At 34.3% G+C, this 72,089-nt stretch overlaps 1 protein-coding gene and 4 non-coding genes across 6 annotated transcripts; all 5 read left to right on the top strand.

The window, feature by feature from the left end:
- Positions 1–44,999: 44,999 nt before the first annotated feature.
- On the top strand, positions 45,000–48,085 carry LOC145055384 (eukaryotic translation initiation factor 2 subunit beta-like). Of its 2 annotated transcripts, XM_079003694.1 has the most exons (10): positions 45,000–45,129; positions 45,553–45,638; positions 45,859–45,967; positions 46,068–46,123; positions 46,203–46,257; positions 46,348–46,442; positions 46,521–46,666; positions 46,758–46,900; positions 47,002–47,087; positions 47,849–48,085. In XM_079003694.1, exons 2-10 carry the CDS (start codon positions 45,591–45,593, stop codon positions 47,924–47,926), a joined length of 816 nt encoding a protein of 271 aa, XP_078859820.1. In that variant the 5' UTR covers positions 45,000–45,129; positions 45,553–45,590; the 3' UTR covers positions 47,927–48,085. The 2 variants fall into 2 exon arrangements, with proteins under 2 accessions (XP_078859820.1, XP_078859819.1); XM_079003693.1 differs by having other exon boundaries at positions 46,348–46,666.
- LOC145056199 (small nucleolar RNA SNORD34) lies at positions 47,135–47,221 on the top strand. The gene has a single exon (XR_013685730.1). It is a non-coding gene; the product is annotated as a small nucleolar RNA SNORD34 (small nucleolar RNA).
- Positions 47,333–47,417, top strand: LOC145056197 (small nucleolar RNA SNORD34). Its single transcript, XR_013685728.1, has one exon. It is a non-coding gene; the product is annotated as a small nucleolar RNA SNORD34 (small nucleolar RNA).
- LOC145056196 (small nucleolar RNA SNORD34) lies at positions 47,444–47,526 on the top strand. Its single transcript, XR_013685727.1, has one exon. It is a non-coding gene; the product is annotated as a small nucleolar RNA SNORD34 (small nucleolar RNA).
- On the top strand, positions 47,640–47,724 carry LOC145056198 (small nucleolar RNA SNORD34). The gene has a single exon (XR_013685729.1). It is a non-coding gene; the product is annotated as a small nucleolar RNA SNORD34 (small nucleolar RNA).
- Positions 48,086–72,089: the final 24,004 nt, after the last annotated feature.

Here is a 72,089-nt window from a genome sequence, read left to right as displayed (position 1 = left end):
GTTACAGGTCATGAGAGGGAAATACAGAGAAGTGATGATCCTGACTCCATGGTTGAGAAAAAGGTGGCTCTTTTTGAGGTAAATGTTGTTTTTTTAATTGGTAACTTTTTGATATGCAGTTATAAATTCATCCACATTAGTCATAAAGGTGTTATGTTTGCTATTTTAGTGTCTATTAAAAGGTGCCCCTCAACTCCATTTACCACCAGCAAAACTTTCGCAAGAAAACATAACTCATTATTTGTCATTAAAACCAATTGAGTATTTTAATCTCCAACACAAACTAAGTACCATTCTTTCTCCCTTGTTGCAATCAGGTCCAAAGAACAATTTTTCATTAATACTAGAAATGCATAAGCATGGATGAAATGGAAAAATCTCAGTAGTTAAAGAAAAGGCTTTGTTCATATCAGACTAATGAATTTGGAAGCCTTTTTTAAGCTACAATTGGTATTGAAATAGTCAATAACTGCGCTTGAGGTTATTAAGCTTTGAATTTATTGCAGCCTGAAAATCTATTAATGGACTCATATGGTATTCTAAAAGTTTCAGACTTTGGGTCTCAATAAGTAGGGGTGTGCAAAAAAAACCGCAAAACTGAAAAACCGAGCCGAATCGTTCAATCCGAAACCAAAAAAACCGAAACCGAAAAAAATCGTAACTGAAAAAAACCAAAACCGAAAAAACCGGATATCAACGGGTCGGTTTTTGGTTTTCATATTTAGGTATCCGCGGATACCCGAACCGAAGCGTTTGATAATATATATGTATATATAAAGTAAAAAAAACTATTATTTCATTAGTATTGTTTTGATCAATCTACGAGTCCAATAACCTAAACAAAAATTCATATGGACAACTCCAATTTTGTAATTCTAAATTCATTTGTTTTTCTTGTTATTTTTATTATTGTATTTATTATACAACTTATAATATATGATATTTGAATTTCATTACGATTTTTAAACTTCATTATGTTTTTTTAAACTCTTTGACTTACTAATTTTAAGAAAGAGATAACTAAAATGGAGTTTGTAACTTCAATTGAATTTAATTCTTTATATTTTACTGGGTACCCGTGAACCGAACCATGGTTACCCGCTTTCATACGGTTCAGCTTTTTTTATCAATACAGTTCGGTTTCAGTTAGTGCGCATTAGGTACCCGCCCCGTGGTCACAGTTCATAATTTTATTACTATCCGAACCGAACCGCCTCGTGAACACCCTTATCAACAAGCGGTGCGTGTACATGTACAACAAGCTTCAGACATGAAAAGGTTTTATATGTTCTTGGTTATTTACATTTGAATTCTTTGTAAATTTAGGAAGATGGTCCTGTGGGACTCCAAACTATGTTGCTCTTGATGTAATAGTGCAGTGATATCATCAAACTTTATGAATGTAAAATGGAAAATATTTACATGAGTTGTCACATCTCACAATATATTTTCAATTCAAGTGCTCGCTCTTAGAATTTCTTACTTATAATAGCAATCTACTTATATTTTTGTTCAAACATGCAGACAATTATGAAGGAAATACCAAATTATCCTTCGTGGGTCGTGCTTAGCACGGCCCTTGAAAGTATATATATATATATATATATATATATATATATATATATATATATATATATATATATATATATACACACACACACACACACTGTCCGTTTATCCGCGCCAAGCGGCGGTGCTAATAGTTTTTTCATAAATTAGTTTCTAGAATCAATTATTTTCCTTTAGGTGCGAGCTACTTCCTTGCGGCCTTTTGACAGACTATTTTGTGTCGGATAATTCATTTCAACATATAGTTTCTAGCTAGGTTCATATTCGTACAATAGGTGGGTAAATAAGTAAAACTCATGGCTACACCATAAGTTAAGATACTTTCTAGGCATTTGGGACCATTTAGAGGGTTCAAAACGATATTTGAGGTTAAAGACCAATGAAAATGATGTTATTTGTCTATTTATTTGGTTTTGTTTTTCTATATATAAAAAATTTTAAAATTTTCAATAGCTAATATTTTAAGGACCATATCAATGTCTCCAAAATTATCAAGTGATCAATACTTGAAGAATCGTTGTAGTAAAATTGGAATTGTTGACACAAAATTCTAAATTAGGAAGATTATAACAAACCGTTAAAACCCAACAGGTAAACAAACACACACATAGTTAACTTCTAAACAACTAGTAAAACAAAACAAAATTCTTTATTTTTCTTTTTGTTATCTATTTGTTGCACATAAAACCCAAAAGTTCTAACTTCCGAAGCCCAAATATTCTTGATTGCTATGTAGGAAAAGAGTGACTTAAGAGAAGTGTCTAATGAGAAAACACATGATTTAATACGTTTCCTATTTAGAGTAAACCTGATAAACACTGCTAGAAAAATAAAATAAACAAAAATAAAAAAATGGAAAATATGGTAAGAAAGGTGAGTCTCGAGCTTTAAAAAATTCAAAATTCTATTGTGTTTTGGTAGTGATAATTTCTCTAAAAGTCGACCATCAATGCACATTTGTTACGTATAAAGTTTTCTAACCTTTTTTCATCTTGCTAACGTGGTGTCCTTTTGGAATTGGAAGTCTATTTTTGACTTATTAGTAGAACTTGAATTCATACTAATGATTTATAATGGAAAAGTCAGTATTCACTATGAAAATCGAGATTGCTCTGGTTCAATTGGTTTTCCTGTGTAACTTCAAACCATAGCAAAACCAAGGTGCAAAATGGACTAAATTAAAGCATACCCTAAAAATTTGACAACAATGAGCTCTATCATGTCCACCATCTTCAATGAGAGTTCAGAAAATAAGCAGGGGCAAAAAAGAAAGAAATATAAGGGCAACAACCAAACAACAATAACCGGTATGTGTAAAATGGTCAAAATCACTGAATGTTCCAAACAACAACTTGTTGGATTGGGTGTCTAAGCTCATAACTATAATTGGTATAAACTTGAATTCATAATAGCACGGTCCCTTTTAGTTGCCTTCAAACCTAGCAATTAGACATGATGACTTTTAGAGAGAGAGAGAGAGATTAATTATTATGTGATTTATAAAATGAAATAAATGATTTATTAATGTATTATGAAAATAATATATTAATTAGAAATCAGATTATTTATTTAATAATTAATTAGAAATTAATTGGAATTTATTTTGGGATTAATTGGTGTCACACCCCAAAACCGGAACGGCGGAAACGTTCTGGGGTGGATGACGTCAAGTCAAGATTCACAACATATGCAGTATAGTAATCAAAGTACAACAACCATTGCATTAATAGTAATAGTTTTACATGGTTTACATTACATAGAAACATCAAAGTAATACAAGTAATTATATAGGCGCAGCTTGGTACAAAACTGTCTTCACCAAAAGCGCCTGAGATGTACCTGTCTATTGCTGACCTGAGAATACAAATTATTTTGAAAGCGGGTATCAGCATTTTTATAAATGTTGGTGAGTTCATAAGTATTTAGTGTCATTTGTGTAAGTTCAAAATAACTTTATAAAAGTAGTAGTTTAGAATCAACAGTGTATTAGAGTCCTTTCCAGAAAATCCTATATTTTCTTAAATAAAAGTAGTCTTCTACCAAGACCCGACAGAGTTATGTTGTAAAAAAAAGTAATTTTCCCTTAAACACTATCATTACCAAAATACAGTGTTTGATTTTAAAGAGAGCAGGAGAATATCAGGGAAAATAACATATGCCTCAGCAGTGAAGACTGCTGACTAAGGCAAAAGAGATCATAGACTCCAGGAGAGTATCGAATGGACGACACGCCTGGCTCAGTCTAACAAAAGAGAGACACAGACCCCAGACGGTACCAAATGAAAGATACAGCTAGCAAGGTCTAAAACAGTGAATACAGACCCCAGACAGTATCAAATGAATGATACAGCTAGCAAGGTCTAAAACAGTGAATACAGACCCCAGACAATATCAATGACAGATACAACTAGCAAGGTCTAAAACAGTGTAAGTATGTTTCCAGCATACAGTGTTAAACATCGTTACCTTAAGGCCATGAATTATAAGGTAAACATGGAGATACTCGTAACCATACTAATCGACACTAGAGTACTTGACGCCCTGCAAGCGTCAAAAATAATGTGACATTTGTCACCCCTTGGCTTGGTAGGTCGTGGAATGTAGCTAGCAGTCAGGGTGCGGGGGTGTCAATCCCGTATAGATCTATACACACAATGTCCGCTCTCCCTACAAGAGACTCTGGTTACCAACTAGACAACGGAGAAGGTCGTGTCCAGAAGATGTATCCCAAACAGTGAATTTTGATGTAAGTGTTAGACTGGCAGTAGAGACTCATAACCGAACCGCTCGATGTAAACCCATATGTCTATACATGTATACATGATATATAATTAATGATCAAACGACCTTCGGACGGAGATCCGATTCCACCAGACCACATCTCAACGAAGAAAAGGAAATAGGGTGAACTAGCCTTCCTAAGTCCTTTAAACATTATTTATATAACTATACAAGTATAGGCATACATTTAACTAAGTAGAAGCGTTAACAAAGTAGAAGTGTTTCACGAAGTAAAAGCATTTCTCGAAGTAGAAGTGTTAATAAGGTATAAGCGTATCACGAAGTGGAAGCGTTAATAAGTATAAGTGTATCACGAAGTGGAAGCGTTAATAAGTATAAGTGTATCACGAAGTGGAAGCGTTAATAAGTATAAGCATATCACGAAGTGGAAGCGTTTCACAAAGTAGGAGCGTATCACGAAGTAAAAGGCGTTAACAAAGTAATAGCATTTAACTAAGTGGAAGTATAACGAAGCAGTAGTATCTAACAAAGTAGGAGTATAAAAACATGGAAGAAAACTTTGATGAAAACTTTGGAAAACCTTTATACGTAAGACAATCATGACTTGGTATTCTTTTATTAAATAAGTTTGAAAACCTTTAGAAATCCTTTGAAAACCTTTCATAAACACATTTTGATTATAACTTTGATAAAACAATATAAGTAAAGATTTGAACAAGTAAAGTCGTTTTGGAAAACCATTTACAGTATCATACTTGGCAAAACAGTTGACAGTGTAATAAATCCTTGTGCATGCGGGTTATCAATCACATGTGATTGATATGATAACTGGCATGTTTTAACTTGTATTCCCCCCTAAAACATGTAAAAACATTTAAAAAGGTTCATTCAGGGGTATGAACTCACCTGTTGTAAGTGGATCGGGTGAAGGTGCCGGTGTAGGATGCTAAGTGTCAAGTGAGGACTTGACCACACACGCGAATCCTATTCAACATGTAATGATACATTTAAGTATCTAATTAGTCATTTAATAACTAATTAAGCAAGTAAGGATGTCTTATGACATAAAAACACTTTGCTACAAGTGCTAGGAGTGTCCCGGGTAACATCTAAGGGTGTGTATGGCCTAGATAGGAAGTTTACTCTTCAAGAGTAAACTCTTTATAGAGTTTACGGCCCTAAGACCTTTTCCCCATGATTTTACGGCCATAAAATCATGGATGGTGTTTTCTTTGATGCATTAAGGTCTTATAACACTTGTAGTATTAGGCTAGGTTCAATTCTAGGGCTTATGAAGGGTTTAAGGCTTCAAAATGGGCCATTTAAGGAGTTTAACGCCTAAGACTACTCCTTGAGGAGTTTACGACCGTAAACACATGAGTTTACGGTATTAAACTCATGTTGGTCCACTTCTTTTGTTGTTTGGTGGTTCTATCTCATGCATGTAAGGTTCTAGTCACTTTTAGGAGCTTAGGAAGGTGTTTAGGGCACTTAAACACCTTGGAAAGGTGTTTACAGTCTAAGGAGATGCTATTGGGGAGTTTACTACCTTAAACACATGATTTTACGGTAGTAAACTCATTTTGTCCATGAATCCTATGTTTTGGTGCATCAAATGAAGGATTACAAGGCTCTAAGCACTCATGGAAGCTTTTGGAAGTGTTTGAGTGGTAGTTTAACACCTTAAAAGGTGTTTATGGTCCATGAACATGGGTTTACGGTCTAAGAACATCCTTAGACCATAAACTCATGTTTACTCCCTATTTGGTCCGATTTTGGTGTTCTAAGTCCTTTCGGGTAAGCCTCTAAGCCATTGCTAAGCATGAGAAGTGTTTTGGAAGGGTTTTTGAGCATTAAAACCCTCTTTAAAGGGGTTTATGGTTTTGGGAGGCTCCCAAGACCGTAAACTCATGTTCTTGGGGTTTTTGGATGATTAAGTCACGAATTTGTAAGCTAGATATGTTAGATAACAAGCTAGGAAGGTTTACTTACCGATTTGAGGCTCGGAGAGGCGATTTTTGACCAAAACCCGTTTGTAGAGAGAGAAAGTAGAGAGAGAGAGTCTAAGGTGGGGGTGAAACCCACTCCTCCCTTATATAGGGTGGAGCTTATGGCCTGGCTGGGGTTCTCCTGACACCAACCGCGAACGGGTTTTTCACGTCAACCGTTAAACACGGCAACATTTTAAAATTATACCCCTTTAATTTTTGTTCGCTTGACGAATATTATTTAAAATATTCCAAAGGGTTTAATTTCGGTCAAAAATATTTTCGGGATAAATTTGGCTAATTTTTTTTACGTACTAATTTCGACGTTAACTTCGACGTTAAAACTAACAGAGGTTTTTGGGTTGTCACAATTGGATTACTTAAAAGTGCAGGGATTGTTTAGTTATTTATTGAAAGTTGAAGAAGGCCCAAGGACCTTATTAGATGAGGTGGACGAAAATCACTTGGTCAAGCGCAAAATTCGTCCAAGCCACTTGGATAAGGGGAATGGGTTGTTTGGTCACCAAGCAAAGGATCTATGGCATATCCTTTAACCCTAACTTTGACACCAAGTTTCCTCAACTATATAAGGAGGTCCCTAGCCCATAATTTCGTCCATCCCTTCCCTCTACAATCCTTGGATGAAATCTTGGCTCTTTTCTCCTCTCTCTATAGGTTTCCTCTTGCTAGTTTGGGTGTGATTCCATTAGAGGCACGACACTTGTGGTGCTTGCTTCCAAGATATCAATGAAGGAGAATTCTAGTTGTTTGCTATAACAACAAAAATGCATGTAACCCTAAACCTTTACTTTAGTAATTTCGAAAATCACCTACTTAATTATAGGTTCGATAAAGAAAACATAGATCCTTATTAGGGTTGCATGCACACTTAAGAGTTTAAGTTTATTTGTTTTGCATAAAACCCATTAGTGGTATCAGAGTTTGACTTGTTTTCTATTGAATTTGCTATAATGGTTGACTTGATCAATTAAGGTTTATAGCAATTAAACCGTCTATGCCAAGAATTTCAAAATTAGGGTTTCTTGGACCCTAAGTTTCGAAAATTAGGTAAGGATTGTAACCCTTACCTTGCCTCCCAGGTAATCGATTTTAGTGCAAGGTTTCTTGATCCCTAAGTTTTCGATTTTAAGGTAAGGAATGAAACCCTTACATTCCTCCCCAAGCAAGCCATTTTCAAAAATGGTATATGTGATTAGGGTTTCCTAATTTTCGTAATTGTTAGTTTATCTAATTAAATAGGATAATTATAAATTTTAGATAAATCCTACACCCATTTTTTCGAAAATTAGGGGTGAGGATTAAATTAAATTATTTGATTAATTTAATTAAATAATCTTTACATGATTAATTAAATGTTTAATTAATAGATAATTATTTGGTTGTTTTAATTTTAAATTAGTTATTTAATTTTTGAAATTTAAATTTAAACTTAGTATTTTGAAAAGTTTTAAAATACACCTTATACTATATGTAAAATTAAAAGCTTAATTATTACTATATGTATAAGACTAAGTCAGTCAAACCGTTAGTACGCCTCATTCACGAAGGCATACTATAAGGGGAGTTTAAGGAAGTGGCATATAAAATGACCATTATTGGGTATCCATTTTCACCCACCGCTCTCTTGTATGGTGGAGGGTTGTTAGCCGAACGGGTTTGATAGGACAAATTAGTTCTCATTAAAAGTATAATGATATTAAAAGTAACCAAACCCTTTTATTTAAAATCTCAATCTTAGTTACTTTATGAAAATGTGAATTTGTATGTTAATCCATGAAAACGCACATCATACTTTATATGACGTTAGTCAAGCGTGTGTGGTTAACCGGTACACTAATAGGGACTATAAAGATATATGAAGGACATCTCGAAAATTATCGTTGTTGATGAAACGTGTGTGGTTAAACGGCACATCAATGTGAGATGATAAATGACATCGAGGTTGTCAAGCGAGTTTGCATGGTTATTCGCATCTTGTTTGTGATCCTCGACATCACAGTCACACAAGTGAGAGCATAATCCAAGATTAAAAATGTCATTTATTAGATTCAATGAAGCTTAAAAGATCTAAGAGTTTCATAAGATTGAAATTGGTAAAAGTCTTACCTACCTAAAATAGATTTGAATTTGATTACGACATCCTTCTTCAATTTCGAATAAAAAATATGGATCCTAACCTTAATTTAAAATTTATGGGTTAATAATTGAGGATTAAAATCAACTAACTTGAATTCTCTTTTCTCCCATTATAGATGTCAAGTTAAGACAATAATGGTCTTCCTTATTATTTTGGAAATGGTTTTCATCTTTCTTCTAAAGATGACCTTCCACTTTCTAATCAATGTGAAAATGTTTTCTCTTCTTCAAGAAATGGTGGAACCAGAAGTCATGCTTCTCCAACTCTTCCTCCTCCTCCTCCTCCAGTAACTCTCCCCACGTCACGCTTTCCTTGAGTTGAAAGATACGAAACTACTCAAGCCATGTTGGCATGTAAACATCAAGATGGAAATTTTATGTGTGCGCATGTTTTGGAAATAAAATCGTACATTGACAAATTGGATAGAATAGGTGTTGCTTTCCCAAGCGAGCAAGCCATTGATTTGGTTCTTCTTTCGCTTCCAAATTCATATGAATAGTTCATTGAGTACTTTTATATAAGGAACCTCGACATGACCCTAATTGATCTGACACATATGTTGATTGTTGCTGAAGTAGAAATGCTTAAGAGCACAAGTGAAGCAAAAGTGCCTGAAGGGTCTAATTCTAAGGTTTCCATGGACATTGACAATGGTGACAATGGTGGTCTAGAAAAGATTTATTTTCCCAATGGAAAGGGATCAGCCAAGGTCAAATCGTTTGATCGTATGGTAAAGATAAAGACTAGTTCCGAGATAATTCCATGCGTTAACCCTAAAGAGTCCATATGTTTCTATTGCCAATTGAAGGGAAATTGGTTGCGAAGCTGCCCAAAGTATCAGAAAGATCTTAGAGATGGTAAAATCAAGTCATGTGACTCTACTTCATGTAAATCCATCATCTAACTCCATTATTTTAATAAGTTCTTGTTCATAGACTCATAATACATGATGTGATGATCACGTTTTGATGTTATTGTAGGAAAGAATGAAGCTTAAGAAGAGTGAGCTAAATCTGATCGTGAGAGATGGACTTCGGTCGCATGGTTCGATGATCAAAATTTGGAACTATTGCTTAGTTATGATAACTTAATAGATTTCTATTACTCTTCGGAGATGTATAGTTTTTCATTTTATGCTTTGTAAGGACAGGTTCCAAATTTTTGTTTATTTTCAATAGAAGTGAAATTTTGATTTATTTGGTTGTCTCATTTTATACATTTCCTTGCAATGACATTTATGAAAGTATTGGTTACATTTCTATTATTAGGAATGTTAATTGTAGATTTGATTCTTATGATATCGCTTGTGCTATTGTCATAATTAACTAAGTGACAAAGAATTCTCATCGTCCAAACTTCAATTGGATAGAAACTTGGGATCATGCAGTCTAAAATGCATGATGTATGAGAATCTTGATCGTTGGAAAATTATGACTAATTCATTGATCATATGTTTATATGAGACAGATGAAGGACTAATGGATCTAGTACATGTTGGTGTAAACTATTCAGATCCACCACAAAGGATGGCAACTCTATTCGTCATGATTTACTAATGTTTCAGTAAATATGGTTGTGTTTATAAGATTAAGATAATTCTGATACTTTGAAAAAAATTCAAAGAGTAGCATAACAAATATAAAAAATCTAATAGGAAGAAAGATAAGAGTTTCTCCAATCTTAAAGGAAAGGAGAGTACTTTGGCACCATGTTTTATGATCATCTTAATCATCGTGGAACTATATCACAATAGACCCTCGAAGAACATCATAGTGCAATTGTATAACTAAGAAGAGGAATCAGATATTGTTGAAATAGTTAAATCGAGAGATGAGTCATACTTCGTTTCCAATCTAGTTTTCTAGCCATACTCCAGTTACTACAGATCGTATCTTGAAAAATTAATTTCGTACTAAGTAAGTTTATAAAACCTCATGAAATGTGGAGTAATAATGCTTTCTTACTCTAACAAATTTGTAATTGGAAGTTGTGATGTTTTGGTTAAAACAAATGATGAACTAAGACCAATTCCATGAAGTGTTTATTATAGGGAACCGTGACATCCCCATTTTCACGGCTAGAAAAGACCGATTTGTTTATGCTTTATTTGAAAATCATAGTATATTTTTGAAGAAACATGTTGCGGAATTTGTTCCCAAAAATATGTTAAGTAAATTATCAAAGCATTCCTGAAGGAATGGGTTTTGATTATATTAAAAACATTGGGATGTCATTGTCAATACAGTACATAAGCATAAACATAAATAGCACAGGCCTTACAACATCTATTATTCTAATGGCCTATAATCCATAGATCTCTCAGCATATCAACACTCATGTAATCTTTTGCTACTACTTGTAATGCAAGAAACCGAGTGGGTCAGGCTTGGGAGCCTGGTCAGCACATAGGGTTTTCAACCCACAATAATTAAGCTTATTAATTTCATCAAATCATTCAACTCGAATACCCATTCCCGTTATCCTCACTTTCTGTCCCTAAAGCATCTAATTCAAGGGACCTAGCCTAAGTATCATCATCGGGATGACAATACTGCTTAGGGGGTTCCTCGGAAATATACGTCAGTAAGGCAACCATGAGGGGGATGGAGTACACCGGTGAACAAATCGTTCACAAACACCTGTAGGTTGTGAACATGTCTCCGTTGCACTAGATTGTCTAGAATAGTCCGCGGTCATCATCTATACTCCGCTAGATGACTAAATCAGCTTAAACATCGAGGTCTCTCATCATTTTATTTCATCGCTCATCTTCTATTTCATCTACCTATCTTTCCCCGCATATTGATAGGTATAAAATACATATACGGTTTAAATCAAGTAAAAACATGTATATCTTGTTCATTGTAACGCCCTGTTCTGAATCGCCTTCCTAATTCGAGACAATGGCCTGAAGACAGGTTATTATAAGGCTTAGGGCCTTTGGAAAATAGAGTTCTATACCCATTTAGGTACGGATAATGTAATTAAGGTGATCTAAGAGTTTGGGTCGTGTCTTGGAACCAAGGGGCATATCGGTAAAGTGGTAGTTCGAGCTCTTTATGAATTTTATATTTTGTTCGGGATGTTTTGAGGTGAGGATAAGATGATAGATGTGTAGAGCTTCTCGCCACCTTTTTCATGGATATAAAGAACATCGAAAACGGAGTTGAAACGAATAAGTTATGGTCGTTGAAGTTGGCGTGGTTCGGATGAGTGATCATTGACTTGTTGACCAAGCTCACTTAAGACTCACGACATGAGCATGAAGTTCTCATGATGTGAGACTCGCCTGATGCACCAAAACCCTAATTTTCGGGTATTTAAAGGTAAGGGACGATTAGGGTTGCTTCTCCTCAGCCTCCTTCACCTCCAAGGCCTCTAAGAAACCCTATAATCGATCCTTTTGAGCCCTTGAGCCATTGTTGGTGGTATTGGTGTGTTATTAGTGATTTGATTCCTTGAAGAAGAAGAATAAGCTCTTATGGCGGTTCCTTTTGGTGAGATAATCTCCTCCATGTGGCACTTCTGAGCTCATAAGCCTCTATAAGTCTCAAAGATCCCACCTTTCTCTCCTAATCTTGCTAGATCTTGGTTATGGTTACCTTCTTTGCATGGGATATTGAATTATCATGCATGAGGTCCATAAAGTTAGCAACTTTATGGACCATTGAGTCACTTTCTGTGTTAGAACCCTTGGATCTGGATTTTGGTGCAAGTTTTGGACTCCAAGTTTGAGTATTGGCCCTTTTCCTTCATTTTGATCTAGGTTGGTGTTTAAGTCATGTATCAGACATAAGTTACTAGAAAGCTTCGATTTTTATGATCCTTGGGGTAAAGGGAGACCCTCTAGACTGTCCCATGTGAAGGCTTAATGGATTAGAAGCTTAATGCTCGTTTTTTGTCAGATATGGACTCACGACGTGATCAATGAAGCCTCACGACGTGATAGCATGTTCGAGGAAGTTTATGGTCCAACCCACGACCTCACAACGTGAGCATCACCTGTGCAAATTTGGGCTCTTTGATTGTGGGCTAGCTTGGTATTGGACTTATCCTTTGGTTTGGGCTCATAATGGACTAAGGATTTTAGAGTAATGGACTTCTGATTGAGCTTGCCTTACCTTAATGGGCCTTAGATGATGAATTGGGACTTAATAGGCCCAATGTAATTAGGCCTTGATTGGGCCCAATAAGCTTGGACCTTTGGGTTATCGGAAAATCATTGGTTCATAAAAGTAAATGGGATTTAGGGAAAGGCCCATGTAAGGGTTTGGGCCCAATTTGGAAAATTGGGCCATTGCTGGGTTTTTATGGATTTGATTGTTTTGGGTCTTAGTTATGTATCTTGTTGGACTAGGGGGTAAAATTAAGGGTTTAGGCCCAATTTGGAAAATTGGGCCATTGATGGGTTTTTATGGATTTGATTGTTTTGGGTCTTAGCTATGTATCTTGTTGGACTAGGGGTAAAATGGTAATTTTACCCCAAGTATGGATTATGGATCATGGTATAGAACCCAATTGCTAATTGGGTGGTATTTTGGTATTGATAGCTTGAGGAGTTGCTAGGACAACAAATAATGATTTATTGCGGTGGACTTCAGCAGCATAAGGTGAGTTACCTTCCAGTAGAAGTGGGTCGAAGGCACCAATGTCGGCCGGCCCACTAGTAGTTGTTTATAATTGAGACGATTGTCTTTGCGATAATTGTCTGGTATGCCACTGTATGTTATGATTTGTGTGTTGGGATCCTACGATATTATGTGGTAGTGGTAGGAGGGGTGAAATAGTCCCCGGTTATCGGTCGAAAGAGACCAAATGGGTAGACAGTACCCATATATGACTAGCAGTATGTTTATGATATGTTATTATATGGTAGTGGTAGGGGTGAAATAGTCCTCGTAACCGGTTGAGATAAACCGGAGGGTAGGTCGGGCACCCAGATATGCCTGACAGGGGTAGGTCGGACACCCCGGTATGTCTGACCGGGTATGTTGGGCACCCCGGTATGCCTAACAGGGGTAGGTTGAGCACCTCGATATGCTCAGTAGGGTAGCTCGGGCACCCAAATATTCCTGACAATATGTTTAATGTATGGTATGTGATATGATGGGGGAACTCACTAAGCTTCGTGCTTACGGTTTACGGTGTTGGTTTCAGGTACTTCTTTTTCAAAAGGAACGGAGTCGGCAGGATCGCAACGCATCACATTATGATTTCCACATTATGAGATCTTTTGGAGTTGTACTCTGATAATACTTTTCTATGACATGTTTTAGTAATTTGAAATACTGGTTTTTGATTATGAAATGAGTTAACAATATGGATGTTTCATACTACTAGTTTTATACTTACTTGATTAAAAATGAAATTTTTGGCTATGAATTTTGGGATGTTACAAGTTGGTATCAGAGCTTTGGTTTGAGGGATTCTGACACACCTTCGGGGGTGTCTAGACTCAAATCGAGGGTTTGAAAGATTTTTACAACAAAATAAATTTTCTAAAATTTAAAATAAAGAGTTTTGATAAAGAACAAAGAGTGTGATGCGTGCAATCAGCCAAGCTCAAGTAAGTTTTCCCCAAGATACCAATACATGTTATGTTATGTTATGTTATGATATGAATTGAGAATATGTGAACTTCATGCTAGATTAGGGCTAAGGATAAAGGAAGGATGCCTTATATGCCTATTATATGTGCTTGTAGACCTGCATGCTAGTACTGATCAGTCAGTGATATGATGGCCTGTTTAGGTTATGCCTGATTGTATGATCTTTAGAATCTTATGCCAATATATATTCATGATAAGAGGATAGAATGGTTTGATTGGATCATGTTGGTTAGAATTTCCATTATCTGAATGTTGATTGCTTTGTGCTTTGTGGGATTCTTAGCAATGTGAGCTAGCTACCAAGTAAACATGCTAAGTCACATGTGGCACATGTTGGATAATCTCATAGTGATGGAGTTGACCCTATTGCATATCTTATGTATGATTCCAAACGTTTTAGGGATGAGTCTTTTACTTGAAGGATTATATGATCTCTGCTACATGTGGCTATATTCATAAGGTAGCTAGTTGACACTACTGAGAATCTTTCAGTAACTGAGGACTGGGTGAGTTCGGGAAGCTAGGAAAACCTAGGATATGCTTCAGTGGGTTAGTAGTGAGGTTTAGTGAGACTTGGGTGCATCAGTTTGAGGAAGTGACTTGGACGATTCATGAGGATTGTTAAGCAAAGTATGGGTAGGTCTAGAAGGTAGTATTAGGCCCGTACTACTGAAATCACATGATCCATACTCGAATCGGTGAGAGTCTTGGAGAATCTGAGAAGCTTCGGGGAGGAGAATAATTGAGTATGTTTTAATTAGTGGTTTTGTGGTTTTTCAGTTTGGAGATGAGCACTCAGGGAGGAGGTTCCGGTTCAGGATTAGGTCTCGGCTCAGGTGGTGAGCCTGTCGAGGGAAGGACTGCCAAGATTTTGAGTTTGCGTTGGATTGAGGAGATGGAAGGTGTTTTCCGCACTATTCCCTACCTATAGGAACCAAGGTTCGGTTCGTCTTAGATCTCATGTATCGGGCGACAATGAGATGCTTGGAATTGATTACGCGGTCTATTGCGCTTTCTAAATTAGAGATTATGTCTTGAGAGGAGTTTGTGACCCGGTTTAGGACAGAGGATGTTCCAGATGTTGTAGTCCAACCGTTGACAAAGTGAGCTAGTGAGCGCGATATGGTGCCAAACCCTGAAGGATATGACTTCCAAGGTCCAAGGATGCGAGGTCGATTTAGAGCACATTGGGAAGAGAGGGTCATGCCAAGTGCGTATAGTAGAGGATCCGGGGAAGAGACCTAAGACTTCTGATCATCGGGTGAAAGGCTAGTAGGGCCGGAGTCAGTGCAGCACGTGCGGGAAAGTACACAAGGGAGTTTGTCATTCCAGGGGTTAGGCTACTACAATTGTGGCAGGGTTGGTCATGTCAGCAAAGATTGTTCTCACGGGGCAAGCCCATTATATTTTCAATGCGATCAGGTGGGCCACAAGAAGGCTGACTGTCCGAGGAGGATGGAATGAACATTGAAGGTGCCTACTCCGACAATTTTGTAAATCTTTGATGGTCGAGAAGACGGGGCAGGAGCCCCAACAGATAGGAGTCAGGCCCTGCAATGTTAGACATGAGAAGTCGGGACTCCAGCAGGCGATGTTACGGGTATGTATCTTTGTCTTCTTTCAGTTTTATCTGTACATTGTTGTGGGAATTTTGCTTGGGTTTGAAATATTGTAGCAGGTTGGGAAAGTGTATCCCTGGTTTATTTCTTTTCTCCTGTTGTGTTATATCTTCAAATATTGTCATATGTCATTTGCATAACGTGAATTACTAAGTAGTTAGTGAAAGGTCGTTTCCCTTCGTTGGATCGGGGTGTTCAACGTTCTCTCGGTTCGTAGTAGAGATCGGTTAGGGGTATTATATGGAAAGCATGTGGTTAGCTTCATTGAGCTAGTCTGCCCGTATTGATGGGATATAGTGGTTTCATCATCTGTCCTGGTAAGATCGGCAGTGGCCTATGGGAGAACTTCTGGGTTCTAGCACAACTGTCACTAGGAGAGGAGCGGTAGTAGAAAGATACGGGTGTTAGACGCATAGGTGTTTGGTCATTGGATGTTCAAGAGAATTGTATTTCGCATGGGTTGAGTTTGGTTAGAGTTCAGTGGTGCTACAAGAACGAAAGTGTGAACGAGGATTTGTCAGCCAGGGTAAAGATTAAGGCCTCCGGTCGCCAGCATGGGAGGTGGATTGAGGTATCGGACTGGACCAGACTTCAAGAGTACTCTTCAAGATTTCATAGGATAGGCGATCTTAGGGTTTGATTGGTAATGGATCGCTAACATTGGTAATCACAGGTTGTCAATAGTGGATTATTATAAAGTAAGAAGGATGGGGAATCCTTCAATTATCACGTGCCATGAAGACTTAGCCGAATCTAAGTGGGGGAGAATCGATCAGGTATTTAGGAGCAGAAATAGGTCTGAAACTAGGATGAGTGTCGCATCCCCGTCATGGAGGAAGGTGGTCAAACGACCGTCTTAGTGGAGGATTTTGTGTGTTGGGAGTTCGAAAAATGTTCCAACATTTGGTTCACGCCTTTCCTTGGCATCAGATAGCAGGTTCCAGGGACCAGGTTAGAGGTCCAACTAGGACTCAAGTTCAGTTGAGTGTTAGGTCAAGTGCATGTTTGACCCAGGATGGGTATAGTTGGATTGGTGGTAGTGATGGGTTTTGTCTACAAGAACATCCTATGTGCTCATACAAACCCTAATGCTTGGATCTAGGTTTCTTTATTGTACATGCAAGTTATCCAAGACTATAAACCCTAATTCTAGCACACAAGTAATCATATTAACATAAGAATGGGTTTAAGTTATTACCTTGATTTTTATGTAGCAATAACAATTCCAAATCCTTCTTGTATTGACTTTAGAAAGCTTAGAGTCACAAATGTCACTCCTCTAATGGTTCACAAACACCAAGAGCAAGAGGATGAGGAGGAGAGAGGATGGAGGCTGCCCAAAACGTGTTCTAACCCTAGAAGAGAAGTTCCCCACGTTTTTGAGCCTTAAGGGTTCTATATATAGTGAGACTATTAGGGTTATCTAACAAGGAAACCCTAATTTGAATGCTTAAGCCCTAAGCAACCCATGGACTCCTTTTCTTAAGGGCCTTGGACGATTTCTAATGGGTTTCCCCATAGAATTCGTCCACTCCTTAATATAAGGCAATCCATAGCCCAAATTGCAATTATCCTATAATTACAATTTCAGTCCCTTAAGTTTAATTAATCTCTTTTAGTCACAAACTTAATTCTTATTAATTCTTGACTAATATTAATTAAACAATATGATTTCTCCTTTAATATATTATTCTCATAATATATTAATAAATAATATTTAATCCTTTCTCTCCATAATTCATCCTATCAAGTTGCTTTGGTGAAGGCAACCCAAAAGGACCATGCACCATCGGGTCAAGTACATACCAAAATAGTTATGGACTTAGACACTAATCCAACAGTCTCCCACTTGGATAAGTCTAATAACTATTATGCGTATGACTTCATATCATGATCTGCAATCGTAGCTTTCCAAAGCCGCTATCAACTCTGATCCTATCAGATACGCGTGTCCTTTAGATAAGGGATCATATATTCCTCCATTCTAGATATCGAATGAGACATGATTTCTAATCATTCTCTATGTACTATTTCTCGACTTCCGATTTATGACGACTGGCTAATTGAACAAATCAAATTAGCCCTAGCCCGGCCGAGCATTTACGTTTGTCATCACTAAATCATCGAGGGGCCTAAAGATATCGCTTTTATCCTACTTTGAATAAAAGGAACGGATAAACTTTGATTAAATGCTCGCTTGCACTTACTCACAGAATCACACACAACAATATGTTTTTATAACACCAAGTTACTGGTGCGTTTACATATTATCAATGTGCAACCGATTCGCAAGATACAACTCACACATCTCGGTTTCAAGAATATAAGATATTATCGTCTCACCAATCACTCGTGATACAATTCATGGAGTGATCCAAGCGAGCGTGGGTTTAATCCAATGCTCAAATCATATTCATAAGCACTCATGAACGTTGCAGCAAACATTTGCTTATGTCTAATACTCTTTAGACAATCCACACACCAATTCATGACAGTCTTTATTCATACCTACTTCCAACATATGAACGACTGTGGCCCGTTCGAATAATTTGACTGTTCTTAACCAATTAAATTATTAAGGAAGTCAAAACATGCAAAGTGAAACACAAGGATAATATTAATCCCATATGGCCTCAAACCTTTGAGCATAAATAAAACACCTTTTATTTATCACCATATCGATTACTCATTATTTGTTGTTTCGGATAATCAACTTCTTACTCGAATTATTACTACACTTGTCCCATGCTCCTAGCATGCACACAATGTTTACCTATGGTTATTTCTTTGTGAAATAGATCAAATTGAACACATTTCCAATCACACTCATTTCACAACTCCGAATCCTTTTCACAAGTGAAAGAATATCAAATTCTTGTCACTTATGGAATATGTTAGATTCTAACATTTTATGCAACGATCCTTTTGTAATGTCACTGCACTAAAGTCACAATGACTATTACCAATGAAATTACAAAGTCCTCTATTGTTACAATATAATTCCTTAGATATGATATCTCTCACTCAAAGTACATTCCTTTGAACATCCTTTGGCATAAAAGTTTCTAATCTAGACATAGATTTTCAATATTCAATTCCCAATATGGACACGTTTCCATATTTTCCATATGACAACTCATTCTTAATAGAATCTTATCTATTCATAATAAGGTCGATATGGTCCATCCAATACTATACTTCCAACTACTCACAAGCAACCAATCATCGGCGAACTTTGGATTGTCTTTTGATAGTTGTTTAATTATCTTAGTCAAAACCGATTCTTGTCCTTTTTCCCTCTAAATGCGCTAGACATTTGGAAAATTTTGGAATGGTCAAATATTATACCATTTGCAATCGATCCTATACCCGAAGCGTATGGGACACGATGTATAATGTCTTACATAAAGATTTGATACTTTATCAATCTTCTGCCATAAAATTTTTTGTGCTACGTTCTCAACATTCCACAACCTAAGCCTTTAGATTTGAAATGAAGCATAATATTCTCTCCCTTAATTATAGCAAAACAACTTTACAACCCTTACGATTTTGCAAGGTGTAACTCTGGTTTTTCTATAATTAATATTGATAACTTGCAATACTTGCCTTAATAATCATACAATCATAACATTTACGCTCCCACTATCAAGATGATTATTATAAACATAACACTTATGCTCCCACTAGCTTTGACATGTATTCAGAAACCATCTTAACTTCCAGAAAAACAATGCCTATTGAATTTCTTTAAGTTCATATTTCTAATACCGAATGCTTTGATAATCCTTTATCAAGGCTTCTTGAACTTATACACATTTGTCTTAGATAGCTCATATGTATGTCAAAACAATTTAGACTAATTGCTAAATCTCACAATTCGAATCATGGAAAGGGATACCGCAACCATAATTGAATTCGAGAATTCAATTTCACAATTACTATCTTCTTAAAATCTTTCTTAGTGAAAGCATTTCCTCACAGTCATTTTCATGAAGGAGGGAATATTATGACACTTAGATTTTAATGGTGTATGGGTTCCTATCCATGTGAATTTGTCAAAACCAAAGTTTACGACAAATTCAAACTCATATGGACCGAACTTTCTTAATCTTGATTTCTTGTCTTATGGTAACACAACTGCCCACCATGTCTTCTAAGTAGTTAAGCAGCTCACCTTTTCCTATCAATGTACTTTTCATCAATCAAGGTCCTTGCCTTTTATGCATTCAAATGAGAACTCATAGGGCTCACATGCATAATTAATTCAATTGGAATGGCACAGAAACAAAATAGTGTCAACACGATAGTTTGTAAACCTCAACTCGTGTGCTAGTGATGATCGATAAGGTTTATTTTGATTTGTTCTTGAAACCTTTCAAGACCATTAAGACTCCCACTGACTCCTTGACTAATAAGATTCTCTTGTCAATAAACATTTCTTGACAACCAAATATTCAAGAGTTAGTGTAGTTTTTATCAAAACACTTCATAAATTGGTCCTAGTTGGTCTTTGTCTTATCCAATACATTACAACTTTCCACATTTGATGAATGTTATAAACCTTCTTAATACTTATCACTCAATTTCACAATCTTAACTCTAAGACTTGTTTTGGAACGAAGTATGATTGACTTCTTGATTTAACCATTTCTTCAATTCTTGATTCCTCTTCTTATACATACAATTGTACTAAGACTCGCTTAGATGATCAATTGAGATATGGTTCTTAATCATTAAGACCTATCAAAAAACATAAAAGGTACTCTCCCTTCTTCTTAGAATGGAGAAACTTTTATCTTTCTGCCTACTTGATTCTTCTTATTCGTTCTGCTATTGATTTAAACTTTTTCAATCAATTCAGAATTACACTTAATCTTATAAGTATAATCATATTTACTAAACCTTTAGTAAATCATGATGAATATCTTGTTACTCTTATGGTGGACTTGATCAACACGCAATTTTGTGTACTCGATCTCTTAGTCCTTCACTTGACACTTTGTCAATGAATTAGTCTAATTTCCAAATATGAAATTTCTCATTCATCGTGCAACCAAGTTGCATGATTCCAAGTTTCTGTCCAGTTGAAACTTGGGAGATGAGAAACTCTCCTTATTTGGTAAATTTTCGACATTTCCATAAATAATATAATTAAGAATCAAATCCATTATTGCTAATATTAGAAACATTCAAATGTCAATTTTTCATATACGCCATTGCAAGGATAATATAAAATCAAAATTTATTTTATTGCGGAAAAATTTGTCCTTACAATGCAATTCTTTGAAAAACTATGCTAATACATCTTTCTTAGCAATCTTATTCTAACTCTAAGTAGTAGCTTAAGAATCTAATCTTCAAGTAATGCGATCGAAATTCATTCCTTCATGGTTAAATTCTGCTCACTTCTTCCCTTAAGCTTCCTCTCTTTTCTTTGATCCTACAAAACATCAATTGTAGTCTTATCACATTATGTATTAAGAATCTAGAATAGGAGCTTAAAAGAGTTAGTCAATGGATTTTACCTAAAGCAGAGCCATACATTTTGACTCTCCCATCTTTTAGATCTCTTAGGTAAACAGGACAACTTCGTCTCCAATTCCCCTTCTTTTGGCAATAAAAGCAAATTGACTCTTTTGGAACAGGACATGGAACTAGTTCAGACATTGCCTTTCTCTTATGATCAAACTTTTCGATCATAGCATGTCTTTCGTTTCCATTGTCTATATCCATAGAGGTCTTGAAGGCAGATTCACCAATCAACTTTGCTTTTCTATTGCACCAAACCATTGATGATTCAGCAGCAATAAGCATATGGGTGAGATCTATAAGAGTCACGTCGCAGTTTATCATATAGTACTATCTTACGAACTCACTATACGAGTTAGGAAGTGACTGGAGAACCCAGTCAACAGCCATCTCTTCACAGACAACGAATCCCAACATTCTTAACTTATCAATGTGTGACTTCATCTCTAGGACATGTGCACACACCGACTCTCCTTCTTTATGTTTACTTGCCAAAAAGGCTTGAGTGAGCTTGAACTTTTCAAGCCTTCGAACTTGTGGGTTAGGTAGAATAATTGGAGGAGGTGGAGGAAGAGAAGTATGAGAGAAGTATGATTTCTTGTTCCTCGATCGAATCGTGGAATACCATCTTCATGTGGAATGCTTGTTCCACGAGATTTGGGAAGACCATAGTTGTCGAACTTAAACATCTACAAAACGGGAGAAACCAATTCAAGTTAGTTGATTGATTGAATCCTTAGTAAATCACCCAAATGAGATACTAAGGCTAGGACCCAACACAATATGCTACAACTCGGGAGAGGGATGTCGTAACCCAAATTGCAGAACATTTGAAGGTACGTGAATGACGATTCACTAATTTCCACCATGAAAAACGAAAAGGAAATTTAAGTTTTAAATCTATGAAAACTCCTAGATCCATTGAGATTCATTGAACATTTCAATGGCATGTTTAAATCTCGATATGCCCCTCTTGTTTGTGACTGGGATGCCGAGGATCACAAAGCGGGTGTGAATAACCATGCAAACTACATGGTGCCCCCACATGTTACAGTCACCTATTTGATATGCCGGTAAACCACTCACGCTCCACCGAACTATGATAAACATTGAGTCACCCTTTGCTACCTTTGCTTAGAATCATTTAGTGTGCCGGTAAACCACACACGCTCCACTAACGTCTTCGCAAGGGCACAAAGTGTAATTTCATGGAATTGCATCAATTCACTTTTGCCTAAGTAACTAAGATTGGGAATTTGTAAAACATTTAGTTACTTTTGTAATTCATTATACTTATAATGGAAGGTTTCGTCCTATCCTACCCGTTCGGCTAACGACCCTCCACTAGTCAAGAGTGCGGTGGGTAAGAGTGGATACCCATTCAATCGCCATTTTATAGGCAATTTCCTTAACAACCCCTTATAGACCAACTTCGTGAATGAGGCCTACTAACGGTAAGACTGACTTTTACTCATACATATATATAATGTTAGACTTTTAATGTTATATATAGTATAGGGTGTATTTTACACTTTTAAAATATTAGGTGGTCAAATTTAACAATTATACTTTTAATTCAATTAAATTGTAAACCAAAACTTTATGAATTTATTAAGCCTCTTTTAATTATACACCTTAATTAATTAATTAAACCATAAGGGTGTGATTTGAATCCTTTTCAAAACAATACTAGGGTTTTAGAATTTAACATTCCTAAATTAAACTTTTAATCAACTTTTAAATTCCAAAACTTGAGGGCAAGTTTTGAAACATTTCAAAACATTAGGGTTTAGAATTTAAATATACATCAAAACTAAACTATTAATCAAAATTTAAATTCCAAAACTTGAGGGCAAGTTTTGAAACCTTTTTTTCAAAACATTAGGGTTTCAACTATTTAAATTTCAAAACAACAAAACTTTTGAGGTCAAATTTAAACTATAAAACCTAAAGGGGAAAATATGAAACATTTCATAACATAAGGATCAAATAACAAATAATCTAAATCAACATTTAATCATATAATTATCCATATTTGATTTATTTAATGATTTCTAGCAAAACAATTTACCAATTTAATCAAAATAATTAATCAATTATCACATAAGGAAATAAATATTTTATTAATTGATAAATATCTTCAATTAGATCAAGAGTATACTCATATATATCATAAAATCGGATTTATATTGATCTAATATGATAAAGGCAAGTATCTCAAAGATAAACAGCAAGAAATCCCGAAGATAGCTCCATCTGACGCTCGAACTCGCCGAGTACCCCCATGGACTCGCCGAGTAGGGGCAACTCGCCGAGGCCATGATGCAGAACCACAAAAAACGAATTTTTTCAACATACATGGCATCAATACAATAGAAACCAATCTAGGCTCTGATACCACTGATGGGTTTTGTCTACAAGAACATCCTATGTGCTCATACAAACCCTAATGCTTGGATCTAGGTTTCTCTATTGTACATGCAAGTTATCCAAGACTATAAACCCTAATTCTAGCATACAAGTAATCATATTTAACATGAGAATGGGTTTAAGTTATTACCTTGATTGTTATGTAGCAATAACAATTCCAAATCCTTCTTGTATTGACTTTAGAAAGCTTAGAGTCACAAATGTCACTCCTCTAATGGTTCACAAACACCAAGAGCAAGAGGATGAGGAGGAGAGAGGATGGAGGCTGCCCAAAACGTGTTCTAACCCTAGAAGAGAAGTTCCCCACGTTTTTTAGCCTTAAGGGTTTTATATATAGTGAGGCTATTAGGGTTATCTAACAAGGAAACCCTAATTTGGATGCTTAAGCCCTAAGCAACCCATGGACTCCTTTTCTTAAGGGCCTTGGACGATTTCTAATGGGTTTCCCCATAGAATTCGTCCACTCCTTAATATAAGGCAATCCATAGCCCAAATTGCAATTGTCCTATAATTACAATTCCAGTCCCTTAAGTTTAATTAATCTCTTTTAGTCACAAACTTAATTCTTATTAATTCTTGACTAATATTAACTAAACAATATGATTTCTCCTTTAATATATTATTCTCATAATATATTAATAAATAATATTTAATCATTTATCTCCATAATTCATCCTATCAAGTTGCTTTGGTGAAGGCAACCCAAAAGGACCATGCACCATCGGGTCAAGTACATACCAAAATAGTTATGGACTTAGACACTAATCCAACAGGTAGAACCTAGGTTGGCAGATAGTGTTAGAGTGTTGTAAGTCTTTGGGTGTAGTCGTAGCATTCACAAGGTTGGTAGATAATGTTAGAGTGTTGTAAGTCTGTGGGTGTAGCCGTAGCATTCACAAGGTTGGCAGATTGTGTTAGAGTGTTGTAAGTTTGCGGGTATAGGTGCAACATTCACAAGGTTGGCAGATAGTGTTAGAGTGTTGTAAGTTTGCAGGTGTAGCCGTAACATTCACAAGGATGGCAGATAGTGTTGTGTTGTAAATCTGTGGGTGTAGTCATAACATTAACAAGGTTGGCAGATAGTGTTAGAGTGTTGTAAGTCTGCGGGTGTAGCCGTAGCATTCACGAGGTTGGCAGATAGTGTTAGAGTGTTGTAAGTTTGCGGGTGTAGCCATAGCATTCACGAGGTTGGCAGATAGTGTTAGAGTGTTGTAAGTCCGTGAGTGTAGCCGTAGCATTCACAAGTTTGGCAGACAGTGCTAGAGTGTTGTAAGTCTGCGATTGTAGTCGTAGCATTCACAAGATTGGCAGATAGTGCAAGAGTGTTGTAAGACTGTGGGTATAGTCGTAACATTCACTAGGTTGGTTGATAGCACGAGAGCGTTGTTATATCGCAAAATAAACAGTATTACCCACCAGTTCGGGTGCAACAGTGAGGGTGTGGAAAATCCACATATTGGTTTACGAATTTCCACATATGAATTAGACCTGGTTGAGCCAACGATAAGACCGTAGGAACACCATGGCAGTCATGGGATCAAGGAAGTGATGGGTCGTTTAAGGTCGTTTGTGATATAAGGCTACCCTTGGTCATATAGTAATCACTTTTAGCCTTGGATTTGGTGACGCCAGGATTTGACGTATGGACCTGATCGGTTGGATCAGGAGGTCGTTAGAGCCATAATGGCAAGATAACTAATGGCAACTATTGACAGACGAGGGTTTCGTTCGGAAGTCGTGTGGGGCGACTGTGTGGGAGTCTTTTGGCTTCACAACCGGGAAAGAACCCGATATTTCAGATGATTGGCCAACAAATTGGGACCAGGGAGGTCTCGGTGGATTTTGGAAAGCAGCCAGGAGGCAGCATACTGTTTCAGGCAGTTTAGTGTTTCGGGCAGTTTCGGTGTCTCATACAGTATTAGTCTTTTAGGTTTGCAAGTACGGACAAATTAATTGATTGATTGTGAAGTGATAAGTCCCTCGCAGTGGGATTAAATAATCTCGGAGTGGTTGATATGACTCTATTGCGCAGCTCTCGTCTAAGTCTAACCGTTGCAAGGATAAATCTTCTACTCGAAGGATTATCTGAGCCTTCTGTTAAGTATAATTGTTCAGCATATGGTTACGGTTAGTGGCATCGCTCATAGATTGCATCAAGGTGATCAGGGTTGTAAGTGTTATGGTTGGCCAGTTATTCGATGAGGCTTGGGCATGGCAACATTTCGGCGTAGGCGGTCTGTCGGAGAGACAAACCAATATAGGATCTAGATCTTGGAAAGGCGGAAGTGGTTTTGCGGAAGTTTGAGATTTAATTTTTTCGGGATGGGATTTTGGTTTGAGTTTTGGTGGTCTTGAGAAGGTTGCCTTACGCGCAGAATCATCGATCGCGTTCCTCAGATCGTTTGTTTGGATATAAGTGTTAGTAAGGAGTGATTTTGAGGACAAAATCTAATTTAAGTGTGGGAGAGTTGTAATGCCCTGTTCCGAATCGCCTTCCTACTTCGGGACTGTGGCCTGAAGATAGGTTATCATAAGGCTTATGCCCTTTAAAAAAAGAGAGGTCTAGACCCATTTAGGTACGGAAAATGTAATTAAGGTGATCCGGGAGTTTGGGTCGTGTCTTAGAGCCAAGGGTCATATCAGTAAAGTGGTAGTTCGAGCTCTTTATGAATTTTGGATTTTGTTTGGGATGTTTTGACGTGAGGATAAGTTGATAGATGTGTAGAGCTTCTCGCCACCTTTTGTGGGTATAAAGAACGTCGAAAACAGAGTTGAAACGAAGAAGTTATGGCTGTTTGAAGTTGGTGTGGTTCGGATGAGTGATCGTTGACTTGTTGACCAAGCTCACTTAAGACTCACGACGTGAGCATGAAATGCTCACGATGTGAGAGGCACCTGATACACCAAAATCCTTATTTTCGGGTATTTAAAGGTAAGGGATGATTAGGGTTGCTTGTCCTCAACCTCCTTCACCCCCAAGACCTCTGAGAAACCCTAGAATCGATCCTTTTTTTAAACTATATGGATCAAATTTATAATTGATATTAATGATTTAAGATTAATGTTATGAGGTATTGATGTTCACACCCGATCATATTTTCTCTTTCACTTTGGCGCCACGTTATTCACATCACTTCATCTTTAACCTAATAAATATATACCTCATTGCCTTATTTTTTTATATATTAAACTTAGGGGTGAGCGTGGTGCGGTTCTGTGCGGTTATTTGCCAAAATCTCACCACTAACCGCAAATGCGGTTAATCCATTTTCAAAATCGCTTGGTGCGGTTATTTTTGCGGTGCGGTGCGGGTTTTTTTTTTTTTTTAATTTTTTTTTAAATTTTTTATGTTTCGGTTATTAACCGCATATATTTGGTGCGGTTATTTTGTGTGGTTTTTAACCACACTTTAGAGTTCAAATAATTTTAAGAGTTTAAACACATTACTTGTAATAATAAAAAACTATAAGACAATTAACTTAAATTACAAACAACTAATATCTTAAAAACGTTAAATCACTAGTAATTAACAATAAATATCTTAAAATTGTCAAATTTCACTATTATCCATATTTAAACATAAGAAAAAACCAACACTAAAGTCTTCTAGAATTTTATCATTTTTTCATCCAAAAAAATTGTCTTATTTTTAATATTTAATGTATTAATAATTTATAAAAATTATATATAATATATGTGGTGCGGTGCGGACCGCACAGCACCGCAAATTTGCGGTTTTTGAAAAACAAAAAACCTCACAATTGGTTTTTATTGCGGTTGCGGTTAATCGGTTGCGGTTTATACGGTTAATTTTAGTTGTGGTGCGGTTTTTGCTCGCCCCTAATTAAACTAGACGGATGCTCGCGTGTTTCACATAAAACAATTATACAATTGATTATATAAACCGTTTAAGAATTTTTTTAGTTAATTTAGATTACACTTTAGGTTTTACATGAAAAAATAACAATTTATAACATTTAACTATTTACAAAATAGTATTTGACTGATACTTATGTAAATAGTTTTAATTTTTATTAGTTAATTTATGATTACAATTTAGGTTTTACATTTAACATTACAACTTATAAACTTTAACTATTTACAAAATAGTATTTGGACTAATACTAAAACTATTAAAGTATCAATACATGTTATTAAAATTAAACGGCTATAATTAAATAGAGTTTTAGTTATTTATTTTGATACTTGTGATAATTAGTTAAATATGATTGAAATGGAGTTTAGTCGATTAAAATTATGATATGATCATATAATGTGTAGACTAAATATTGTACAAAAACATCCAAACATTTTATTAAAAAATGAATTATGTGCGTCTAATATTTTATGTGTATTGTCTATATAAGACCATTTGTATACCATGTTGTCATTCATACATAATTGTGATAACTGGCCTTCCCTAATTACCCTAACTCCTAACAGTATCTTGTGAATAACTGGAAAGACTTTGCTGGTCTAACATACCATGACACTAAGTGTCTGAAACTTTACATGCATAACAAGGAGTTATCATAGCCAACTAACATACTTATACTCTACTAATACTTATATCCTACCACGCAAATGATATATAATGAGATACGTGTCATAGCGAGAAGCTCACCTAAACTGAAGAACCAGAGCAACACAACAACACTCTCACACCTTCCACTGCTCAATCTCACGAACTGACTGCCACCAAAAGATATAAATACTTACTTAACAACCAAAATCCTCAAAGTTTGACCACAATTCAAACTGGCCAAAAGTCAACGGTCACCCAAATTAACCACCTCCACAACATAGAGACCTCTTAGCCACGTCGTGGCCATAACATGCCAAAATAGACGACACACAGGACATTGCCACGTCGTAGGCATGTACGGACAAAACAATCACGAGAAAGGACTCCACCACACCGTAAAGCATGATCCTAAAGACCACTTGAGAGACACAACACGCTTCAAAGTTCCTCAAACTTCAGATCTAACCCTTGTCATTGACCTGATGGATAAAGTTTCCAACTTTATCCATTAGGACCTCATCCTAAAGCATGATTTACAACTTTAAGTCCATTAAGTCCTTAATATGTTCAAAACTTGGTCAAGAACACAAGATTGCCCCATACATGACTCTTTTCTCATTTACACGAACCTAAAGATCATTTGAGAGCCACAACAAGCTTCAAAGTTCCTCAAACGCCAAGTGCATCCAATGAAAGGACCAAAATCATCCAAAATGAACTCAAACTTGAAATAAGAAGATCAAAGGTCAATGTATGAACTTTATACCTTCAATAACTCAAAAATCAGAAGAGGGTGATGGATCCAATCTAGCTCCTTGCTTCCTTGCACCAATATGAACTTCTTCTTTCCCCAAGCTTCACCAAAATTTAAGAACAAGCTCTCTAATCAAGCAGACAAGCTCTTAATCATGCATGGAGGCTAAGGTTTCGAATATGATTATGGAGGCTGAAGAGAATGACCTAAACCTAAAATTAAGGTCCTTAAATACGGAGGAAAACCATAAAAATCAGGGGATTGGGCTGCAACAGCTGCCACATTGTGGCCATCTACTTGCCACTCATGGCAACCATGCCATACACGATCACCATTAAATTGCCATGCCACATTGTGGTCATCCACTCACCATGTCGTTTCATAGGGTTTTTTCTCCAAAATCCCCGTAGTTGGTCTCGTTAAGTTTTCAGCTAAAGCATTATGGAAAATAGGTGTTACATAATCAATATACCATTTTCTCACTAGTTTTTTCGGGTGTTTTGGATTTGAAGACATTCAAAATGACTATATACGATAGTCACTGGAAGAGCGATATTTTTTAGAAGAAGAAGAATGGTTTATAGGTATGCGAGACCGCATATGTAACATCCCGACTCCCAAGTATAATATTCATATATTATTTTTTGGGGTTGATTGAGTGACTCGACGAGTTGTATGTACAACTCGTGGAATAGAGTCGGATTGGCCACGTGGGTTTAATGAATAACCGGACGAGTCAGAGAGCTAACTCGCCGAGTTGGCGTTGTGTGAAGAAACCTTAAATCTGCGGGGTTGGGTCCTATTTAAATGACCTTAAGCCCTCATTTCCGCCTCACCAGCTACCTTACTCCCAGAGTGAAACCCTAATCGCCTAGAGTGAGCTAAGAGATAAAAGAAGGTTAATCTTAGGCATTTTGTGATCTTTTGGAGGATAAGTGGAAAGCATCGAAGCTTGGATCATGATGAGGCTTTTGGATCTAGAGATTCTTCAGAGAATTGCTTCAGTTAGAGGTAAAAAGATGCTAACTTGATCATTTCCCTATGAGATCTTGGTTTAGGGAGTTTTTAGGGTTTTCTACCATCCATCTTGTGTTATTGAGTCATTTGGGCATGGCTTGAGGTTGGAACCTCAGATCTGAATTGTAGGAGGCCTTGTAAGTCCAAAGACCCGAGATTTATTGAGCTGGAGGAAAGCTCTTGTGCATCTAACCCTTGTTGGAGCTTGTATTGGCATTATGAGCCTAATATGCCATGCATGAACGTAAAGCTTGCAGCTTTACATGATATTCGAGCCTTAGGAAGTTAGATCCGGAGTATGGGGGATTTGTTCTGCCTTAAAACGTCTGAATGAGATTTTGGCTTAAGGGACTCGACGAGTCGATGAGCTGACTCGACGAGTCGGTTGGAGGTTGTCTCGATGAGTCTGAACACGCTGTAACTCGGCGAGTTGAGTTAGACTTTCATGAGGGTTCTGAGGAACCAAGGGGACTCGATGAGTTGCATAGATGCACTCAATGATTTGGGTCAACATGGACTGTTGACTTGATTGTTGACTTTTGTTGACTTTAGGGTTTGGTCAAACTTGAGGGATAGAGGTCATGGAGGAGTAAAATGGTCTATTACCCATACCAAGAGTTAAAGAGGGACTATCATGAGGTGTGATATTTAAGTGTTAATTAGAGATGCTTGTTACATGTAGGCGGTGTTTAGACTGTTCGAGGGGTATTCAGTTTCCTTGCTTGCTTACGAGGTGAGTCTTCTCACTATACTTACCTATAGTGGTAATCTTTGTGTGACTGAAGGGTCTTATATGCTTATAATGAGTATTGTGATATCCTGCATTGTGTCTTTGTGATTTATGTTGTGTATTATTCTGATCTTACTGAGTTAGGACCGGAGGGTCCACCCGAGTTGTGGGACCGGAGGGTTTCACTGAGACATATTGACCGGAGGGTCTTATTCGAGTATGGCCATGAGAGGCTAATGAAATGTGTGTGGTATTTTGGGGAACTCATTAAGATTCGTGCTTGTCGTGTTATGTGATATGTGTTTCAGGTACTTCTTAGAATCGCAGGAAGGCGCCGACTTGATTGTACACACGAGATGGAGTTATGTTTTTGTAGAATCCTAGATTTAATTCAACAGTTATGAAAATGTGTTTTCGATAATTTGACAATTGGGGATTTTATGAAATGTGTTGATGAGATTCATGTGATTCTAAAATGAAAAAATTTGTTTGAAAATTTACGGTGTTACAACATATATAGACTGTTAGTGAGTATCGACTATTGGGGTACCGAACCAACTGATGCAATCTTAGTTGTGAGTTTCAATATGACCATCGAAAAGGCCCCATACATACCACAACATATAGACAATAGATGGAATTTTGGGGTGCTTTTGTGTTGGTTCATGAAGATGTTGATCGCCGGGAAATTGTATTTTATACAGGGTAAAAGCGGTCCATGGGCTATGGCATATCGTAAACAATTTACAAATTTTTTTAAGGTATAAAGACAAAATCCATTTTAACATTGTAATATTACTTAAAACAAATCCTTTAAGTTTATGTATTTATTATTTTTTTTTGTTGATTTTAAGATTATAGTTCAATTTTAGATTTTATAAAAACAAAACTTATACAAAAAAAAAACACAAAACACATTTTATACTAAAAATAATAATCTGAAATGAGTGTCTATAGTCCTACTCCGGTGTTCCAGAAAACTCTCCGGAATACTTTATTCCGAACAAAATGGTTATTTAAAAAAAGTTTTTTTTTCAAAGAATACATTTATATTTATATCAATATGTATTTTATTTAAGGGAGAATGACTTATGAGGGTAACAAAGTGTTGGACTTGTTCTCATTTGGTCCTTTATCTTTTTTCTTGTCCTTATTGTACCATTGTACTTATTATTCTTGCACACCAAAACCCTTGCGACGAGTTATCACCTGTTTTGCTGGTTTCCTTATTTTAAAACGTTTAATCACATATTACATGTCGTATTACGTGGACTTAGAACACATTTCATACCCGTTTCTCTTTCACCCCCTTTATCCTTAAACTTCGGGTTCATAATGAAATCGAGGACAATAGTTCAATCGAATATTACGGTTACGAAATTGAAGAAAATCGGCGAATACGAGTGTTATAACGAAGAAGATGGCCTTCGATTCCAAACGACGTAAGTATTTGACACTTTATGTACATTATAATGGTTTGTTCGCACTAAAACCATTAGTGTACTTAAACGTTGTTGTTGTTGTTTCAATATGCGATGCTGATTTTGGTGCAATGGAACCCAAAGAGTTTATTTTGTTCGTTGAAAAGTTGATTGAAGTCGGTTGCGATAATGTATATTACCACACTAGAAATGAACCATTTGTAGAGGGTATTAAGAGAATTGGGAATGATGTTGACTACTTTGAGTTTATTGAAACGGGTTATAGTGATGAAAATGGTCTAAGAATGAATGTACATATAGACCTCAAAAATGAACTTGTACTTGATTGGGCTGTTACGGAAGTAGTAGAAGATGATGTAGGGCATTATTCCGAGCAAGACTCGGATGATGACAACGATTCACAACTTTCTGATGATATTCCATATGAACATGAAGCAAATGATTACATTCCTTCACTTGACAATACTATTGGTGATGAATTTTTCCACCGGGTGTCAAGTATTTCATATTTGTAAGGATACAAATAATGACGTTGGAACCAACAACGAGGATGACAAACAGGTGTACCATGTCCATAATGAGAACCATAAATGGGACAAAATGGTGCCAATTCTAGGTATGAGATTCTCTAACCTTTTGGAATTTAAAATTTGTGTGACTAACTACGCAGTGAAGAATGTATACAACCTTTATTATGAGAAAAAATGACAGTCATATGTTGTTAGTAGGATGTTGTAAAGATAACAAGAACCCCTCTTATCCTTTTAGACCATGGGCTTCCTGGATGAGTAGTGAAAGGTTTTTCCATATTATGTCCTTAATTGATGACCATAATTGTTCAAGAGTCTTCAAAATTGGTTCCATTGTAACTTATAAATGGATTGGAAAGAATTTTAAGAAACAACTTTTGCAGAACCCCAAAATGAGCATAAGGAAAATGAAAGTCAAGGTAAGTACAAAGTTTAACTTGATTGTTAGTGTGACTCAATGTAGAAATGTTAGGAGATATGCTTTGGATGAGATAGAGGGTAGTTTGATAGAACATTCTGGTAAAGTATGGAGGTATGGAGAAGAAATAATGAGGACTCCTTACCATGTTGGAAAAGATTCGGACATGGATTGTGATGCATGACATTCTTTGAAGTGGACATGGCTTGTGATGCTTATGATAATAACATATCATAACTTTTCAACTATGTTATTGATCTTGCTAAGAAGAGACCACTCATCACCATGTTGTAAGAAATTCATATTTATGCAATTGAGAGGGTGTATAAAATGTTGCTAGAGGGACAAAGTTGGGGTAATTTAAAAATATGCTCATCTATAAGATTAAAGATATCAAAGTTAAAGAGACATCAAAGATATGCTATAACTTCTATTTTATAAGTATTATTAACAAATGTGAAATTAATAGAACTTTTTATTTTTGTGGACAGATCGGGGAGTTGTACCTTCCAAGATACAAAAATATGAGGTTAGGCTTGGAAATGATGGATATGTTGTGGACCTTACCAACAGGACATGTGGATGTCAATATTGGCAAGTATCAGGTATCCCATGTGTGCATGCAATGGCAATCATTTCATACCTTAATAGGAATGCAGAGGATTATGTTGCACCATGGTTTACTACAACCATGTTCTTGACTTGTTACAACCATACCATTAACTTAATGGTAGCTCCATATAGCCTGAAGTTCCCTACATGAAGCCACCCCCCCTTCCCCCTCCCCCCGAAAAAGGTTACCAGGAAGGCCAACTCTAAAAAGGAAAATGGATCAATCTGAGAGGGAAAGCAAGAGAAAAACAAGACATACTATCTCAAAAACAAGTATAGTTATGAGATGCACTATTTGTAGAGTAAAGGGCCACAATAAATCAACATGTCCTACAAGACCAGAAGACGTAGCATCCACTTCAAGGCCAAAAAATAAGAAAACTAAAAAATGTAAAAAAGAGAAAGGTGTGCTATTAAAACAATTTAGTTATACTACAACATCCTGTTGGATTAATGTCTAAGTCCATAACTATTTTTGTGTGTACTTGACCCGATGGTGCATGGTCCTTTTAGGTTGCCTTCACCAAAGCAACTTGATAGGATGAATTATGGAGAGAAAGGATTAAATATGATTTATTAATATATTATGAGAATAATATATTAAAGGAGAAATCATATTGTTTAATTAATATTAGTCAATAATTAATTGGTAATTAGTTGTGTGACTAAAAGAGATTAATTAAACTTAAGGGACTGGAATTGTAATTATAAGATAATTGCAATTTGGGCTATGGATTGTCTTATATTAAGGAGTGGACGAATTCTATGGGGAAGCCCATAAGAAATCGTCCAAGGCCTTAAAGAAAAGAGTCCATGGGTTGCTTAGGGCTTAAGCATCCAAATTAGGGTTTCCTTGTTAGATAACCCTAGTAGCCTCCTATATATATATATATATATATATATATATATATATATATATATATATATATATATATATAGATCCCTTATGACCCAAAAACGTGGCTAAGAATCCTTCTAGGGTTTCACACGTTTTAGGGCAACCTCCATCCTCTCTCCTCTTCATCCTTTTGCTCTTGGTGTTTGTGAACCATTAGAGGAGTGACATTTGTGACTCTAAGCTTTCTAAAGTCACTACAAGAAGGAATTGTGATTGTTATTGCTATATAACAATCAAGGTATGATCTAAACCCCAATTATATGTTATATTGATTATCATATTCTAGATCTAGGGTTTATAGTCTTGGATAACTTGCATGTACAATAGAGAAACCTAGATCCAAGCATTAGGGTTTGTATGAGCATATAGGATGTTCTTAGGACCAAAACCCATCAGTGGTATCAGAGCCAGGTTGGTTTCTATTGTATTGATGCCTTGTATGTTGAAAAAATTCGTTTTTTGTGGTTCTGCTTGCTGAACTCGTCGAGTCCCTAGATGAACTCACCGAGTTCATGCTAACTCAACGAGTCCATGCCTGACTCGACGAGTCGGCTGGTCAGAATGAGGGAAAACCGGGATTTCTTGCTGTTTTTGCTTGAGGATACTTGCCTTATCATATTAGATCAATATAAATCCGATTTTCTAATATATATATATATATATATATATATATATATATATATATATATGACTATATTCTTGATTTAATTGAAGATATTTATCAATTAATAAAATATTTGTTTCCTTATGTGATAATTGATTAATTATTTTGATTAAATTGGAAAATTGTTTTGCTAGAAATCATTAAATAAATCAAATATGGATAATTATATGATTAAATGTTAATTTAGATTATTTGTTATTTGATCCTTATGTTATGAAATGTTTCATATTTTCCCCTTTAGGTTTTATAGTTTAAATTTGACCTCAAAAGTTTTGTTGTTTTGAAATTTAAATAGTTGAAACCCTAATGTTTTGAAAAAGGTTTCAAAACTTGCCCTCAAGTTTTGGAATTTAAATTTTGATTAATAGTTTAATTTTGATGTATATTTAAATTCTAAACCCTAATGTTTTGAAATGTTTCAAAACTTGCCCTCAAGTTTTGGAATTTAAAAGTTGATTAAAGGTTTAATTTAGGAATGTTAAATTCTAAAATCCTAGTATTGTTTTGAAAAGGATTCAAATCACACCCTTATGGTTTTATTAATTAATTAAGGTGTATAATTAAAAGAGGCTTAATAAATCCATAAAGTTTTGGTTTACAATTTAATTGAATTAAAAGTATAATTGTTAAATTTGACCACCTAATATTTTAAAAGTGTAAAATACACCCTATACTATATATAACATTAAAAGTCTAACATTATATATATGTATGAGTAAAAGTCAGTCTTACCGTTAGTAGGCCTCATTCACGAAGCTGGTCTATAAGGGGTGTTTAAGGAAATTGCCTATAAAATGGCGATTGAATGGGTATCCACTCTTACCCACCGCACTCTTGACTAGTGGAGGGTCGTTAGCCGAACGGGTAGGATAGGACGAAACCTTCCATTATAAGTATAATGAATTACAAAAGTAACTAAATGTTTTACAAATTCCCAATCTTAGTTACTTAGGCAAAAGTGAATTGATGCAATTCCATGAAATTACACTTTGTGCCCTTGCGAAGACGTTAGTGGAGCGTGTGTGGTTTACCGGCACACTAAATGATTCTAAGCAAAGGTAGCAAAGGGTGACTCAATGTTTGTCATAGTTCGGTGGAGCGTGTGTGGTTTACCGGCATATCGAATAGGTGACTGTAACATGTGGGGGCACCATGTAGTTTGCATGGTTATTCACACCCGCTTTGTGATCCTCGGCATCCCAGTCACAAACAAGAGGGGCATATCGAGATTTAAACATGCCATTGAAATGTTCAATGAATCTCAATGGATCTAGGAGTTTTCATAGATTTAAAACTTAAATTTCCTTTTCGTTTTTCATGGTGGAAATTAGTGAATCGTCATTCACGTACCTTCAAATGTTCTGCAATTTGGGTTACGACATCCCTCTCCCGAGTTGTAGCATATTGTGTTGGGTCCTAGCCTTAGTATCTCATTTGGGTGATTTACTAAGGATTCAATCAATCAACTAACTTGAATTGGTTTCTCCCGTTTTGTAGATGTTTAAGTTCGACAACTATGGTCTTCCCAAATCTCGTGGAACAAGCATTCCACATGAAGATGGTATTCCACGATTCGATCGAGGAACAAGAAATCATGCTTCACTTCCTCCACCTCCTCCAGTTGTTCTTCCTAACCCACAAGGTCGAAGAATTGAAAGGTTCAATATCACTAAAGCCCTATTGGAAATGAAATATGAATATGGTAAACCCGCGTGTGCCCACGTTCTAGAATGAAATCACACATCGATAGGTTGATAATGTTGGGTACGTCATTCCCTGATAAGTTGGCTGTGAACTGGGTTCTACAGTCACTTCCTGAATCATATAATGAGTTCAAAAGAAAGTATTATATGATGGATCATGACGATAACCTCATTGACCTAACTTACATGCTCATTGCTGCTGAATCAAAAATGATTTGGCGAAGCAATGGAGCGTATTTGTTGGGAAAGTCAACCAACCATGCTTTCGAGGACGTTCTAGGAGAACTGACCTGCGTTTGCTGCCAAAAGAAAGGGTGTTGGATACAAGTCTGCCCAAGGATCCTGAAGAGTCCAGAAGATGGGAGAGTCAAAGAGTATGGTTGCACTTCAGGTAAAATCCACTATCTTACTCCGTTAAGTTCCTATTCATTGATTCTTGATACATGATGTGATAAGATTGCATTTGAATGTTTTGCAAGATCGGTGAAAAGAAAGGAAGCTTGGTGAAAGAGCAAGATGAATCTAATCACAAGAAATGGATCTTGATCGCATGGACTTGAAGATTAGATTTTGAGCTTAGATAGTTATGATAAAGTTGTTAGAAATTTTCCTTTTGAAATACATAGTTTTCAATGGATTTTGCATTGTAAGGACAAATGTTTTCCGCTGCTTTTATAAATAAAATAAATTTTGGTTTGACTTATTTATTTATTTGTTTATTTCCTTGCAATGAAATCGTTATGAAAATTGATGTTTGCATACTTGATATGATTCTTATTTATGGTGTTTATGGAAAAGTCAAGAATTTACCAAACATGGAGAGTTTCTCATCGCCCAAGGTTCAATTGAACAGAAACTTGGAATCATGCAACTTGGTTGTACGATGAATGAGAAATTTCATATTTGGAAATTAAACTAATTCATTGACAAAGTGTCAAGTGAAGGACTAGGAGATCGAGTACACAAAGTTGCGTATTGATCAAGTCCACCATAAGAATAACAATGATATTCGTCATGATTTACTAAAAGATTAGTAAATATGATTATACTTATAAGATTAAGTGTGATCCAGAATTGATTAAAAAGGTTTAAATCAACAGCAAAACGAATAAGAAGAATCAAGTAGGCAGAAAGATAAAAGTTTCTCCATTCTAAGAAGAAAGGGATAGTAGCTTTTATGCTTTATGATAGGACTTAATGATTAAGAACCATATCTCAATTGATCCTCTAAGTGAGTCTTAGTACAATTGCATGTCTAAGAAGAGGATTCAAGAATTGAAGAAATGGTTAAATCAAGAAGTCAATCATACTTCGTTCCAAAACAAGTCTTAGAGTTAAGATTGTGACATTGAGTGAAAAGTACTAAGAAGGTTTATAACATTCATCAAATGTGGAAAGTTGTGATGTCTTGGATAAGACAAAGACCAACTAAGACCAATTTATGAAGTGTTTTGATAAAAACTACACTAACTCTTGAATATTTGGTTGTCAAGAAATGTTTATTGACAAGAGAATCTTATATGTCAAGGAGTCAGTAGGAGTCTTAATGCTCTTGAAAGGTTTCAAGAACAAATCAAAATAGACCTTATCGATCATCACTAGCACACGAGTTGAGGTTTACAACCTATCGTGTTAACATTATTTTGTTTCTATGCCATTCCAATTGAGTTAATTATGCATGTGAGTCCCATGAGTTCTCATTTGAATGCATAAAAGGCAAGGACTTTGATCAATGAAAAGTACATTGATAGGAAAAGGTGAGCTGCTTAACTACTTGGAAGACATGGTGGGCAGTTATGCTACCATAAGGCAAGAAATCAAGATTAAGAAAGTTCGGTCCATACGAGTTTGAATTTGTCGTGAACTTTGGTTTTGACAAATTCACATGGATAGGAACGCATACACCATTAAAATCTAAGTGTCATAAGATTCCCTCCTTCATGAAAATGACTGTGAGGAAATGCTTTCACTAAGAAAGATAAAAGGATAGTGACTGTGAAATTGTATTCTCGAATTCGATTATGGTTACGGTATCCCTTTCCATGATTTGAATTGTGAGATTTGACAATTTGTCTGAATTGTTTAAGACATGCATATAAACTATCTAAGGCAAAGGTGTATGAGTTTAAGAAGTCTTGATAAAGGATTATCAAAGCAATAAGTATTAGAAACATGAACTTAAGAAACTCAATAAGTATTGTTTTTCTGAAAGTTAAGATGTTTATGAATACATGTCGAAGCTAGTGGGAGCATAAGTGTTATGTTTATAATAATCATCATGATAGTGGGAGCATAAAAGTTATGATTGTATGATTATTAAGGAAAGTATTGCAAGTTGGCAATATTAATTATAGAAAAACAAGAGTCATACCTTGCAAAGTCGTAAGTGTTGTAAAGTTGTTTTTGCTATAATTAAGGGGGAGAATATTATGCTTCGTTTCAAATCTAAAGGATTAGGTTGTGGAATGTTAATAACTTAGTCAAAGAAACATAGTGTGTTATTAAAATTTCGATTATGATTACGGCATTCCTCTTCACAATTCGAATTTTGAGAACATAGCAAATAAAATATTATGGCAGAAGATTGATGAAGTATCAAATCTTTATGCATTGTGTCCCATACGCTTCGGGTATAGGATCGATTGCATAGGCTATAATATTTGACCATTCTAAAAATTTTCCAAAAATGTCTAGCGCATTTAGAGGAAAAAGGACAAGAATCGGTTTTGACTAAAATAAACAACTATCAAAGGACAATCCAAAGTTCGCCGAGGATTGGTCGCTTGTGAGTAGTTGGAAGTATAGTATTGGAAAATATGGAAATATTTCCATATTGGATGGACCATATCGACATTATTATGAATAGATAAGATTCTATTAAGAATGAGTTATCATATGGAAAATATGGAAACGTGTCCATATTGGGAATTGAATATTGAAAATCTATGACTAGATTAGAAACTTTTATGCAAAAAGGATGTTCAAAGAATGTACTTTGAGTGAGAGACATCACGTCTATGGAATTGTCTTGTAACAATCTCCGATAGAGGACTTTGTAATGTCATTGGCAATAGTCTTTGTGACTTTGGTGCAGTGACATTACGAAAGGATCATTGCATAAAATGTTAGAATCTAATATATTCTATAAGTGGCAAGAATTTGATATTCTTTTACTTATGGAAAGGGATTAGGAGTTGTCAAATGAGGATGATTGGAAATGTATTCAATTTGATCTATTTCACAAAGTAAGAACCATAGATAAACATTATGTGCATGCTAGGAGCATGGGACAAGTGTATTAATTCAAGTAATAAGTTGATTACCCGAAACGACAATAATGAGTAATCGATATGGTGATAAATAAAAGGTGTTTAATTTATGCTCAAAGGTTTGAGGCCATATGGGATTAGCATTATTCTTGTGTTTCACTTTGCATGTTTTGACTTCCTGAATAATTTAATTGGTTAAGAATAGTCAAATTATTCAAACGGGACACAGTCGTTCATATGTTGGAAGTAGGTATGAATGAAGATTGTCGTGAATTGGTGTGTGGATTGTCTAAAGAGTATTAGACATAAGCAAATGTTTACTGCAACGTTTGTGAGTGCCTATGAATATGAATTTGAGCATTGGATCAAACCCATGCTCACTTGAATCACTCCATGGATTGTATCACGAGTGATTGGTGAGACGATAACATCTTATATTCTTGAAACTGAGATGTATGAGTTGTATCTTGCGAATCGGTTGCACATTGATAATATGTAAACGTACTAGTAACTTGGTGTTATAAAACATATTGTTGTGTGTAATTCGGTGGGTGAGTGCAAGCAAGCATTGTATCAAAGTTTATCCGTTCCTTTTATACAAAGTAGGATAAAAGCGATATCTTTGGGCCCCTCGATGATTTAGTGATGACAAACGTAAATGCTCGGCCGAGCTAGGGCTAATTTGATTTGTTCAATTAGTCAGTCGTCATAAATCGGAAATCGAGAAATAGTACAAAGAGAATGATTTGAAATCATGTCTTACAATATCTAGAATGGAGGAATATATGATCCCTTATCTAAGGACACACGTATCTGATAGGATCAGAGTTGATAGCGGCTTTGGAAAGCTACGATTGCAGATCATGATATGAAGTCATACGCATAACAGTTATTAGACTTATCCAAGTGGGAGACTGTTGGATTAGTGTCTAAGTCCATAACTATTTTGGTATGTACTTGACCCGATGGTGCATGGTCCTTTTGGGTTGCCTTCACCAAAGCAACTTGATAGGATGAATTATGGAGAGAAAGGATTAAATATGATTTATTAATATATTATGAGAATAATATATTAAAGGAGAAATCATATTGTTTAATTAATATTAGTCAATAATTAATTGGTAATTAGTTTTGTGACTAAAAGAGATTAATTAAACTTATGGGACTGGAATTGTAATTATAAGATAATTGCAATTTGGGCTATGGATTGCCTTATATTAAGGAGTGGACGAATTCTATGGGGAAGCCCATAAGAAATCGTCCAAGGCCTTAAAGAAAAGAGTCCATGGGTTGCTTAGGGCTTAAGCATCCAAATTAGGGTTTCCTTGTTAGATAACCCTAGTAGCCTCCTATATATATATATATATATATATATATATATATATATATATATATATATATATATATATATATATATATATATAGATCCCTTATGACCCAAAAACGTGGCTAAGAATCCTTCTAGGGTTTCACACGTTTTAGGGCAGCCTCCATCCTCTCTCCTGTTCATCCTTTTGCTCTTGGTGTTTGTGAACCATTAGAGGAGTGACATTTGTGACTCTAAGCTTTCTAAAGTCATTACAAGAAGGAATTGTGATTGTTATTGCTATATAACAATCAAGGTATGATCTAAACCCCAATTATATGTTATATTGATTATCATATTCTAGATCTAGGGTTTATAGTCTTGGATAACTTGCATGTACAATAGAGAAACCTATATCCAAGCATTAGGGTTTGTATGAGCACATAAGATGTTCTTAGGACCAAAACCCATCACATCCAACTCATTAACTACACCTTTGTATATGGAACCAGTTCAAGTGGATCCAGTACACAGTGGAGGTTCATGTGACATCCTCAATTTCACGGCCAGAAAAGACCGATTTGTTTATGCTTTGTTTTTAAAATCAGAGTAATCGTTTAAAAAAATGTTGCGGAATTTGTTCCTAAAACAAAATATGATAAGAATTTATCAAAACGTTTCTCAAAGAGAATGTATTTTCATTATATAACAAAATCTCGGGATGTCATGTTTCGATACAGACACATAAGCATAAATAGAACTTACATTTATTTACATTCATGATTTACATCTCCTTTAATCTCTCAGTGAAATATGTCTTCGTATTGATACCTGTGATACAAAGAAGATTGAGTGGGTCAGGCTTGGGAGCCTGGTGAGCATATAGGGTTTTCAACCTTCGTATTGATACCTGTGATACAAAGAAGATTGAGTGGGTCAGGCTTGGGAGCCTGGTGAGCATATAGGGTTTTCAACCTTCGTATTGATACCTGTGATACAAAGAAGATTGAGTGGGTCAGGCTTGGGATCCTGGTGAGCATATAGGGTTTTCAACCCACAATGTTATATATATATATATATATATATATATATATATATATATATATCATCAAACAATCATTCCAATTACCCATCCCCATTATCTCCATTTATCTCTTAAGTACCTTCCCTAAGGAATTATCCTAAGGGTCATCTCCTACATCGTATTTAACTCTCATCTCCTTACATCACATTTCCTTATATGTTTGTTCCTAAGGACTTTTTCCTAAGGATCATCGCATGAATACACAGTCACAACATCGTCTGGACTCGTAATTCATAGTAAGGGTTAGGCTATCATCGCATGAATACGCAGTCACAACATCGCCTGGAATCGTAATTCATAGTAAGGGTTAGGATATCATCGCATGAATACGCAGTCATAACATCGCCTGGACTCGTAAATCATAGACGTATTAAATGATTTTAAATTGTATACGTATTTTAATATCTACAAATATGTTGGGGTAAATCATGGGTAGATGAAGTTATTGGTGTGTGATGAATGTGATGAGAGGAAGGTGATGATAGTAATGTGATAATAAATAGGTGATGATAGAATGGTGATGATAATTATACTCGTGTTTATGAAAGGGACTATACACTCACCTGATCAGAAGATGGTCGGACAACACTACGACTCTAAGAGTAGTATTATTCGGTGAAACCGGGATCACTTCACACACCGGACTTCTCGTGGGCAGAGCTTCGGTTCAGAAACACTTTTCTTCTCGGGATCTTCGGGCTTCGGGTCTCGGGATGATACCGGGGCTTCAGGGGTACTTCTTTGTACGTAAATCGATGTAATATGGGTGAGAGAAGGGTGAATTAGCACCCTTGGCCGACTGCCCCTTTAAATCTATTTATAGGGCAAAATTTTCATTTTCCACGTTGTAGGCTTGGTCGTCACTGCATGCGTCATCGCAAGTTGGGTCTGGCAGACTCTAGGAAGCGTCAGAAAACATGTCACGTCGTGGCCACTGACACAACTTTGGGGTTCGCGCCCCAAACTTCAGAAATTCATAACTTTCGCATACGAACTCCGTTTTCGACGTTCTTTATATCGACGCGTAGGTAAAAACAAGATCTACAATTTTCATTTAGACTCTGTCGGCTAATTTTGAATTTATTTTTATTATATTATTTTTAGTAGACCGGGACAGGAAAACTCCGTTATAAACTCATAAATTCTTCATCTGTCGTCCGTTTCCGCCTGTCTTTTCACCGTTGGACTACTATCGATAAGATATTCACTTTTCATTTAGATTTTTTCGGCTAAATATCGCTCGATCTCATATTCGAACTTCGGGTTGTATGCTGCTAAGCTAAAACTTCGAAAAATCATAACTTCCTCATACGAAATCAGATTTTGGCGTTTTTTTATGCACGTTCTCGGTTTAACGAACTCTACAACATTCGTTTAGATCACTAAACCATCTTACCCATGGATCATATTCAGTTCACTAACGTAATTAAGACATTGACAATTGATTGCTGCTATGCTTAATATGGACCATTTTACTCGTGCATCATGTCCAATTCACTAACCTATTTAACACATTATTATTTATTTGATACCAGTCGAAACATCAAACTATCATTAATCAACAAGACTCAGTCTTATTACATCAAACAAAATACAACGTTAAACCAATTTTTCTTGTCCGACAAAATTTAGTCTTTGAATACAACTTCACTAATTACTTCTTAAACACAAACACCAAAAACAACATAATCATTCGAATTTTATGAGTAAATAACTTCCATTTAATTTTTTCAAACTATTGTCTAACAACCAAATTTTCTTGTTCCATCTTCATCTTGCATATGCTAATCTCGTTTTCCAATGTAGAAACTTTGAGGGTTAAATTGCACAGTTCTTTTTGGTCCTTCCGAGAACTGACTTCATTTTCAGGGGTTTCAGGCTCCAAACATTCTTAGAACTTGCATTTTGGTCCTTCATTCTTGAAAAAACTAAACCAAAAAGTAAAAACATTTGATTGACCATGGATTTAGGGCACAATCTAAATTTTTTTCCCGGATTGTCTTTAGTTTGTAAAGTTCGTACGCGAGATGGTAACCCACAATCACAAGGTTTTTCAGGTTGAAATTCAACATTTCGTTTGGAAGAGATAGAAGAAGCAACCATGTCAATTTAGGGCGTAATAGATGAGAATGACGCATACAACAACTTAATATCATACGACTTGCATTTAATAAGCCAAGTGGATGCCACGTAATAGCCATATAAGCAATAACCTACAACAATCAGTCGTGAGGGTTTTGGTGAGCATAAATAATAAATTCAATGGTATAATAAAGGACCAAATCAGAACAACCACGAGATTTTGTTACCAACCAAGTCATTTTCCTTTTTATTTAACCATATAAATATTAACAAATAGACTAAAATATTGCAAAAAAAAAAAGTAAAAAAAGAATCAAGTTCAAAATAGGGTGCCCTAAATAATCTTACTATATATACGCCTTTACGGAGCCGCAATGTAGTAACGCAGCTTTCATCGAAAAATTGCAGATCATCTTCGGCCGGAACAAAGAGAATTTCGATCTTGACGGTATTCTTTATCTATTCACCCTCTTAATTTTCCCATATACTAATGGTTGCTGTTTATTATCTCTTATTATCGTTGAATCTCGATCGGTTATACCAATTTAGGGATCTACTGTCTTTCAAAAGTAGGGTTTATCGTCCGAAATTAGTCGAGGCCTGTTTTGAGCTTGAAATATTATCTCATCTGTTTGTACGAGCTGTGTTATCGTCTTTCTTTGGTTAACTTTGATTGAATTCGAATTTTCCAAATAGTAGATGTTCTACTGACATCATGATCTTTGCGGCTAACGTTGGGTTTTATAGTTAATTTGTCTCGGTCGTTGAAATACACTGGTAGCTATTGGAATGTTTACTTGTGTTTTTGGTTACTACTTACAATATTGTTACAATATCGTGTTTACATTTTTTTTATGTGTCACTTGACCAGGAAAGTTTTAAATCGAGGATCGTTCAGATTTGATCAAAATGGCAGAGGAAGAAAACCAAATTGAGATGAAGGAGGAAGCAACTGATGTAACTATTTCCTAATCTTTTAAATTTATAATCGTTCTCTTTGATTTCTATCGATTACATTTGCTACTGCATTTGCGTTGATATTTCATGTTAAAATCCTGGTTCCTTCTTCATTCTTGCTCCAGTCACGTGTTTAACGTTTATTGCCTCTAGTTACATTAGTCATGCAATCATTATCATGGTTCTTTGAAAGATTGTTGACAAAGCTACTTTGATGCAGCTTGCTCCTTTTGACCCTTCAAAAAAGAAAAAGAAAAAGAAGGTCGTGATCCATGATCCTGCTGATGGTCCTGTGGAACAGTTAGCTGAGAAAACTGAAAGCCTCTCAGGTGATTACTTTGGCAATCAACACACAAACACATTCTACATAAATGCATCATATCTTTTATCTGTGAGTGAATTATAACCAATAATATTTTTGACATGCAGTTTCTGAAGGTCTTGAACCCACATTTACTGGTTTAAAAAAGAAGAAAAAGAAACAGGTTAGCCTGGTTCTCTATAACTATATTGGATATAAGTTCTCATCAAATTTCTGATTCAAGATTCTTATAATTGTTTTAGGCTGAAACTATCCCTTTGGAAGAGGAGAAAGAGAATGAAGGCGAAGATGTTGACTGTAAGAAGCTTATTTAATTAAGACAATGTCTTTCATTATGTTTTATCTTTTTGAATGAATGCTTGAACATTTGCTCTGTATGTTTTCTAGATCCTATTGGAGAAGACGAGGAAGGAGAAGGAATTGTTCTACAAGAACAAAAACTTCCATGGGAAGGGACTGATCGTGACTACATATATGAAGAGGTATGTAATTCTTCTTACTACACTTTATGTTTAAAATTTAAATCTAATTCATATTTTTATTTGTTGTTTTTGGTTCAGCTTTTGGGGAGAGTGTTCCATATTCTTCGTGAGAATAACCCTGAGCTTGCTGGAGATAGAAGAAGAACAGTCATGAGGCCACCACAAGTTCTTCGTGAAGGAACAAAAAAGACTGTGTTTGTGAATTTTATGGACCTTTGCAAATCGTAAGTTAGTTAATTATGACCATATTTTTCATTTTTTATAAAAAGAAAAACTTTTCAACATTATAATTAATCATACATTCATTTCTTGCAGCATGCATAGGCAGCCAGAGCATGTTATGACCTTTTTGCTGGCAGAATTGGGTACAAGTGGATCACTTGATGGGCAGCAAAGATTGGTTGTGAAGGGAAGATTTGCTCCAAAAAATTTTGAGGGGATTCTGAGGCGATATGTCAGTAAGTTATCAAAAACATGAGAGCCTATTTGTTACATGTATTTAATTATTTCTTAATTACAACAATAAGTCAATTTGCTGATATAAAATTCTGTTTTACAGATGAGTATGTTATCTGCAATGGTTGCAAGAGTCCAGACACAATTCTTTCAAAGGAGAATCGTCTCTTCTTTCTCAGATGTGAAAAGGTATTTTTTAACACTTCACCTACATTTTTTGACACACACACTACAGTGGATGCCTGTGATGAATAGAAATTTTGCCTACATTGTCTGATTTTGTTTATACAATGAAGAGAAAATTATAGATTTCTGAGGCGTTTTGTACTTTCGATGATTTGTTTGTTATTCTATCCTCTTTGCTTTTCTTGCTTTGTATTTTGAAAAGTCTACATAAATATAATAATGACATGCATACTATATGATCTATTAGTAAAGGCCTGTGATGAATAAAATATTGCCTACATTGTCTGATTATATCTAACATGAAGAAAAAAATCATCTACTTCTGAGGCCTTTTTGATTATATACATATTATGTAAAGTAAAAGCCTGTGATGCATAAAAGTTTTGCCTACATTGTCTGATTATTTACAATGAAGAGAAAACTAGAGATTTCTGAGGCTTTTTTTTCCAAAAATATATAAACACGCTAGATAGATGGATATTTAATAAAAAACAAAGCAAAAGTTAAAAGATTTCTGAGTCGGTTTACTATATAAGTGTGTTGTAATATATTAGTAATGGCCTGTGATGAATAAAACTTTTGCCTACATTGTCTGATTATTCACCATGAAGAAACAACTCCTAAGATTTCTGAGGCCCTTTTGGATTTTTAAATTTATTTATTGAACTAAATGATCTTAGTTGTTTTATTTTTTATTGAAAAAGATATCAATAAACATGTGTGCTTTGAAACCCCTAATTGTTTTTTATGTGTTTGTCTTGTAGTGTGGTTCTGGAAGATCTGTTGCTCAAATCAAGGCTGGTTTTGTGGCTCGCGTTGGCCGCAGAAAGGCTGGGACATAGTTCGAGTCTGGTTAGATCTTGTTGGAGTTGCGATTACTTTGTGTGTAACAGCTTATTTTACCATAATGCCATTGAGATCCTATCTTATCTTATGGGTTTGTGCATTTTTTTGACCTTTTGAGTTTTTCTTTTTGGTAAACAATATCCTGATCTTTTTAATCTTTGTCCATATCTTAAGGTGCTTTAGAATGTGCTTTCTTTTAACTTTTATATACAAACACACTGTCCAGAAGAAGTGATAAATAATTTCTTTCTTTAAATGTGTTAAATATGAGATTTTTTTGTTCAAGTGGTGTACAAGCATCACGAGGTTTATGAAGAAATGTCAAGGTGTTTCAGTTCCTATGATAAAATTGGGATACACTTTGGCAAAAAATTGATAGAATTTCAACTTACTTTTTGGATGTGCAAAGATTCAATAAAATTTTAAATATTTGGGTGTCGTTACAGTTCTTGAATTTTAAAATATTTGGGTGTCGATACAGTTTTTGCTTGGCAAAATGTTGTTGTGGAAGGATGGTTCAAGTAACCAAGTTAATATTGTAACATTTTGTATGATTTTGTGCAAATGAAATATGTATATTAAAATATAATGGGAAGATGAGTAAAAAAAGACAGTTTTTTAAATGTACATAAAGTATCATTGTTTTTTTAGGACAAAAAATACCACATATATATATATATATATATATATATATATATATATATATATATATATATATATATATATATATAGGGTTATGTTATTTTGTTTTTACTATCTATTATGTGCATGATTGATTATGGACCAATCATTTTAGTTATTTTAAGAAAGTAATTAATGCATATTACATGATGAAAATATAATAAGTATTAATTATATTTTCAATATTTAATATGCATTAATTACTTTCTTAAAATAACTAAAATGATTGGTCCAGAATCAAATAATATATGCACACAATAGAGTGAAAACATTTGAACCTATATATATATATAGATATATATATATATATGGGGAAAATAATAGAAAATGCATAAAGGTTTGGAAACCCTAAAATCTAAAAAATTAATAGAAAAAAATAGTTTAAGATATCTATTTTTTTTTGACGTCATAGGGCTAAAAATCACAGGTTTAGAACAAATTTGCTTTTTTTGAAAAAAAAAATTGTATAAAAATTTATTTTTCAACGATTTTATATAAAACATAGCGATTTTTAGTTTTGTAAAGTAAACAAGTTTTGTAAAGTAAAAAAATGATTATATATATATATATATATATATATATATATATATATATATATATATACACACACACACACACACACACATATATTATACAACAAGGTTAACCGTTTATTAGTGTTGCGACACAAGAGAGAAAAAAAAACTAGACAGGGGAACAATTGCAGATTTTCCGACACCACAAAGGTTGTCAGACGATGATGTTTCACATGATCGGTGTTGTGTATGTATGTATGGTTTCTATCAATTCATGCTTCTCCGGCGTGAACATTGGTTAAAGAGAGAAATGAGCGTGACATTATGTCATGAGAACTCTTAAATGTGGATTCAAAGAGTATGAGTTATGTTTAATTCTCTGGGACCGCAAGATTTTATTTGAACAAATGTGTATTTCATTGGTATTCTGTGCACAAATTGTATACTTTAATGATATTTTTTGAACATTTTATAAACTTTGATACCCTTTTAAGTCATTTTCCGAAACAATAATAATCGGGTAACCTGATCGTTACCTACTATAGCCGGTCAACATAAACTTCAATGATATTTTTTGTACTAAAAAAACAACGTTGATATTTTTTGTACTAAAAATCAACAATGATATTTTTTGTACATTTTAAAAATTTCGTTACATATTTAAGTCATTTTATCATATATAATTTCACCAACCTTTTTAATACATACAAATGGAGGTGCAAAAATCGGTCTTTTTAGCCGAACGAGTTTGGTTTTAAAACCGGATTGGATCAGAAAACGTTTCGGTTTCAAACCAAGAAATCTATACAAACCGATTTGGACCGGATTAAAATCGGATTGGATGAAACTTGTTCCCCAACTTAGTTTCATTTTTTTGTACTATTTGAAGTAGCTTCTTCTTTCTTTGCATTTGACTACAACTAAAACCACTATTTTTCGTAAGCCAAACAGGTGAAAAAAAAAAAGAAGAATGCAAACCATACGTAATGAAGGTCGAAGCCTTGAACATTTTTAGAGCAGTTATCTTCATTTATTTGGTTTTTTATCGTGTAAATACATAAACAATAAACTAATGCATCTTCAAATATAAAAACATAGTCTTCTAAAATGCATCTTCAAATATAAAAACATAGTCTTCTAATAGTTTCTTTCTCTTTTTTTGGTTTTCTTATAGATTGTATTCATAGTGGTCGTCGTAGTTGTTGTTTGGAAGTAGTCCCCCTCCATGTTGCGTAATTATGATTCATATTAAACCTCTTGTATGGTAAGTGGCACAAACATTTCTATCGTTATTTCTTGTTCAACCTTGAACAATTCGTCTTCAAGTGGTGATACATTTTGTATTCATTCCACGTCGTCTAAGTAGTATGTCAAGCATAAGCACATTTCCACCGACAAAAGCGTGAGTCTTGATCTTCTAGATGATATAACCTACCACAAAACGAATTCTGAAGCTACTGAAGAAACTTGGACGATTAGTACATCATGGGCCATAGGGGCTAGAACCGGAAATTGGGATTCCTTATCTTTCTACCAAGCCAAAATATCAAAATTCTCAAACTCTTGTATACTTATATGTGCCAAAAAGTTGGATTGAATGTGCCTTTTCTGAGCTCGTTATTAGGGGTGTTAGACCGAACTCGTTTGATATTTTCATTTTTTAAAGTATGATAGAGTCAAATTGTTTTGCTTTTATCTTGAGAAAACGATGAGAATGCCTCCAAATTTCGCATAATGCCATAAATAGTTATTGAACCATATTTTGCTGAATAAACCCCAAACAAATTTTGAAGAACATTGTTAAATTTTGATATTTCTTTTGCGATGTAATCTTTATCTTTATCCAATAAACCCAAATGTTATAAACTAAAGTTTCAATCCCAATAACATTTAGAGTTGGATTTCAAAGCGGTGATACAAATTATATCAAGACGCATATCTTCGAAATATTTATATTTGTATGATACAAATATAAACAAGATCACCATTACTTAAGGGGTTGACATCTACCATTACTTCAAGGGTTGACATCTTTGATATATCATGATTAAAATTATGTCAAAGGAGCATTAAGCGTAACATGCGTGATATACATATACAAGAAAAACTTGATTAAGATATATCATAATTAAAACCACGTCGATGAAGGGCCTTAAGCGTAAGATGTGTAATATTCCAATTTCCAACAAGAAAATGTTTATCATTAATTTTAATATTTATGTCATTCTGTGTTCAAGACTTCAAGTTGTTCGATACTATAAAAATATAAAAATAAGGATAATATTTTTGTATGGTGAAAAGTTAATACGTTTATATATATATATATATATATATATATATATATATATATATATATATATATATATATATATATATATATATATATATATAAGGGTTCAATTGAGAAAAAAAAGATTGAGAATGGGGGAATCATTCTCAGCCAATCATTTATTTTTGCCGCAAAAGCCTTCAACGTACCAGCGGAAATGGGAAACGAATGCACATGTGTTTTCCAACATAACATATTTCCTTAAACTATGCTAATCATTACCTTAATATATACAAAAACATAGTTTTTTTCGTTTTTTTTTTAATTTTTATAAGCTATTTTTATTAAAAAAATGATTTTAAATATACCAAAATTCATGATTTTTTATTCTCTACAAATAGACATCCATATTGATATAGTTTTAAGATAAAATAAAAAATTTATTTTTTTTTTATATTTTCAGCTATCGTTATTCATAAATGAATAACAATGCATCAGGTTTTATTACAGTACATTCGTTATTCACTTATGAATAAAAAGTATGATTTTTTTTTTTACAATTTAAGTATTATTCATATATTAATATAGCATATAATAAACATAGTATATTCATATTTTAATATTGGACGATGAAATCACTTGTGAATATTAACATAGTATATTCACTTGTGAATATTAGATGATATATTCACTTATGAGTATTAAATAATATTTCATATGTGAATATTACATAGTATTACATGGTATATCACATGTGAATATTACAGAGTATATTCACTTGTGAATATTAGATGATATATTCACTTATGAGTATTAAATAATATTTCATATGTGAATATTACATAGTATTACATGGTATATCACATGTGAATATTACAGAGTATATTCACTTGTGAATATTAGATGATATATTCACTTATGAATATTACATAGTATATTCACATATTAATATTACAAGGTATATTCACTTATGAATATTGAAGGTATTTTGACAAATATATATAATTTTTATATGTTATTCACATATGAATAACATACAGACTTGCATATTTGTTTTGTGTTTTTAATAATCATATACTGATTCAGGTGAAAAAACATATTCATATGTGAATATAACGTGGTAATTTAGTTTATGCATTTCATCAAACAGTTGGAGTGCAAACAAGTTAACTATTTTAAAAATGTTAAAAACATCAAGTTATCAATTCCAAATCATCATATACTTCCGATTTCGACTTCAAATGCGACATCCTATCTCTGATCGATTTCTCAATTTGATTTTGATTTCCGAAAATCCGATTGGGAACCTGTGATTACCGATTCTAAGTCCCTCAATGTCGACTGTGACTGCGAGTCCAGAACTCCGATTCCAATTTCATGAACAACGAAGAAATTCCGGTTTAGTTGAAGAAATCTGGATGATTATTGAAGGTTGGAGGAAAATTTTTGATGATGAATGCACAGTTATCGAATTCTCTATAGTTACGTATTTGAGATTGAAGGTTATTACGATATTTACAAGTTTGCCACCGTGTCTTTTATGCTTAGATTAAATAAGTGGCTGAGAATGATTCCCCCATTCTCAACATTTTTTATTTTCTCAATTGAACCCACCTATATATATATATATATATATATATATATATATATATATATATATATATATATATATATATATATATATAGCGTTAGGTTCATGTGAGACGGCCTAATTTTGTGAGACCGTCAGACGCATTTTTTTTATTTTATTTTTATTTTATTTTTATTTTTTTTAGTTAATTCAAGTTCCGAAAATAATATTTAAAAAAGAATTTTTTGATTTTTCCATTTATTTTGCATTTTAAAATTATTTTTAGAATATGTACAGTGTAATATTCTATTTAGAATATTTCACGTATTTTTAAAAAAAATAGATATTATTTTATTTTATTTTATTTTATTTATTTATTTTTAGTTAATTCAAGTTCCGAAAATAATATTTAAAAAAAGAATTTTTAGATTTTTCCATTTATTTTACATTTTAAAATTATTTTTTAGAATATGTCAGTGTAATATTCTATTTAGAATATTTCACGTATTTTAAAAAAAAACGGGATTTTTTTTATTTTTTTTGTTTTTTTTTTAATTTTTTTTAGTTAATTCAAGTTCCGAAAATAATATTTAAAAAAAGAATTTTTGGATTTTTCCATTTATTTTGCATTTTAAAATTATTTTTAGATTTGGTCTCACGGTCTCACAAAATTAAAATGGTCTTAAATGAACCTGAACCTATATATATATATATATATATATATATATATATACACACACACACACACTAGTTTATAACCCGTGGTAACCACGGTTATAAAATTAATTAAATTTTAATAGTAAAAACTCAAAATTATTAATCAATTATTTTAAATAAATTATTAATTAAGAGATGTTTTTATTAGTTATATGAAATTATAATCGTTGGTTCAAATAAATATGTAAAATTAATTTTTAATATATATAGACATTTTTTATTTGTGAATTAATAAAAACAATAATATAAAATTTAAATTTAAAATAGAGAATAAATACATTGACAAATAGAACACATTAATGATGATGTCTAATAAATTCAAAATAGAGAACTAATAGATTGACAAGTGACAACACATTAATTAAGAGGTCTAATATGATGACACATGACAAAAAAACCACTTTTTTATTAGTATAGAGATATACCATTAAACTCACCCATTTTATTCAAAAAATATCATTTTGACTAGTTGTCACATTTTTAATTGGTTTATATGTTTAAATAAAATCATTAAACTCATACATGTGCTCAAGAAACACTATTACTTTGAACACGATTTACCATTAAACTATTTTTTTAAACGTTTAGTTAATTTCATATTTCCCAACCATCATCATTTTTTTGTGGCCATCTTATCTAGCCAACACAATTTCGAAGAAGAAAGAAAATTCAAATTTAAATGACAAAATTACAAAAATGGTCCCTGCCGTTTACCAAAGTCACAAAGTTAGTCCCTATTATTTTTTTTTGATGCAAATGGTCCTTGTGATTTGCGAAACTTGCAAAGTTTGACATTTTTACTAACACCGTTAGAGACTAAATCTGTAAAGACAGTTTCGTCTTTTCAAGTATAGAAAGATTGAATTCGTGACATTAACCACAGGGACCATTTTTGAAATTTATTTGAAAAAATAAATTAATTTGCTGAAGGTAGGGAGAAGGCCCGAACTCACGACCTCCACCCCCTTTATTTGACCAAAACCTTAACCAATTGAGTTGATTGCTCAATTGGTTATAACACCCTAAACTAATTTATATAACAACAAAAACGTTAATATTTAAATAATAAATAAATTACAAAAAACATTTTTTTTACATAACTCTTTTTAAATAAAACAAAAAGTATTTTAGTCGTATTATTAAAAAAAATTGTTTTTTACAAATAATTTGTATGTAATTTTATGTATTTAATTTACTTAAATATATATATATATATATATATATATATATATATATATATATATATATATATATATATTATTTCTTTAAAAAATAAGTTTTCGTATAAAAAATAAGTTTTTATATATTATATTTTTTTATGTCTTTGAAATAATAATAATTAACACTACTTATGACATAAAAAAATATATTAATTCTTTTGGATCGCTAGTTCTAAAATACGTATTTCATCTTTTTTTAAATACATATAACCGAAAAACGGTTTTCAGAAAACCGATTGGACCAATCAGTTTTCTAGAAAATGTTTTTCTGTTATATGTATTTAAAAAAACATAAAAAACCTATTCGGTTATATATCTTATTTAAAATATGTATTTCATCTTAATTGCAAGTTCTGAATCGTATGATTGAAATGAAGATGAAAAGAAATAATGATATATCTTTTTAAAATAACGATAATTAATAGTACTCTTGACATAAAAAAAACCGTATAAATTGTTTAGATACATAACATAATCGTTGTTAAGTTGTTTTTAATACATATAACTGAGAAACGGTTTTAGAACTAGCGGCTCAACAGAATTTATACATTTTTTTATGTCATGAGTAGCGTTAATTATTATTATTTCAAAGACATAAAAAATATAATATATGAAAACATATTTTTTATATGAAAACTTATTTTTTTTAAGAAATAAAAAAATATATTTTACGTAAAATAAATAAATAAAAATACAATACGACTAAAATACATTTTGTTTTATTTAAAAAAAGTTATATAAAAATGTTTTTTGTAATTATTTATTATTTAATTATTAACGTTTTTATTATTATATAAATTAGTTTTAGGGTGTTATAACCAAATGAGCAATTAGCTCAACTGGTTAAGGTTTTGGTCAAATAAAGGGGGTAGAGGTCGTGAGTTTGAGCCTTTCCCCTACCTTCAGCAAATTAATTTATTTTTTCAAATAAATTTCAAAAATGGTCCCTGTGGTTTCTTAAATGTCACGAATTCAGTCATTCTATACTTGAAAAGACGAAAATGCCCTTACAGATTTAGTCCATAACGGGGTTTTACTAACGGTGTTAGTAAAAAGGGCTAACTTTGCAAGTTTCGCAAACCACAAGGACCATTTCCATAAAAAAAACTAATAGGGACTAACTTTGTGACTTTTGATAAACCACATAGACCATTTTTGTAATCTCTACATTCTCAAATGTGAAAACTCTCTTACCCCTCATTCTACTATCATCGACATAGCTTATGCCGCTGCTTTCTCTGCTCATCTCTAGCTTCTGTCACTTCATGAAAACCAACATGCCCCTACATCCCTCTCTTACATTTTTCTTCTTAAATATACGCCACTAGTAATCACCTTCGCTCAACGACGCAATTTTATTGTTGGAATATGAGATTGATGTAATTGAAGGTTTGAATTTGAGTTTTAATTGATCAGAGGTTTGAATCGGTTTTGCTATAGGTTGAAGCCGATTATTAGTTTGTTGTTGTTGAAGATGGGTGGTTGTGGTGGTGATGGAATGTTGTGTTTTTTTGCTGAAATTGGATGGTGACAGTGGAAGGTGAAAGATGGTGGTGGGAGTGAGTGGTGTTGTCTAGTGAAACAAATATAAAATCAGCTTTAAGCTACAACAAAATCGATTCAAATTCAAATTCAAATTCAAACCTAAAAATTGATCCAAAACTCCAATCGCTTCAATCTCAAATTCTAGCAATAAAATTACATCGTTTAACAAAAGTAGTTACCGGTGGAACACGATTTAAGAAAAAAGGGATGAGAGAGGGATGTCGGGGTAGGGTTGTTTTCACAAAGTAGCATGAGCAAGGAGCGGTGAAGGTGTTAACAACAAAGGGAGGGATGCCGACGATAGTAAAAGGAGGCCGTGGGAGTGTTTTCACCGGAGAGAATGAAGAGACTGTGCACTTTGCAATGTATTTAAAAACCGAACAAATAAAATGTTTTTTTTTTCTTTTGAATTGTGTTGGTTAAAGAATATAACTGATCAATTGATGAAGACTAGAAAAGATGAAAGTGATGAAATATGTACAAAATTTATTTTAAAGGTAAATCATATACTAGAATGTGAGGGTATTTGTATTTTATTGAACAAGTGTGAGTTTAATGATGTTTCTTTGACCATATAAATATGTTAGATTTTTAATAGCCGGTCAAGATGATATCTTTGAACAATAAATAAATTTAACGGTAAATAATATATAAAATACAAAAAAAATGACTAAATTTATATAAACGTGATATTTCATTATTCTAAAAATCATTTTCACGATAAAAGTATACATAAAATAGTCCTATTGAACTAATTATAAATTATAATATTGAGACAAAAGCAAAAAATAAATCCAAGTGTTACAAATGTTCTTCGTGTTCTTAAGATTATGTTTAAGATACATGTTGGCAAATAAAAAAATAGGTCATAAATTTAACTTTTAAAAAAGTTAACGTTTTAAAAGGTTAACATTTCAACGAACATATAATTTTTATTTTTATTTTAATTCTCATAATATATTTTTATTAATTACAAAAATAAGTAATTATTTTATAATTGACGTGTTTAATGAAATGATATAATATTAAAATACAGTTTTTATTATTAAAAATTTGAATACATTATTTAATTTGATATTAAATTCTCGCTTTAATATGTAACCAAGCTTAAATTATACTATTAATGCTAAAAATCATCTTTTTTTTTAACCGACGACGCAAACATAGGGCTCTAGTAATGTGGATCTATTATCAGGCAAGCCCACACACCTTGACTTTTCTCCTTATTCGTCATTCCAGGGAAAATCCCGCAAATGCATTCAGCCAAGAGTCTCCACAAACGTACCGGGATTCAGTAATATGGATCCAGTATCTGGCAAGCCCACACACGTCGGCCTTTTCCCTTATTCGTCACTCCTGGGAAAATCTCCCAAATACATTCAGCCAAGTGTCAAACTCATGACCTCACCCATTGAGGCTTGTAACCAGATGCATCACTACCAGCTATGCTGGCGATCACATGCTAAAAAACATCATTTTAATACGAAAGTTGGAATTGCATGATACAAATGAGATTAAATGATGTTTGGGCTTATGTTTTGAGATTTCAAATTTTAGTTAAATCAGATCATGTATAAAAATTAAATAATGATTAAGGCTAAAGAAGAATAACATCTTTCTTTTAATAATTTTACTTAAGCTAGTAATTTTTTTTAATCGTATCTTTACATCATAAGCTTATAAAAGATGTTTCATTTAAGTTGCTAGTTTATTAAGTTAAATACAATACTGCGACACTTATATAACAATCACACATCCATATATTATCTTTAATATAGTCATATGATAATATACGAGTCTTTCTTTACGAGATTCGAGAAATTCATGATAATACCGCATGAAATATAAAAATTTCGTTTAAACATAAATATCTGAAATTTGTATTTTGTGCTTAGTTAAATTCAATGAAATATATTGTATATTTGTTTTATAATATTGAATCATTATTATAAATATATCTTTATAGTTTATGTCATTTTACAATTTCCAAATAGTTTATCAATTAGTTTTTAAAAAAAAAAATCATTTTTATCTGCTAACAAGTATTTTTTAACTATCTACTAATTTTTCAGTAAGTTAATCAAATATTTCGAAATCAAAAACGTTATGTCCTTATCGCACTTCTGATCTTACGGGACACATAATCTTGACGGTGTATCTTAAATTCTTGATGACTTAAAATTATAAAAGAAACCCATAATATGCATTTCACCTCAACACACAAACAGGTACATTGACATAGACAATGTATTTGTATCCCACTATGGTCGGTGGAAACATTTAGAAATTTAATATTTGCCCATGTATTGTTTCTGATTAATATTAACCAAATATAGTCTATTACTAAAATTATGTGGATCTTGTTGATGGTTGTTAGTGGGTCTATCATCAGGGCCGGTCCAGACGGTGGGCAACTCGGGTGATCGTCCAGGGCCCACGGGGCCCAAATTTATGGGCTATATAGTGTGTGTATATATATATTTCCTAAATGATTTTTAGGGCCTAAAGTTGGTTCAAACTAGCTCAAAAGATAAACAATTTGGCTTGCTTGTTATTGTTAATTGAACACGTTTATAATGAAGAATAAATGACTTTTTTTTTTATCATTATTATATTTGTCTTTAAAATGACCATTTTTTTTCTTTTTGCCCCGGGCCCATATACGTTTGGACCGGCCCTGTTTATTATTATCATAATAAGATAAAGCAAGTCATGATTTTATCCTCTGATGAAATGATTATTCTCTGGTTTATCTAAGAAAATAAACCATCGTTCAAGTTAGCCCAAGGGAAAGATATAATAGTTTTTTATTTTTAATGTTTTTTAAGTAGGAGAAAAAGAACGAAAATGATAAATAGTTTTATAATTTTATCCTATATATATAAAGTATAAAGTATAAACTAAACCAAATATTTTTATTATTCTAAAAGCTTTATAAGACGGTTCTCTTCGAAGTGAAAAAAAAATGATTTGCCAAAAGCAAAAAGTTTCCTTCATTTTCCATAATTCTTTGGAGTCTTTAATAGGTTATGCAAGATGGTAAAACACAAAATCCAATCAGGATTTCAACCAAACGATGTACACTCATTGTGGGCGCGGTGATTGTGACTTGGCAACATCATCCCGACCTCAACGATCCTTCTTAATAAATAAATATATTTTTGTCATATTTTAAATTCTTATTAATTTTACCATATGTAATTTTATAATTATTTTAAATTAATTTTTATTCTATATATTTTAAGGTTTTTTTATTTTATTAAATTGTAAATAATATTTATATTCAATAATAGATACATATCAATTTCATTAATGAATTTTCCTTATAATTTCAAAATTACAAAACTAAAGATTCATTAATTTTCTTTATTTATTTATCTAAATTATTTGTTTAAATTTAAAAAAGAAAGAAAAACACTTTAATTTTTATAATTCAGTATTTTCTCACGTTTCTTATAAATTTATACTTCTCAAATATTTAGAATTTTGTATTTAGTAATTTTCTTTTAAATAAATACATGGATCTCACACTTATATATATATATATATATATATATATATATATATATATATATATATATATATATATATATATATATATGAGAATGATCATTTAAGAACTCATAGTTTTCCGAGAACTAAACGTGGAACGTTAGATTATAATTTTTAATAACTTAGATCGTAGATGACATTTTTGTAATTATGATCAAATTTAATGGTATATTAGGTTTTTCTAAAATAATCATAAGGGTAAATAAGGTATATGAAATATTTATCCTAAAATTCATTTACAATACTCTTTCTTTCTCTTTTTCTCTCACTACACAAACTCTAAATCAGTATAACCTACACATTCGTTTCTCTCTTTCTCTCACGTCGATTTGTTCCCCCCAAAAGCACCATCATCCAACGACAAAGCTAGACTGTCGGCGCCTTAGAAAAAATTGTCGTCATAACCAAAGAGTGAGCCGGTAGAGGTGGAAGGTGATGGTGGTTACAAACAAAAGACAAAGGCACGAGATGGTGGCGATCACGAACGTATATCACAGTGCCCTCCGCCTTCCAGATCAACGCCTTCCGCCTTTCAGATCGTCATCGATCTCCTCAACACATCTATACGATTTCCATTTTGAATGTTGAATGATGCCATTGATTCACCTTCACAGTACCTTCATTTTCGATTTAAGACACCGAATTCAACCTGTCAAACCTATGTGAACTGAAATTCTGTTCAGTGCTTCTTTTGTTCACTACATAATAAACTTCAGTTCATTGCTTTTTTTCTTTGTGCATCCTCACATACCTCAAATCCTTTAACTGAGCAAGAATTGTGAACTGAAATTCTGCAAATCACTAATTTTCCAGTAAATAAATAGTTCATTTCATATAGGAATTATTGAAGCCACTTTTTGTATGCTCCATATTATCATAATAGTTTTCATTAATATACAAGTGTCATTATTCCTTATTTTTATCTTCATAAAAGGCCAATTATCTAAGAAGATGGAGTGTATAATAAATTAGATAGGAAAACTAATTTATGTTTTTTGTGCCACATTTTTCTTAGACTTAATTCCACCATGAGAAGACTTATTGAAAGGAGAAACTTTGAAGGATGTTAATCTAACTGTTAGGGCCACGATCCTCAAAGCCTTTAGGATCCTCAACCCTAATTAGATATCCAGGACCCTCAACTATCTCAGGATCTCGACTATTACCATTATCATTATTTACTAATATTTATAACGGTTATATTTTGTTCTTAATTGACACATGTGCAGAAATAGTCAAGAGAAGACTTATTCTCAACAGAGTTTCATCTCAACTATGCTAAAGACCCGAAAGTCAAATAATGTTCATGAAGTTGGTCATAGAGGATCCCGGAAATAACGGACATCTTGTTAGCTAGTTTAGACTATAAATTGACACTTGTACTTCGCACACAACACACAGTTTTTTACTCTAAGCTTACTCTACGAAATTATTCACTTGTTCTTACTTAGATATTCTCTGTAATCACCATTTTACATTAATAAAGTCATCAAGGCAAGTGATCATTATCACCTCCCAAGGTTTTATGTCGAAGATCCTAGCAAGGATCAAGGGCTTTCCTTGTAAACCATTATGTCACTCTCTTTTATCATTTGCTATTGCACAATTCGAACATCACAACCTCTCATTCAATTTGGTTGATTAGTAATTGTCTAATTTTTGACCAAAACAATTTGGCGCCCACCGTGGGGCCGTGGTGTTCAAAATCCTCGAAAGATCATGTCTACACAACCGATCCTTTCTTTATCCTCCACTCCTTCCATTCCAACTAAAAACCTACCACCTCCTTCGAGTGGGCCTCCTGGTTAGAGGAAAATGCCTGGCGTTTCCAAGAAAAACACCCCTCAGGTCACTAACCAAGGAAGCTTGGGATCTTCAGGACTCCAGGATCCGACTGTCTCAGTCACTACTTCAGAACTCTTCGCTATGATAAGGAAAATGACGCAACAGGTGACCCAGAAGTAGGAGGAGAATAGAGCACTGCTCAGAGAAGGGGAGAGGATGAAGGCATAATTTCAAAAATCCTAGGAAACAGCGCCCACAGTTGTACAACCAAGGATCCTAAAATCCTCAGAAAATCACCAGAAGAGCACAGTTCCTACCACTGTGGCATCACCCTGGGGGGTAACTCTGGACAACCAAGTATCTACAATCAATGATCTTAATGAGCCTTTCAATACTCCTAGAATCCTTGGTTCTAGTAATTTCTTAAACAACAATACTATTAATACTAAATGTAACACCTTGTTCTGAATCAATTCCTAGCCTGAGGCTGTGGGCCGAATATCGGTCATCATAAGGACTAGGGCCTTTGAAATGGTAGGATCTAAGACCATTTGGGTGCGGGTGATGTATTAGAAGTGATTTGGGTGTTCGGTTCGTGTTTTGGAACCTAGGGGTATTTCGGTAAAGTGGCAGTTCGGGCTTTTGGTGGAAAATGGATTTTTGTTCGGAAGGTCTTAAGAAAGGGTTGATTTGTTAGAAGTGTAGAGCTTCTCGTCACCTTTCCGTGGATATAAGGATCATCAGAATCGGACTTGTAATGAAGAAGTTATGGCCTTCGGAAGTTTCATGGTTTTCAGTCTTAGCCGAGTACGCGGGGCGTACTAGGGAAAAAGGGATTACGTTGGGCGTAATGATCAGGAGTGGTCGCGAAGGTTCTCTGGAGTACGCTGGGCGTACCATAATTACGCTAGGCGTAATTCCGTCAGATCAGAACCCTATTTTAGGGTCTTGGACCCTATTTAAACTCCTTATATCATAACCAAACCCTAATATCTTCATCCTCCACCCCTCTAAACACTATAAATCGTCATATAGCAACCATGGTGGCATTTTGGAGCTTATGGAGTCCATTTTTGGGATATTTGGCCCACTTTCAAGAAGATGGAACTTGTTGCAAGGAAGGGAATCAAGGAGGAGCTTATGGATCTGGCTTTTAGGACTCATTTTCAGCTTGATGAAGGTATAAAGCTTTGAACTTGATCATTCAGCTCTTAGATCTACCATTTTTGGGTTTTGGTTTGGTCCCAAGGTTGAAGCTTTATGGTTCCAAATCTGTTTTTAGGCTTGGGGTTGCCACCCTTGATGCTATTTGAGTCCCTAAGGCAAAAGGTTGCCATCTTGATGGTCTTAATGGGTTTATGCTTGAGTTAGGGTCACTTTTATGGAAGTAAAATGCCATTTTTGGAGTTTGGGTTTGTTTGGGGCATGCAAAATCACCAAGTCAGTGACTTTATGGGTTTAGACGTTAAGTATAGCTTAGATCTGTGATTTGGACTTATTGGATCAAGTATTAAGCACTTAATGGATGTTGTGCATGAGCTGTTTGTACGCTGGGTGTACTATGTAGTACGCGGCGCGTACAGTCCATTTGATCAGTACGCTAAGCGTACAGAAGAGGTACGTTGGGCGTACGCTCTCAGGAGGACTTGGGCCTTTGTGGACTTCGGACCTTTAGGCCCTAATGGTTTTGGGCCTGGATTTGCTGATAGTTGGGCCTGAATGCATCTTTGGGCCAATAATGGATTAGTTGGGCCTATTGGGCCTTGTGGCCCAATATAGAAATGAGCTTCGCATTATGGGCCTCAGGTTGGGCCAATTCTTGTATTGGGTTGTTGTGGGCCTTCGTGGGCCAATTGGGTCGGGATTATTGACTAGGGGGAATATTGGGCTTTAGTATAAGGTCCATTAGAACGGCCTGGGCCTAATTTGGAAAATTGGGCCATTGATGGATTTATGGACATTATAGTGTTGGGCTTTTGGTTTGGGTTTGGGCCTTAGTTTGAATCATACAGGGCCAGGGGTAGAATGGTTATTTCACCCAATGCATAGATCAAGGATTATGCTATGGACCCAATTGGTAATTGGGTATATTGATTGGTAGTGACAGCTCGGGAAGCTGGCGAGGCAGCAGCTAATGATTTCATGCGGAAGCTTCTGTAGTGCGAGGTGAGTCTCCTCACCATACCAATGGGTCTAAGGCACCAAGGCCGGCCCATTATGTGTTACGATATATGTGTTAGCCATTCTGTGAATTTATATGCTTGGTGATTGTGCTTGCATGAAAGACCTCGGGGGGGGGGGGGGGGGGGTTCCCGGGGCACTTAGGTGTAAGACCTTGGAGGGTTTCCTTGGCATCCTAGGTCAAAGACCTTGGGGGGTTCCCGAGGCACTTAGGTATAAGACCTTGGAGGGTTTCCTTGGCATCCTAGGTCGAAGACCTCGGGGGGTTCCCGAGGCATTGGGCTAAGACCATGCGGGGTTCCCATGGCACTCGGAGTAAGACCCTGGAGGGTTTCCAGGGCTTCCCTATGTGTTGGATTGCATGGTTTATGCTTTCTGTATAGCTGTTTAGCTAGTATGATATGTTATACATGATTGTGTGTGGGTATGCTCTGGGGAACTCACTAAGCTTTGTGCTTACAATTTTGTTTATTGTTTCAGGAATCATCGATTTGGAAAAGAAGGGCTCGGATTGATCGCAACGCACACACCCATGATTTTCGCAATGATAGATTTTGGGATGAACTATGATAAATGTTTTTAAATAATTATGTTTTGGAATGATTGACATAAATGATATAAATGTTTGGCTATAATAAAAATGAAATTTTTACCTTTGATTTTTGGGTTGTTACACTAAATATATTAATATTGATGAAGGAATAAATCTAAACATGGACAGGGAACTTCAACAGTTGAGACAAATGATCTCAAGCGTACCTTGGGTGGTCCAACCCATAACATAAGCATCTCCAACAAGTCACAAGATCTCGAGATTTGCTCTTGCGATAGCTGATACCGAAGTTCCTAAACGCTTCCAAGCTCCTAGCATGAAGCCTTACGATGGAACTACGAATCCTGAAGAACACATAGCACAATACCGAGAAAGGATGGAGATCATTCCCATCCCAGTGCACTTAAAGGAAGCTTGCCTATGAAAAGGCTTTGGTTCAACCCTCACGGGATCAGCTCTTAAATGGATGCTAAACGTTCCACCATACTCTATTACTTCGTTTGCTCATTTAGTCAATATTTTTGATAACCTGTTTTCTTGTAGTAGAACCTTTGAAAAGATCACTAGTGATCTCTATCGACTGGTTCAGGATCCTAAGGATCGAATTAGGTATTTTGTTAACAGGTTTGGCATGGAAGCTCTAAGCATCCCCAACATTGACATGGCGACTGTTGTAGAGGCCTTCAAGATGGGTCTAAGGAAGGATTCACCCTTCTATGAAGATCTTGTGATGACTCTTTGCAAGAGATTGGACGAATTCAGTGTTGGATTAGATGTCTAAGCCCATAACTATTATTGGTATGTACTTGACCGGAGAGTAGCATGGTCCATTTGGGTTGCATATCATCAACACAATTTGTTAGGATGGACTCTTGAGAGAATGTTATATATGATTTGTTAATATATTATAAGTACTAATATATTAATATGAAATCATATGGTTTTAATTAGTATTGATCAACAATTAATTTGGAATTAATTTAGTGATCAAAAAGAGACTAATTAAATATATGGGGACTAATTATGTTAATTAGTTATATTTATATGTGTTGGGCTTATGATCCATGTTGGACCAAGTTTATGTATGGATACATAAAGAGTTAGGCCACATAAACCATGGATCATACAACCCATGGGCCATGGGTATGGGTTTGGGTTTTACCCATGACTCTTAGATTTCAACACATATAAATACATATATGATGACCTAAAAACCGCCAACCCTAGTGTGTGGGTGCATGTTCTTGGAGTTCATGAAGGTTTTAGAGTGCATGAAGATTCTCTCTCAAATCCTACCTTTGTCCTTGATGTGTTATGAATCCACTTGAGGCTTCCACACTATTGGGGCTAATCTCTTAAGGCCAAAATGCATCAAGACTTCCAGCCATATGAAAAGGTATGTTACACTAACTAGTATCTTGTGTAGTTTACATCTTTGTATGCTAGTTATAGGCTTAATACCTTGGAAACACCTTTGCATGTATAATTAATGAAAACATAGATCCAAGGTATTTAGGGTTGCATGAACACCTTAGGAGTGTTAGAATGTTCAAAGCCCAACCGTGGTATTAGAGCCTAGGACTGTTTTTGATTATACCTAATGCAACTTGTATTTCAAAGCCTCGAATCTGTCCAAACTAAAAACTCGATGAGTTTTTTCTATAAACTCGACGAGTTCATGGTTTGTAGCATGAACTCGACGAGTTCTCTATAGAACTCGACGAGTTGAAGTCCCTGACAGCTTACCTTCGAGTTTTTTGGCTGGAATTGGACTAGGAACATTACCATAAGCTGTTTTTGAACCCATTAACCTGTTTTTGATGTGGTAATGATCATTCTAATCCAATTCAAAAGATAATTGTCAAAATTTTCATGTTTTGTATTAGTTTAACGATTAGGCTAATTACATGAAAATTATTTGATTTGAATTGTCTTGTTCGTATGAGTTTAATCAAGATTATGAATATTGCTAGACATGTTTGTGATAGTTGTTTTCAATCCAAATTTATCTAAAAGTTATTCATAATATGTGTTTTTGTAAGTTGTCCTCAAGTTATATGAAAGTTCTCATTAAAAAAGTTATTAAAACCATAGGTTAGGAAACTTGAAGAGTCTTTTCTTCATAAATAATTTTATGAACTCTATAACTTGTCCTCAAGTTATGGATGTTCAAGAGTCTCTTCATTAAAGATTTTTAAAACCTTAATTAAACTCATAAGTTATGAAAATCTAAGAGTTTTGAAAAGTTTCAAAACTTGCCCTCAAGTTTTGGAATTTGCAAAGTTACCTCCCCATGTATACTTTAATTCCAAATTAAACCTTAGAATTTTAAAAGTTTAAAATTCAACCTTATACTATTATAATTTTAAAATTTAATCATTATATATATATATATATATATATATATAAGAGTAAAAAGTCAATCTTACCGTTAGTAGGCCTCATTCACGAAGCCAGTCTATAAGGGGGTATAAGGTTACTGCCTATAAAATGACAGTTTAATGAGTGTCTACTCACCGCTTCCTTGACTGGTGGAGGGTCATTAGCCGAACGGGTAGGATATGACTCTAATTCTCCTTTCATTAAAAGTATAATGATAAATACTAAGTAACTAAACTCTTATAAATTGCCAAGCTTAGTTACTTAGGAAAATGTGAAATGGTGCTAACCCATGAAATTACACTTTTCACCCTTGTTAAGTCGTCAGTAGAGCGTGTGTGGTCAACCGACACACTAACATGGGACTGACAATGTGTGGCAAATGGTGACTTAAGCTTTATCATAGATCGGTGGGGCGCGTGTGGTTAACCGACACATCGATTGGGTAATAAAATTAAGGGTACCAAGTCAATTTACATGGTTATTCACACCTTGTTTGTGATCCTCGACATCCTAGTCACAAACTTGAGAGGGCACAATCGAGATTTAAACATGCCATTGAAAGTTCACTGAATCTCAAAAAATCTAGGAGTTTCAAATCCAATTAAAACTTAATAATTTAATTTGTTTTTCACGGTGGAAATTGGTAAATCGTCATTTACCTACCTTCAAATATTTTGTAGCTTGGATTACGGCATCCCTCTTCCAAGTTATAAAATAGTTTGTTGGGTCCTAGCCTTAATATTTCATATTGGGTGTTATGTTAAGGACTTAAATCAACTGAAACTTGAATTTCTCCCTCAAAGATGTCTAAGTTCATACAACTATGGTCTTCCTCATCCTTTTGGATAGAGCTTTCCTAAAGAAGATGATATCCCAAATGGTAATCAAGGTGAAAGATCAATCCCTTTGTTGTGCATTAATAGGACTAGACATCATACTTCACTTCCTCCATCTCCTCCAATTATTCTCCCTAACCCACAAGTTCTTGAATAGTTCAAAGTCACTCAAGCCCTGTTGGCAAGCAAGGTCTATGTGTGCTCACATCTTGGAGATGAAGTCACATATTAACAAGCCAAGAGAGTTGGGTGTCAAAGTCTTGAGAAAGTTGGTTGTTCAATCACTTTCTAAGTCACATAGTGAGTTTCCTTTGGGACTACTATGAAACAGACTATGACATGACCCTTAATGATCTTATCTATTTGCTTGGTGCTGCTGAATCAGCAATGACTTGGAGGACTGGTAAAGCAAATTTTATTAGAAGATCAACTTCCCAAACCTATTTGGACATTGACAATGGTGACATTGGAAGTCCAGAAAACCTTTCTCTTCCCAATGGAAAGGGATTGGCCATGGTCAAGTCGTTTGACTCAATGGTAAAGAGAAAATCTAAGTCTGGACAATCAAGTGTACCATTTCCAAAGAGTCCACATGTTTCTTTAGCCAGAAGAAGGGGCATTGGTTGTGAAGCTACCAAATATACCTGAAAGATCATAAGGATGGTAAAGTAAAAAAGGTTTGACTTTACTTCAGGTAAATCCACTATCTAACTCTATTAAGTTTTTATTTGGAGATTCTTAATACATGATGTAATGTAATTACATTTTGATGTTTTGTAGAATCAAAGAAAAGTAAGGAAGCTTAAAGAAAGAGTAAGATGATTCTGATCACCAATAGATGGATTTCGATCGCATGGTTCGCTAATCAGAATTTTGAGTTGCTGCTTAAGAGTTATGATATATTGCTTAGGAATAGATAACAACATGTTTTCATATGTATTTGCATTGTAAGGATAAGTTTTTCCGCAAGTTTTAAAATAAAAGAAAAGTTTTGATTTTATTTATTTTAAGTATCCTTACAATGGCATTTGTGAAAAAATGTCGTTTATATGATTTCGTTGATAGCAATATTGGAAAAAGGATTTGATTCTTTCATTTGTGGTAGTGTCATACTTTACCAAATAAGGAAAGATTCTCATCACCCAAGTTTCAGTTGGATAGACACTTGGAATCATGCAACTTGTATTGTATGATGAATGAGAATTTTCATCTTTTGTAAATTAAGACTAATTCCTTGTTCATATCTACATGTGAGTCAAGTAAATGACTAAAGGATCGGGTACAATAGGTTGTGCGCTGGTTAGGTCCACCACAAAGGCTAATAAGGTTATTCATTATGATTTACTAAAGTTTAGTAAATATGGTTATGCTTACAAGTTTAAGTGTAATTCTGAAACATTGGAAGTAAGAAGAATCAAATTAGGGAGAAAGATAAAAGTTTCTCCAATCTGAAGAGATGGGAGAGTACTTGAGTATCTTGTTTTATGATTATCTTAGTGATTATAAAAACCACATCACAATTGATCCTCTAAAGACACCTTAGTGCATTTGTTTGGCTAAGGAGAGGAATCATGAACTGTGGAAATGGTCATATCAAAAGATAAATCATACTTCGTTCCAAAACAAGTCTTAGAGTCATACTCTAAGATTGTAACGTGAGTGACATAATTTTAAAAAAGGTTTATAGCACTTATCAAATGTAGAGTAACATGTTTCTTACTCTTGTACATTTGAGATTGGTAAGTTGTGATGTTTTGGATAAGACAAAAACCAACTAAGACCAATTGGAAGAAGTGTTTATATTGATAAGAATCCGCACTAACTCTTGAATGATTTGTTTTGTCAAGGAATGGTTCTTGACAAGAGAATCTTATATGTCAAGAGGTTAGTGGGAGTCTTAAAAGATCTTGAGATAGTTTCAAGAACTAATCAAGAGTATTGTTAATCACTAGCCCACGACTTAAGGTTTGTAACCTATAGTGTTGACATATTCTTATTTCTATGTCTATTCCAGTTAAAAGTTGACTATGCTTGTGAGTTCTATGAGTTCTCAATTGTTTGCATAACAACCTGGAAGCAATGGTAGGCCATGTGCTACCAGGTGACAAGAAATTAAGATTAAACAAGTTCAGTCCATATGAGTTTGGTTTTGTCACTAGCCTTATCTTATGATTATGGTTATGACAAATTCGCATGGATAGGAACACTTACGCCATAGAAAATCTAAGTGTCATAAGGTTTCTCTCCGATTCATGAAAATGATGATGAGGAAACTCTTTCACTAACTAGATTTTCAGTAGATAGTAAATATGATATTTGCATTCTCAAAGTCATTAGTGGAGCGCGTGTGGTTAACCGACACACTAACATAGACTTGTGATAAATGGCAAAGGCCTAAACAATTGAGACTATGATTACGACATCCCTTTTCATAGTTCTAAAATTGTTTAGACACACATGTGAGTTATCTAAGGAAAGGTGTATGATTTTGATAAAGTCTTATCAAAGCATCTCGTATCAGAAAACTGAACTTTGGTAAGAAAGTCAATAAAGTATTGATTTCTAGAAGTTCAACTGATTTCTGGGTACATGTTAAAGCTAGTGGGAGCATAAAGTGTTATGCTAGTTAAATTATAATTATCATGTTAGTGGGAGCATGATTATTATGTTACGTGTTGTAGGTTAACAATGTTAATTATAGAAAACAAAATTTTCAATTCACTTTGAAAAGTTGTTTTGCTATAATTAAGGGAGAGGATTTTATACTTCATGGCAATTCTACAAGCTTAGATTGAGATTTTAATCAACTTTAGTCAAAGATATATATGAATGTTATGTTGGAATGGTTCAACATAAGGAAATTCTATATATGTTGCGTTCTCAAAATTCGATTATGATTATGACATCCCTCTTCATAGTTCGAATTGTGAGAACATGACAAATAAAAGGAATAGAACCAGATATGACTAAAATGATTAAACAATTGTCGAGGACAATCTGAGGTTTACCAAATATTGGTTGATCGTGGACAATTGGAAGTATAATGTAAACTTTGGAAAGGACCATATTGACATATTCTGAAGAGAGGTAACTCTTGTTCAGAAGTGATAGTCAAAATGGTAATATGGAATTGTTTCCATAGGTGGAAGTTATTCTCTGAATCTGTGTAAGATTAGAAAACTTAATGCAAAGAAGGATGTTCAAAGGAATGTACTTTGAATATAAGACTTCGTTTCCATGGAATTGATCTCCATTGGAATAATTTGTAATTTATGTAGCCAAGTCTTTGTGACTTTTGTGAATAGTCATTACAGGAGAATCATTGCATATAAGTTTAGAATCTAACAGATTACAGTAAATGGCAAGAGTTTGGTATTCTTACATTTACAATTGTTGGTTTATTTCTTTAGTTTAGCATTGAATTATTGAATTTACTTAGAACAAGGGCTTTATGATGGTATAAATCATCTCTAACTTATGAATCATAACTCCTTTATGGATGTGTAAGCATTGACATCCTCTAGGAATTGGGGATTCCTTCATTCTTAAGGCTAATCAACTTCTTGGGTTCAATTGCTTCAATCGGATCTTTGATTTTGATTAAGAAGGTGTGTTGTGGGCTTCCCCAACCTCCATACAACTTATGAGGAATCTTGGCATATCATGCTTCATGATTGCTATAACCAATTTGGGATGAATGATAAGTTTCATATTAAATCCTAATGATAAACACACAAATGTTCATTATGTTGAATTGCCTTGGTTTACCAATTCTCTCCAATATTTGAGTATCTCATCATCTTGCTTAATTGCATGTTGTCTAGTTATTCAAGTCTTTTAGTTTTTAAGCAATCACAACACCCCCCCTTTTAGTTTAATTGTAGTTAATTAGTTTATTTAAACTAGTTCTTTTAGATTGTATTGGTGATTGAATACAACCATTTCCCTGAGGAATGATATCCCCTTTTACAATTATATTATGTTTTATTTGCAAACAAATGGTGTAATTTGCTTGGTGGACTTAACATCCCATCACATACGAACTAATACTTCATGGATTACAGTAACAGATACATATGTTAGAAAATATTGGATTTTCTTGGAAAGCATACAAACATTCTTACACAAAATCAAAGACGGGTTTACATTAAAAAATATGCTTATGAACTCGCCAGCTTTAATGCTGATACTCTTTTCGAAACCGCTTGTATTCTTAGGAAATCAGTAGACAGGTACTCCTGCAGCTTTTGAAAAGACAGAGCGTATAGAGTCGCGTCTTTTATTGTTATACTTTTGGTGTATACAAACTATGTATCAAACTAATGTAAATATTTTACTTATTCAATGTAATGG

This window comes from Lactuca serriola, chromosome 5 (genome assembly GCF_051521515.1).
Source record: "Lactuca serriola cultivar US96UC23 chromosome 5, Lser_US96UC23_V15, whole genome shotgun sequence".
In the NCBI taxonomy this organism is placed as follows: domain Eukaryota; kingdom Viridiplantae; phylum Streptophyta; class Magnoliopsida; order Asterales; family Asteraceae; genus Lactuca; species Lactuca serriola.
This window is presented reverse-complemented; position numbering and strand designations above follow the sequence as displayed.

Bases quoted from the DNA above. Each gene is read 5' to 3' on its own strand.
- LOC145055384 (XM_079003693.1), top strand. From the start codon at position 45,591: ATGGCAGAGGAAGAAAACCAAATTGAGATGAAGGAGGAAGCAACTGAT. The intron at 46,124-46,202 runs GTTAGCCTGGTT...TAATTGTTTTAG, and splicing joins AAAAGAAGAAAAAGAAACAG to GCTGAAACTATCCCTTTGGA. The intron at 46,901-47,001 runs GTAAGTTATCAA...TCTGTTTTACAG, and splicing joins GATTCTGAGGCGATATGTCA to ATGAGTATGTTATCTGCAAT.